Source organism: Urocitellus parryii, chromosome 4 (assembly GCF_045843805.1).
Source record: "Urocitellus parryii isolate mUroPar1 chromosome 4, mUroPar1.hap1, whole genome shotgun sequence".
In the NCBI taxonomy this organism is placed as follows: Eukaryota; Metazoa; Chordata; class Mammalia; order Rodentia; family Sciuridae; genus Urocitellus; species Urocitellus parryii.
This window is the reverse complement of record NC_135534.1, coordinates 64,050,180-64,120,565: the sequence shown is the minus strand read 5'-3', so window position 1 is coordinate 64,120,565 and position 70,386 is coordinate 64,050,180. Positions and strand designations below refer to the sequence as shown.

General features: G+C 50.6%; 2 protein-coding genes and 1 non-coding gene across 9 annotated transcripts; 1 reads left to right on the top strand and 2 right to left on the bottom strand.

The window, feature by feature from the left end:
• Window positions 1–1,368: 1,368 nt before the first annotated feature.
• P2ry6 (pyrimidinergic receptor P2Y6) lies at window positions 1,369–23,569 on the bottom strand. The gene is made up of 2 exons (XM_077797292.1): window positions 23,557–23,569; window positions 1,369–2,389 (listed from the first exon to the last, which is right to left on the bottom strand). Exon 2 carries the CDS (start codon window positions 2,353–2,355, stop codon window positions 1,369–1,371), a length of 987 nt encoding a protein of 328 aa, XP_077653418.1. The 5' UTR covers window positions 2,356–2,389; window positions 23,557–23,569.
• A 13,569-nt stretch (window positions 23,570–37,138) lies between these two features.
• Window positions 37,139–37,243, top strand: LOC113197014 (U6 spliceosomal RNA). The gene has a single exon (XR_003302645.1). It is a non-coding gene; the product is annotated as a U6 spliceosomal RNA (small nuclear RNA).
• Window positions 37,244–56,944: 19,701 nt separating this feature from the next.
• On the bottom strand, window positions 56,945–69,400 carry P2ry2 (purinergic receptor P2Y2). 7 transcript variants are annotated; one of them, XM_026409157.2, is made up of 5 exons: window positions 68,669–69,400; window positions 62,470–62,631; window positions 61,592–61,753; window positions 60,000–61,435; window positions 56,945–58,756 (listed from the first exon to the last, which is right to left on the bottom strand). In XM_026409157.2, exons 4-5 carry the CDS (start codon window positions 60,011–60,013, stop codon window positions 57,622–57,624), a joined length of 1,149 nt encoding a protein of 382 aa, XP_026264942.2. In that variant the 5' UTR covers window positions 60,014–61,435; window positions 61,592–61,753; window positions 62,470–62,631; window positions 68,669–69,400; the 3' UTR covers window positions 56,945–57,621. The 7 variants fall into 7 exon arrangements, with proteins under 7 accessions (XP_026264942.2, XP_026264940.2, XP_026264943.2 ...); XM_026409155.2 differs by having other exon boundaries at window positions 68,698–69,400; XM_026409158.2 differs by having other exon boundaries at window positions 69,152–69,400.
• Window positions 69,401–70,386: the final 986 nt, after the last annotated feature.

Here is a 70,386-nt window from a genome sequence, read left to right as displayed (position 1 = left end):
CAGGTAATGCTCTGGCCCCACAGCTCCTTTTCTGGGCGCTGGTCCTGTATACAAGCCTTCAGGTTTAATTGCTTTACAGCCATACTCAGCTGATTGCTACCTGGAGGCTTTGTGCCCACAGTGCCTTCCACCAGCGCCTTCTCTTCTAAGAAGTGTCCCCCATTCTTCTCCCTGCTGATCTTGCAGCACCTTGCCAGCTCCTGTCCTTGTCTGGAGAGTGGCTGTGGGACACATGGAGTCCACATGCCCTGCTCCTTAGTGTTCAGCCCAATTGCCCCAGGGCAGAGCCCAGCAGGAGATTGGCCCAGGTTGTACTAAAGTGTCCCCACCTCATCTGCTGAGCTCCTACTCAGCCTTTGCCACCTGGCTCAGATGGCGCTTTCCTAGAGGGATCTTTCCTAACACTGGGTCATGAGATCTGGGTCATGAGATCTTCTGGGCACCCCTCCTCCAGTTATGCCTCTGTCTATCCCAGCCTTGATATCACTGTGTCTATGTTTGCACCTCCAGGAACTGGGAGCCTGTATGGGGCAGGGCTGGGTCTGGTTCTTTTGGGGCCTCAGAACCACCCAGGCCTGAGCACAAGATCTCAGTAAAGGTTTGCTAAATAAATGGGATTTGGGTCCTCTTCACCAGAGAGCTTTCATTCATCTCTCAAAACCCAGCTCAAATTCCGCTTCCTGGAAGCTCTCACTTCCTTGTGCATCTTCCCTCATCCCCTTCATCCAGGACTCCACAGATGTACTCCAGTGCAGCATACAGTACAAAGCCTCTGTTACAGTACATGTCACACTATATTTCTGTGAGCAGCTTAACATGGTTTTCCTTTGTCTTTTTTGGCACCAGGGATTGAACCCAGGGGCACTCAATCACTGGGCTACATCCCCAGCTCTTTTTTTTTAATTATTATTTTTTTATTTTGAGACAGTCTTGCTAAGTTGCTTAGGGACTCTCTAAGTTGCTGAGACTGGCTTTGAACTTGTGACTGTCCTGTCTTGACCTCCTGAGCTGTTGGGATTACAAGTGTATGCCATCGTGCCAGGCAACGAATCTTTTTGTTTGGTTTTGGTAATGCTGAAGATTGTTAAACAAAAAGATTTGTTGCTTCATGCATGCCAGGCAAGTGCTCTACAACTGAGCTACATCCCCAGCCCTTAGCATGTTTTTTTTTTTTAACTGTCTATGACTGACTGGAAACTTCTGGAGGCCCAGGCCTCTTGGTCTCTGTAACCACAGAGAGATCTGGGGTCTTCAAGGGGCTACTCTATGACTAGTTGAGTTACATTTTAACTCTCTGCGTGGTTTGGGGTTGGTGGAACTTCTGGTGTCCTGGCCATAGGCATGGCCCTGGGTTCCGCCTAGGAAGACTCAGCCACCCTGCCTCTGCCACTTGGCTGTGAGTTTCTGCATGAGCTCATGTGGCCGCCGGCGGAACTTGTGCAGGGTGAAGTAGAAGAGGATGGGATCCAGAACGCTGTTGGCACTGGCGAAGGGCCTTGTACCTTTGTAGGCAGCGGCGAAGGTCTCCAGGACAGGGCAGGAGACGCCGGAGGTAGAGCGCACCGCCAGGTAAGCCGTCTTGGTGATGTGAAAAGGCAGGAAGCTGATGGCAAAGGCAGCCGCGACCACCACAGCCATGCGGGCAGCCTTGCCACGCCGCTCCTGGGCCACAGGCCCTGCAGGGCCGTCCTGGCGGCACAGACGGCGGGCCAGGCAGCAGTAGCAGGCCAGCAGGGCTGCAAAGGGCAGCAGAAAACCGATGACCGTGAGGGCCATACCGTAAGGCATGTAGCGGGCGGCCAGGGCCGGTGGGCTCAGGTCATAGCAGACGGTGCGGTTCCGCTGGATGCCTGTGGCAGCAAAGATGGCAGTGGGCAGGCACTGGGCTGTCACCACCAGCCACACAGCTCCACACACCAGCCAGGCAGCCCGGCGGCCTCCCCGCTTGTGCCAAGGCGCTAAGGGGTGGCAGATGCCCAGGTAGCGCTGGAAGCTGATGCAGGTGAGGAAGAGGATGCTGCCGTGCAGGTTGGCGTAGAAGAGGAAGCGCACCAGGCGGCAAGCCAGGTCTCCAAAGGGCCAGTGGTCACCTTGGGCATAGTTATAGATGAGCAGGGGCAGGGAGCAGGCATACAGGAGGTCAGCCAGGGCCAGGTTCAAGGTGTACACAGCTGTGCGAGTCAGAGCCCGGCGGGATGTGCAGATCTGGGCAATGACACAGAGGTTGAGTGGCAGGCCTGCCACCAGTACCACTGAGTACACAGGTGGCAGCAGCAGCCGCTTGAAGTCCTCGCGGTAGACGCAGGTGGTAGGTGGCGAGCCCTGGGTCTGGATTGTGCCATTGTCCCACTCCATTTCTGCCCAGCTGGGCTTCCTACATTTGGAGAGGCTGGGGAAACAAAACACAGTTTGTCAGTGACATGCTCACCAACCACCAGTAGGCCCTGGCCCTCTCTTGGGCCTCCATCTCTCTATCTGGACAATTAGAGCACTAACTTTGTCATCTCTTATACTTACCACCTCATTGAGGCCCCACATAGCTCTCACTTCAGGGAAACTTAGTAAACAATGAAGCTCAAACCTGGAAGAAATCCAACTTACTTTCATTCTATAGTATTTATTTCCCATCAGCCTTCCTAGGGAACTTCTATTCATCCTTCAAAACCCTGGTCATGTGTCTCCTTCTTTGTTAGTAGAAGTTGATGAACATGAGTTTGAAACCCAGCTCTGCTGCTTACCTTGGGATAGTTATCTAACTTCTCTGAGTCTCAGTTTCCTCATCTGTGAAGTGGGGGAAATGCTGCACTCACCTTTAAGTCACTAAGTCATGCTATCTAGGGCTTCCCCTGAGCTCCCTGGGGTATGGAGATTGTGGTTATGGTGGATCTACCTGTCTCTCACAGACTGAGGAATTCCTGAGAAGTGCCAGGTTTGGTGCCTCTCTGTATCTTAGAGCCAGACCTGGGGTCCAGGGCAGAGAGGTTCCTGATATCTTTTAGTTAACCCATTTGAATGATCCACACACCATGAGCTTACTGAGGACAGCTCCAACTTCCTCAGTCTGAATTCCACCTTCCAAAAGCCATGTTCTTCGTTTGGTAGCAGCCTCCTCATCTGTAAAGTAGGGCAAGGAGGTGACCCAGGGCATCCCTAAGGTTTCTTTCCAATTGACTTGAGGATACCAAGGTAGATCTAGCAAAGGCGGACACTACAGCGCCCCCCCCCCCGGCGTCCATAGTGAAAATCATTTTCCTGAAGACAACCTGGTGAGGGATCAGTTTTACATAGATGGAAATCCAGAGGCAATGATGGGCAGGGACAACTCAAACTTAATTACTAAGTTAGAAGCAGAGCTATAGCCAGAACCAGACCACCTGATTCAGAGGAAGCAGCTTGGCATGGCCCATAGACATGGGATATGGAAGTGATAAGGGCAGCTTCAGAGGCAGGCAGGCCTGGGTTCCAATATTGGCTCCCAGATTGTCACACTGGACAGCTCAGGTCATGCCACCAACCCTTGCTGGCCTGAACAGTAAAATGTGTCATGGGCCTGACATTCAATAGGTGCTCAATAAACACCATGTCATTGCATCCTACATCTTGTCCCACCTCTTACTGGTTCAGGCTGGGTTTTGGGGAACTTAGCAGCACAAATTCCTTAAGGGGTTTCCTGTTGGAGTACTGACTTCTAGAGGCTCCTGGGAGCCTCCTGGATAATGACATTTCCATATAATTGATGTCTAGGGAGAGTTTACAACTTAAGTCCAATGGATCTGGAAAGCAAAGCCTTTGAGATAATCCAATCCTCACTCTGTTTAACAGATGAGAAAAACTGAGGCCCAGAAAAAATATAAAGTCCTGCAAATGTACTCAAAGGGGACCCAGGGAACTGTCCTGCTCTCTGGGCAAATCTTTCTGGCCCAGGAAAGGAATCAAGTCTAAGTATATAGACTCAGATTCCTGCGTTCAAATCCCAGCCCTGCCAGGTATGAGCTGTGTGGCACATTACTTAACATCTGTGCCTCAGTTTCCCCATCTGTAAAATGGGACATAGGGTACCTGCCTTATAAGGTTGTTGTGAGGATCAGTGCCTGACACTGTGTTAGCTGTTTTTAATGTAACTACACCTGATAAATGAGCTTATGAGATTTAAAAAAAGTTATATTAGAGCAAATTTTTAAAATTTGATTTTAGTGAAATTATTTTACCCAAATTCTCGTGTGTGTGAGTGTGTGTGGGGGTACTGGAGATTCAATCCAATAGTGCTTTACCTCCCAAGCCCTTTTTATTTATTATGATTATTATTTTTTAATATTTATTTTTTAGTTGTAGTTGGACACAATATTTTTATTTATTTATTTCTGTGTGGTGTTGGGGATCAAACTCAGGGCCTTGCCCATTCTAGACGAGCACTCTACCGCTGAGCCACAACCCCAGCACCCCCTGCCCTTTTTATTTTTATTTATTTATTAAAAAACAGGTTTTCTTTTTTTTAGATGTACGCAATACATTTATTTTATTTATTTTTATATGGTGCTGAGGATTGAACCCAGGGTCTCAAACGTGCTAGGCGAGCGCTCTATCTCTGAGCCACAATCCCAGCCCGCTCTTTTTATTTTAAGACAGGGTCTTGCTAACTTGCCCAGGCTGACCTCAAACTTGTGATTGTCTGGCTTCAGCCTCCCAAGTCTCTGGAATTACAGGCATGTGTCACTGTGCTCAGCTATTTTACCCAAATCCTGAACAAAATGATATTTAGATTCTCTGGTCTGCACTCCACCCCCCCATATCACCTTTGGTTACCAAAGACTTTTGGTGGGTCTTCAGCCCATATGCTTGGACTGCTCTGTGTCCAGCTGAGAGAATGTGGGTGTGTGGGGCAGGGACAGAGGAAGAAGCACAGAGTCCACCCACACCCCCAGAGTGGCCAGGAAGCCAAGACGATTATGGGCAAGAGGAGGTTCATTTTTCATCTTTAAGTTCATTCATCCAAGCCGTTCTTTGGTGCATGCATTCATTCTCCCATTTCCACCTGCCCGGCCTTTACTCACTGCCTGCCTAATGTGTGGGGGTAGAGCATAGTATATAGACATAGACAGGTGCAGAGCTCTAGCTGTATATAGCTACAGATGTGCCAGTCTGAGGAAGACCAGTAGAAGCCACAGGGTAGAAAGGACTTCCCAGAGCTGAAGTTTGGAGCAAGATCCTGGTGGCTGAGGAGGATTTCCGTGGGTGGAGAAGGGTACAAGGATACCCCAGGTGGGGAGTGAGGAGGGGAAGGCAGGGTCTGAGAGAACCGGTGTAGGTGGAAGGGAGATGTGTCCCTAACCTTCCTTTGGGAGGCCTGTCACCATCAGACCCTGCCCTACAGAGAGCCCTCTGCCTCAGGTGGCTGGAGACTCCTGTTGGTTTATGCCTCTCCTGCTCCCTGGTCCTCTGGGAACCTTCCTCTCCCTCTTGGAAGGAGTCAGGGGCTGTAGAGAGGGCCCAGGGAACTGTCCTGCTCTTTGGGCAAATCTTTCTGGCCCAGGAAAGAGGCCTGGCTGTGGCTCCCTATCAGAGCTTCACTCTGCCTTCTGAAGTGTTGTGAGGGCTGAGCTGTCCTCCCTGTTCCTGGCAGGGGCTGCCTGAGGGAAGGCTTGCTTGGCCCCCACCTCTAGGCAGCAGCTGGAATTCATCTTCATATCTGTGGCCCACTCTAGGCCCCAAGTCCTGGACCAGCTCCGACCCCTGCCCCCCTAGCTGCCCATGGTGTGGGCTTTCAAAGAGGTGGCTCTGACCATACCCTTCCCAGCATCCTCTGCTTTCAGGGAAATACCCTTCCTCTCCAGTCACACTGTTCCCAAGACATAGAGACAGCCACACCGCCACTGCCAGTCACAGAGCCAGACGCCCTGCCCATCTTTGCCGTTCCCTTCGCACAGGTGCCATTCAGTCCATCTCCATTTGTCAGGATCCTCAGTGTTCACCAAGCTCCAGGCCCCATCCTGCTTCTTCCTTTTTTGATCCCCCAGCTGGGTGGAATCCTGTGGGCCTCTTTTAGGTCAGTGCTGGACCCAGCTTGCTGGCCTGAAGTTATAGCTCCTTGTCTCAGCTACCCTCCATCCCGTCCCCCACCAGCCCACAGCCCCAAAACGCAGTGACACTCACATGCAGCCTCCTGTCCCTGTGGTAGGTTGGTGGTCCCAAGCGTGCTGGGGCCCAGGGAAGCCAGACGTGGGGCTCTCCACACGCAGACCTCAGTCGGGCTGTATCACCTCCAGTGGGTGGACAGCTTCCTCTGCTTCCTGGCAGGGCTGTCTCTGACTGAAATAGCCCTTGCAGGGGCCACCGCCTCCCCGCCGCCCCTCAGCCTGGCGGAAACTGGGCCTCGAGGGGCAAGGAGGCGGAGAAAGGTGTGCTTCCTGGAACCCCTCTTTCCTGGAAAGAGGGGGCTGAGGGGACTGGGCAGGCTAAGGGGAGACCAGAGGCCACCAGCCCCCACAGACCCATCAGTTTCCTTTCTCCCAGCCCTCGCTGTAGTCTCACTTGTCAAATGGGTAGGTGGGTGGTTAAAGTTCTTGGTCCCTCCTTAGCTGTAACCCCAGAGCCACCAGGAATCCATGTTCATTTTCCCAGTCATTAGCTCCTGCATCTCAGTAGACTGTGGTCACAGTGGCCACGAGAATATTGGGAGGATGATCGTTCAAAGGGAGTGAGGACTCACTTCAGTCTGTAAGACGCTGAGGACACCTCTAAAACCAAAGAGCAATTGGGGCCCTGAGCTCACCCCAAACCCATTTTACAGGCAAGGAAGTTGAGAAACTGAGTGGGAGCTTAAAGTTTGGACCAAACTGAGAAAGTTCAGGTTTGAACTGCTGATAAACATCTGGTCATGCACAAATTGAGCACTTACTGCTTATTCAGAGGTCGCTGTACAACCATGGACTTCCCTGTATGATTTGAACGGTGCTGGGGACCAGGAGGACAGGTAGCTTGGGCTACTTACCACCCAGTAGCTGATCCCCCAGGATGACCTCCCATGGATACCCCCACCAGGGCAGGTCACTATCTGTACAGCTCTGAGGGATTCCTAGGGGGTGTCAGTCCCAGGGCAGGACTTGGGTAGAACATCTGAATATTTTGGTTCCTACCACTGGGGCAAGTGTCTTCCTGCAGTGAGGGCCTGCGGCCATGAGATGGCGCCAGTGGACAGTCCGGGATGGTCAGCACACAGCAGGAACTGCCCCTCTGGGACTGGCACTGAGCCACCTTAGGGTGGGTCCCTAGCCTCAGTTCCTCTGACCCACTTCTCTGTCCTTTCTACTACTTATCCTTCCCAAACAAGTTCAAGTTCTCGGACCTTCACCCTGGTCAATATGGCTCATAGGAGCCTTGGGGACATTGGTAGTGGTGACAGGGCTGGTGCCAAATCCTGCCTTTTTGAGGTACAGGCCCCAGGAGTGCTGCTGTCTCCACTCTAGGCACATCCTCAGCAGAAACACTGAAGCCCTTCACCCCACAGGAGGACAACCTCTGCTGGTTTCCTTTTCTCAGCTCAGGTGATAACCACGAGGTCAATTCTGTAGCAGAAGCAGCTGAGTTTGGACCCAAGGAAGAAATGACAAGGCTGAAGCTCTTTCAGCTACTTAGATTCAGTGGTCTCAGGATGCCCTTCTGATGACCCCACACCTGTCCCGCCTCTAAGGCCTTTGTGTCTGAATGGATGAGGGGCCAGTCAACCAGAAGCCCAAAGCCTGAGTCACCGCCAGCCAGCCAGTTGAGGCATTAAGCGGCCAGACACAGTTGGGCCTGGGAAGCTTCCCGACCTTGGCCAGCCTGCCTGCTGGGAAACCAAGCCCGGGAACTCCCTTGCTGAGCCCCTGGTGCATGAGATTAGTAGCAAGGGCACAGGATGACAGGGGTCAAGACCCAGCTTCCTTCCCCTGAGGAGTCAGATGGGCTGGGATCCACCAACAACTTGCTGCATGAGCTGGGGTCAGCCACTACCCTCTCTGACTCTGGGCTAATAAACAGGGCTAGTTATGGCACCTACCTTGCTGGGTCATGATGCCCTCCATGCTCCAGGCACCAACCCAGTCTTGACCCTGGACAGCATCTGACCTGGGGCAGAGGTGCTGCAAAGCCCACCTCAGGCCAACCCGAGGCCATACCTCCTTGGGAGCCAGATGACAGTGGATGGCATCCCCAGCTGGAGAGCTCTGGTCCTACATGTGGTATCAGACTGACTGCAGAGACAGGCAAACTTGGCAGCGGGGCACAGGGGAGGGGAGGGGAATTGCTTTCTCTTCTCCTTTTCCACTTCCCTTTCTTCTCTCCTGCTCCACAGGAATTAAAATTGGAACTGAAACCTCCATTTTGAGAGCAAGGAAAGGGAAGCAGCAGTTTTGGGGACTTGGGGGTTGGGAATACTTCCGTTGGTTTCTTTCTGAACAAAGAAGGAACTTGCATCTTCTGAGCCCCTAGTTGCCAGGTGCTGGCGCTCCCAGGGTCCCCACCTGCCCTGAGACACAGGGCTTCATGGAGCATGGGCAACGTGCCAAGCTCTGTGCAAAAACCCTCACTGGTGACTGGCCCACCAATCTTCATGATTACTGTCCCCGCTTGGCACATGAGGAAACTGAGGGGTGGCAAAGTTAGCAAGAGTTTCTCTCTGGCTGAAGGAGATTGGGGATGCTGGCAGCCCTAGTGGACACAGAGCTGAGAGGTTGCAGGGAGGGAGAGGCTGAGGCTGAGGAGCTTGGGAGAAAGCAGAAGGCCAGAAAGCAACCAGGCAGGGCAGGTGGGGAGCGCAGGAGGAGCTCTGGGTCCTGCTTTCCTGTCCCCCTGGGGGCCACAGCACCCCTCAGGGCCTTCCTATAAATCCTGGTCCTGGATCAAGTGTGGCGGGCGGGCTGTGGGCCTTGCTTGTACCATGAGCTCTGCCCACTCCCTGTGGAAGAGGCCACTTGGAGTCAGAGGAGGCTGCTTGGCTGTGAGAAGTTGGCTGCTGCAGCCTCCCCAGTGCCTTCAGAACCTGCCCATCCTCCCAGATAACCGGGCTCCATCCGTGAAGAGATGGCTGCAGTCCAGCACGTGGCCTGCCCTGCAGTCACTCACTGCTGGGTTCCTGTGCAGATTCTCCCCACCAGACCCTCTTTCATGATGAAGCCCCGCCCCTGCTTTGCCTTTGGGGGGTCCCCTCTTTCTCAGCGTCTGGAGGATCTTGGAGAGGTGGGTCTGCAAGTGGGCTCCTTGGGGATGGGAAGGCCTGTGGGAGACCAACCTTGAACGTGACTGAGTCACACTCCCCGGCTTGGTGCTGAGGCGCTCAGTCACAGAAATGTGGCAGAGCTTTCCCCACCCTTCTTGGGTTCCAGGGTTGGTGTCTGTGCATGGGTGTGTCTTGCTACAGCCCCATGGGTGAAGTGATACTCACCTGATCCTTTGTAATATAACCCCTTGCCCTGTTTAGGATAGGATCTTCCATGGAAGCGCCTTATGTGTGTCCCCTTCTCTTACTGTGTCCTTAGGGGTGGCCTACCCTGGTGTCAGTCAACCTGCTGACAGTGGACATCATGAAGATACTCAGCCCCCTGAAACCTGACCCCTTGCCTCATTTGAATAGCTTCTCCTCAATAAAAGAGGTCAGCTCTCTCTCTTTCTGCGAACCCTTAGGTCAGAGGAGCCGTCACAACGACCCCAAAGAAAAAGGTACTTGTGTCTCTTATGTGGTTATTTTGTGAAGCCCAGTTAGCCCAGTTTACCTGGAGTGACCCCTGAGCCTTTTAGTTGTGAGAACAGAAACCCTGCAAAGGCCACCTTCCCTGGGTGCTTGGGAATCAGTTCTGGGGTGTTTGCTGGAAGATTGGGAAGGAGACAAGTTTGCCACTGGGTTTGCAAAGCTGGCAGGAAGTGAATCTAGATCTGCTATCGCCAGTTGACTCTGTGCCAGGCACTATCCTAGCACCGGAGACTCACCACCAGGGAGACCATCCAAAAATAAAGCCACAGGGAGGCAGAGTGAAGAGATGGGAACACACGGGCTCCTGAGAACATCATGGAGCACCTGGTTCCCATTACACCTGAAACTTTAACTGCCACAGAATTTTTTGGTGGTATGTCTGATAAATTCCCTTTTTGTCTCAGTTCATTGGACCTGAATTCTGTCACTTGAAATCAGGTGTCCTGCCTGTAGAACTGTGCCCCATGCCTCCCCCTCCTCTTTCCACAGACCCCTGCTCACAGGTTTGGTCCCCCAACACCAGTGTTCCTGTATGGGAGGTAAGAACTGACCACATATCTGAAGGCCACCAGAAGAGGGCAGGAGGGGACAGAGGGTCTGCCAGGTTGAGACTGATTATCACAGGGGCAGCCAGGGAAGCTCCCCCACCCCCAGCTCATTTCCCATGAGTAAGAGCTGTGTCATTCTCAGTGGCTCCTGGGAGGGAAAATGGGAAGCCAGGAGCCTGGGCGCCATCCTAGATTTATCACCCACTTGCTGTGCGACCTGGGGAGGTCACTTCACCTTCCTGAGTCTCATTTTTCTAAGCTACTTGCTGCTAGCTTCTTGGCTACTCAGTAGGTGCCAGGTACTGCGCTGAGTGCATTTGCTCCAGGGTCTCACTTGCTCTTTTACAAGTGCCTGGGTGGTGGTTGGTTTTGCTCCCATTTCACAGATGAAGAGACAGGCTCAGAGAAGGCTGGTGACTCGCCCAAGGTGGCATGGTAAGTCACTGGCGAGCCTGGAAGATGATACAGATCTGAACAATGATAAAATCTGGGTTCAGGAAAGAGGTGACTTTTCCCTACAGGAAAACTGAAACCAGAGAGATTAGGAACATGCCAGATCACACAGTAGACGCACCATGACACCTGCCCCTCGGGAACAGAGGAGCTTGGGACAGGAAAAGAAACAGGAGTCAGGGCACAGAAGCCAGACCAAGGGTCAATATCAGACAGACTCCCTCCTTCTATAACTTGGTCAGGAACTGGGGACAAGAGCTGCTTTGCCTTTAGGACCCCAAAGACCAGCAAGGAGTCCAGCTACCAAGAAGCACCGGGAAACAGGTCCTGAGTGAATCCGATCAGTAAAGATGAGAACAGGGCTCTGTCCTTGGTGCTGCCTTGTTCAATAAATTTTTAAAAAATTATTTGTTTTGACTGATGATGGAGAAAATTTGTCGGGAGGAGTAAAGGAAAGGCCTGCAGGAATAGCATCTCTGAGCCTGCCTGGGCCCCCCAGGCTTGACCTCAAGAAGGGCAGACCGCCAACACTGCCGAGTAGTTATGGGTTATGATTCCGCCCATTTCACAGACAGACACTGAGGCCCTAAAGCAAACAGACTATGCACAACTCTGGTCAGCATGGAGGGAGCCTCAGGGAGCCCAGCCTCCTCCACAAAGGCAGCTCCCTGTCTTGGCTGCTGCTCTGATGGCTCCCAAGCACCTCCAAGGCCTGAGCCCACCTGGTAGAGATAAGATATACCACTGGCCCCTGAGTCCAGGGGTCAATGACAAGGGGGGGGGTTGTGAGTTCTAGACTCTCAGAGCTGGAGAAGCCTTAAGATCATCTGACTCAGAGTTCTTTTACCTCCTACCCAAGAGGAGGAACCCCTGGGAAACCTCCCTGACAGGGCTTGTCTGGCCTCCTTCTTGTATATTTCCCATGACAGGGAGCTCACTCCTCTTCCAGGCTGCTGCATTCCATCAGGAGAAAGCTCCCTGGGAGAAGTGCCTCATCACACCAAGCCCTGAGACAGGCAGCTCCTGCCCTGAAAGTGTGGTGGCATGTGGAATGTGAAGAGCAGAGACCTCCTTTCCAGTTCCTCGCTCCAATGACACCTTTCTCCTCAAGGCTTTCCGCAGCCACCTAGCTGACATTGCAACTTCCTGCCCCACACAGGTATCTGTGGATTCCTGCTCCCCTTCCCTGCTCTGTTCCTCTCTCTAGCTAGTGTTCACCTTCTTGTAACACTATTCTACTTGCTCGCTTACTGGCTCTCTCCCTCTTCCAGAATGGAAGCTTCACCAGGTTTTTCACATTTGTTCACGGCTGCCTGGCACATAGTAGGTGCTCAATAAATATTTGGGGGGCATGAATTTCCAGGGGTGGCTCAAGAATGTCTACAGAGAGAGGACTTAGGGGCAGAAACCTCACTTGGGCATGTAGGGGACTCGGCTGGAGGCTACTTATACAGCAAGCTGTGGTTTGTACTTATAGCACATATTTATTAGGGACTGGGAGAAGATAGAGAAGAAATGTAGGGAGAGAAGGCCCTTAAGCCACCCCTGGGGCAGCTTCTACCTGGTGGTGTATGGGATTGAGGCTGTGAACAATCCCAACCTAGGGGGTAAACAGGGCAAGTAGGTGGGGCTGTGTTGCAGACCCTTCCTTCCTGCCCTGTCTGAAGTCTTCTCTAGGTGTTGCACCACCTCTCAGAGCCCACACTAGCCCCAACTGGCTTTCCTAAGAGTCTCCCAGCCTTCCAACCTGCCCACACACTCTCTCTATACTGGGTCTCTGATCTAGTCCCCCCACCCCGCCCGGTCCAGCATCCTGGCCTCCCTCCCATTCCTTGCGAGTCTGGACCTCTACCCCAAAACCCAGGATTCTGATGAATACAGCCAGTCAATTTGTACCCCTCATGCCTGGCCCATCAGACTGCCCCTCACTCCCTCCTCTCTCTTCTAAGCCTGGGCCCTATCTTGTCAGCCTTACACCCTCAACTTCTTCACTGTAAAGAAGGCCCTTTCAAGCTGGGTGCAGTGGCACAAGCCTGTAATCCCAGCATCTTGGGAGGCTGAGGCAGGAGGATCAGGAGTTCAAAGCCAGCCTCAGCAACTTAGCAAGGCCCTAGGCAACTCGGTGAGACCCTGCCTCTAAATAAAATACAAAATAGGGATGGGGATGTGGCTCAGTGGTCAAGTGCCCCTGAGTTCAATCCCTGGTAGCCCCCTCAAAAAAAGAGGGCCCTTTCAAAGGAATTGTCTTCAACTTCCTGCCACCTAATAAAGCCTCTCTGCTCCCTTCTCTCTTCAGGCCCCCAGAGCCAGACAGCTCCTCTAGCCCTTCTTCATCAATACCTCACATCTGTGGCTCCTTCCCTTCAACCCACTTTCTCCTCTCAGAAAACCTCCTCTCGCGTGCCTCTCCAGCTGCATCTCTTCCTCCCCTCACATCACACTTCCTCTCTGACCCCACTTCCCACACCCCTGGGAAGCTCAGGGCAGGGTGGAAGTCCTCAGGCCCAGCTCCAGGAAGAGCAGTGGGCACCCTGTTTCCTAGGTGAAGCTGGTGAAATGGGATGGAGGAGCCAGCCACCATCTGAGCTCCATTCCGAGGACATCTCCTAAGGGATCTGACATAACAGGCCTGGGGGGAATGAGTCTTTGCAGGTGACTGTGGGCTTGACATCCAGGCACCCCTGGAGGCTGGTGCAGGGCTGGGGGAGGGGAGCTGCCTCTGTGGCTTTCAGGAAAGGGTCTGGACCCTGCCCAGAAGGTGGGTGGGGCACAGGGTGGCAAGTGGCGCCTCCATAACATCTGTTTGGGGGGTTATAGAGAGCGCAGGTGGGGGACTGGCTGGAGATGATTCCGTTGCATAGCTCATGACATGGGTTCATTGGTTTCATCAGTGGTCTTTATCACAGTACAGGAGGAACTGATGATGGAGCAGGGGAAGTTGGCAGAGGGTGACAGGTGAGAGCTGCCCCTGCACCTCTGGAGGATACAAAATATGGCTATCCCCTCCTGGTGCAGGTTTCTCCTCAGAGCTCCCTGGAAAACCCAGAAGTCTTCAGCCAGAAGTGGATCAAACACCCGCTCCTGGCATTTCTACCCCTCTGCCACCCATCACTGCTTCCTCTGCAAAGCTTGGCACCCAACAGACCTGGTCCTGTCCTGCTTGTTCAGCTTATGGGTAGTGACTTTCTCTCTCTCTCTCTCTCTGAGCCTCAGAGACTTTAATTATAAAAAAAAAAATTAAGAATAATTGCAGCATTGTTGGAAGCTCAAATGAAATAATGAAACTGAAGAGCCCGGCATCTGGTATACAGTAAGTTGTCACTGAGCGGAGCTCCTAGTCTTGCTCATCATTATATGACCAAGCAGCCAACCTCACAAGAAACGATCTACCTTGCAACTTCACTCATTCGTTCATTCAATGAACATTTACTAGAAGTCTTAAAATGTGCTAGGACTTCTAAACCTGGGGATCTCTAGGAAGGCAGAGGAGGCTTCAACCACTTCCTGGGATAGAAAGGAAGGCCTTCTAGAAGAGGAGATTCTTCAATGGAGTGTAGACAAGGAAAGGGAAGTTGTTCCAGGTGGAGACCCACTAGAGATGTGGGTACAGGGTATCTGGGAGTGTTTGTTTGCAGGTGCGAAGGGGCCCCGCAGAAGGAGAAGCTGGAGGTCATAAGAGCCAGGTCCCAACAGGCCTCGAAGTGCCAGACTACACATTTGGTCTCTCTCTCTCCCTCTCTCTTTTTTTTTTCTAAAGAGAGAGAGAGAATTTTTAAAATATTTATTTATTTTTAGTTTTCAGTGGACACAACATCTTTGTTTGTATGTGGTGCTGAGGATCGAACCCGGGCCGCACACATGCCAGGCGAGCCACATCCCCAGCCCTATTTTGTATTTTATTTAGAGACAGAGTCTCACTGAGTTGCTTTGTGCCTCACTTTTGTTGAGGCTGGCTTTGAACTCACCATCCTCCTGCCTCAGCCCCCTGAGCGGCTGGGATTACAGGTGTGCACCACTGACCCCGGCTCCTCCATGGCTTCTCAAGCAGCCAGAGTCATTAACTTTGAGATTTAGGAGGTCCCTTAAATTGGATGGAGGATGGATTGGTTGTGTTTAAAGTCTAGACCAGAGCAAATAGGGTCCAAAGTGGGACCCTGGGTATGGTCAGGGAGGCATCAGGGACCGGCCAAAGATAGGAGTAAATCAGGGACCTTGAAAATGAGGCTCACAGCAGGCTTCCACCCCTCCAGGAGCCCTGACCACCAGAATGCTAGAAAGACAGGATAGTAAGGAGCGTCAGAGACACCCTCCTCCAGTCCTGTGCTCACATATGGGAAGCTGAGGCGGGAAGCAGGCAAGAGGACACTGTAACCCTGCAGTGAACCTGTGGGGATCCTCCCAGCTCTGTGTTCCAGCCCCAAGCCTGCTGCTCCTGGCTAGCACTTCGTTCCAGGGAAATCAAGGCACAGTTTAGGTAAGTGGAGACTTGCCTCACCTTTCAGGACCACGGAGGCCCTCCTCTCTTGGACGGGGCAGGGGAGCCCTTAGAGACTGAGGAGTCCTCTCGTCTCCTTCATACCCATTCTGTAGTAGAGGAAACAAGAGGCATTTGGCCCTGGGACAGCACAGTCCTCTGGACACTGGGGTGTGTGTTGGGCATGGGACAGTACCTGGCTCCTAGCCCCAGCCTTGCCCCTGGATCCTGAGGGCACTCAGCTGGTGGAGAGAGGAGCACCCACAGCACCAGTGTCTTCCTCTGCCTGGCTCTTGTGTCCTACACCATTCCCAAGGGTCACTTCCCTTCTATCCCAGCCTGTGTCTCTGCAAGGCATGGCTGACAGGAACAAAACAGGAAGGAACCATGTGCCATCTGTTCCAGAGCACTGTGGATCTGGGCTAGATCTCTTCTTGGGTGGAGGAACGGAGCCCCTCCCTGCCCCAAGAAGCCAGACGCACCATCAGCAGAGCTCAGCCAGGCTGCGCCCTGTTCTCAGCCCCACCAGGTCTCCCACGGGATGGAGACCCAGCTCTGGTCCTTGAGCTTGCAGCCTCCATCAAGCCCCTGAGAGTCTGGCTTTGTGCTTGATCTGGACCCTAGCAGGGTGGTGATAGGTTGAGAGGGGGTGCAGGATGACAGGGGAGATACTGGTGAAAAGGGCCAGGCCAGGTGCCTGCTGTGTCCAGTCCCACCTGCAGAGGCCAGTGGGCCAGGTCTGTTCCTTGCCCTTTCCCTTGCTGCAGACCTGAGGCCCCCATCACATCAGTCACCAGGACCTGTTTGTGCTCCATTCTGTCATTTGTCATCCATCCCCTTTCTACAGCCAGAGGGACATTTGCTCAACAAAAATTCGACCTTTTCACTCCTCTTCCCAAGCCCTTTATAGCTTCCCAGTTCCTGAGAAGAGAGGCAGACTGTGGCTTCTCGGTTCTCAGCACTTGCTCTGCCCCTTGCACGTGATGGGTCAAGCCCTGATCTGCTTCCTGTTCCTGGGACCAGCTGTGCTCTCCTTTGCTCCCTGGTCAGTGCTCTGTCAGTCTCTGGCCTTCCCTCTTCCGCCATCTGCAGCTGGAAAATTCCCACTGAAACCTCGGAGACGGAGGTTGACCACAAGGTCCACCCCCAGGAGCTCAGTGTGGACAGGGGACATGTATCTGTGCCCTGTAACGTGAGGCAGACATCAGTGCCTGAGTCATGCAGGAGCCCAGGCAGGGAAGGCTCACCGAGGGGGCAGGAATAAATGGTCAAGTGAACATGCGGCAGAGGGCACTTCAGGTAGAGGGAACAGGGAGGGCAGAGGTTGAACGAGGCCCTTGAGGGTGGCAAGCAGGGCTGGAGCTGTCAGTATACCAGTTCAGCCTGTCCTGGTCTCACTCTCCTACCAGCCACAGGGCTGCCTCCTTCAGGAAGTCTGCAGGGAATAACTAGGAGTCCTTCTCCTTCTCGCAGGCCTTGCTGAGAAGCCTAAGCTGAGGGACGCCCTTTCAAGCAGACCTCCCAACCCTGGCTGCCCATCAGATTCCCAGATTCTTCGCGGGGGAGGAATGGTTGACTGTCCAGCACCTCTTTCTATGGGGAGCCTCCTGGCCTATTCAGTGCTAATCTTTTTCATTCAAGGTGGACACCGGACGCAGAGCCAACAGGGACAACCGATTAGAGTTGCCTCAGCAATCTAGGTGGAGCCAGCATGAAAGCTTCCCTCTCTCTTTTCTCCTGGATTATCAACGGTGAGGACCACGGTACTGCTGGGAAGAACTGAAGGGAGAATGTAGGAACCCGGCAAAAAGTCAGGAGCAAGGATACTGCTAAGGTTTGGATGTGAGCTGTCCCCCAGAAGCTGATGTGAGACGATGGAACAAGGTTCAGAAATAAATGATTATAAGAGCTGTAACCCAATCAGTGGATTAATCTATTTGATGAATAATTTGAAAGGATTATTGAACTGGGTGGTAACTCTTGGCATCTGGGGAATAGATGAAGTAGGTCACACAGTAGGGGCATGCTTTGGGGGCTTATATTTTATCCCTGGAGCCTTACTCTCTTTCCCTCTGCTTCCTGGCTGCACTCAACTAAGTAGCCTTGCCCCGCCAGGACCTCCGCCATGATTCTTGGCCTCACCTTGGGTCCAGAGCAATGAACAGGGACTGAACCTCTGAAACTTTGAGCCTCAAATAATTTTTTCTCCTCTAAGTAGTTCTGGTTATGTATTTTGATTATAGTGATGAAAATATGACTAACAAAAATACAAAAAAATAGAATGCTGATAGAATCACTGTAACTGCTGGATCTAGCTATGTCAGATCTGGGTCTACCTTGGACTCTTTATTTACATGAATTTTTTTCTTGCCCAAGTTAATTACATTTGACACTTGCAATCAAACAGCCCCGAACACTTTGATACCAAAAGCACAGGTGACAAAAACAACAAAATAGATACATGGCATCTCATCAAAATTCAGAACTTTTGTGCATCAAAGTGCATCATCAACAGAGTGAAGAGGCAGTTCACAGAATGGGAGAAAATATTTGAAAATCATATGTCTGATAAAGGGCTAATATCCAGAATATATAAAGAATTCCTGCAACTCGACGCAAGCAACAAAAATCAACCCAATATAAACATCAACAAAGGACTCGGAACAGATGTTTCTCCAAGAGGATATGCAAATAGCCAATAAAGACGCAAAGATGCTCAACATCACCATTAAGGAAATGAAAATTAAAACCTGGAGCCACCACATCACACCCATTAGGATTGGCTATTATGAAAACAAAACCCCTAAAACAGGAAGTAAAAAATGTGGGTGAGCAGATGGAGAAATTGGAACCCTTTGCATTACTGGCCTGACGGTCAAATGATATAGCAGCTGTGAAAAACAGTATGACTGTTTCTCAATAAATAAACAAATAGACAAACAAACATAGAATTAACATACCATCCCACAATTCCACTCTTAGAATTCCAACCAAAAGAACTGAAAGCAGGGACTCAAACAACCATTTCTACAGCACAGATCACAGCAGCACTATTCACAATAGCCAAAAAGCAACCCAATGCCCATTGACACTGATAAACAAAATGTGCTATATACACACAACATATTATTACGCAGCCTTAAAAAGCAACGAAATTCTGATAATGTGCCATAACATGGATGAACCTTGAAAATAATATGCCAAGTAAAATAACCCATATGGAAAGGGGCAAATATTGTATGATTCCACTTATATGAGATGCCTAGAGTGGACCAGGTTATAGAGACAAAAAGTAGAATAGTGGATTCCAGGAGCTGGGAGGAGAGGGGGAAAGAGGAGCTGCTGTTTACTGGGTACAGAGTCTTGGTACTAGAGCTAAGTACCTAAAGAGCTGGTTTCTCTTTTTCTTTTTTGGTACCAGGGATTGAACCCAAGACTTCTTAACCACTGAGCCACATCCCCACCCCTTTTTATTATTTTTTTTATTTAGAGACAGGGTTTTGCTAAGTTGTTGAGGCTGGCTTTGAACTCGTGATCCTCCTGCCTCAGCCTTCCGAGCCACTGGGATTACAGGCGTTTGCCACAACACCTGGCTTTAATTCACATTTAACAAGTTGGGAAACTGAGACTCAGTGTCCAATAATACACAAGGTCATACAGCTGATAGAAACAGGGAGGATCCAAACCCAGGACTCTCCCATTCCAAGGGGAGCTTGCTCCATAAAAGATGTCCTAAAAGGCCTCTGAAATACATACAATAAAATGGCAAAAATATCTATAACACACAAAAAGGAATGGTTAGGGAAATGCAAGTCGACGGACGCTATACTATTAATTTAGACCCACTAGGATGGCTGTCATGAAAAAGATAGACAAAGAAGAGAGTTGGAAAGGACATGGAGAAATCAGAAACTTCACACACTGCTGTTGAGTCTAAGATGGCTCAGACACTCTGGAAACCAGTCTGGAGGCTCCTCAACAAGTTAAACATGGAACGCCTGTAGAACCCTGTAGTTCCACCCCTAGGTATATACCCAAGGAAATTGAAAACATTATATCTACCCAAAAACTTGAACATAGATACTGGCATTATTAATAACAGCTAAAAATTGATGGACAATCTAAATGTCCATCAATTGATGAACAGGTAAACAAAACATGGCATGCCCATACAATGGAATATCACTCAGCTATGAAAATGAAATTCTGATCCATGCCATGTGAATGAACCCTGAAGTCACTATGTTGAGTGAAATTGACCAGACACCCCAAAGCATATATTGTTTGATTTCATTTACATGAAATTTCCAGAATAGGCACATTCGTAAGAAAAGGAGATTAGTAGTTTCTGTGGCAGATGGGTGGGGAGAGAAAAGGGATGGGGAGTAACTGCTAAGAGGCACAGGGTTTCTTTTCGTGGTATGAAAATATTATGAAATTAGATGGTGATGATGATTGCACGATCTTGTGAATTTCCACAGGACAATGTGAATATATTAAAATACTTTGAAATGTTAAGTGTTAGGGAATGTGAATGACATCTTGATGTTTTTAGAATCAGGTTCAGGGATTTAGAAATTACACAGAAGCTTCAGTCTAATGTTGATCCTAAGGTAGGTGATCAGGGAATTTTGACGGAGTTTCCTGGCAGCTGGAATGAAAAGGGAGAAGCAGCCTCCAAGAGGAGGAGTGTTGCTCCTTAGAAAACCAGCTCTTGTGGGGTGTGGTGGTGTGCACCTGTAATCCCAGGGGCTTGGGAGGGTGAGGCAGGAGGATCATGAGTTCAAAGCCAGCCTCAGCAAAAGTGAGGCACTAAGCAACTCAGGGAGACCCTGTCTCTAAATAAAATACAAAATAGGGCTGGGGATATGGGTCAGTGGTCAAGTGCCCCTGAGTTCAATCCCTGGTGCCAAAAAAAAAAAAAAGTGAATTACTGTATTAACTCAGTTAAATCTTTAATAAAACCTGATGTGGATATGGCCTAAAGCAAATCCTCAATGAGTCTCACCAATGAATCCAAGAGTTGGGAGGGGAGATCTTCTGCTTGGTCCGGAAGCCTAGGGCTGTTTTCATTTTCAATCTATTATCTGATTTACTCCTGCACATTAAAAACAAAAAACAAAAAACAGAGGCACTAACCTCTCTTGCGTTCCTCCCCATGTTAGGGAGGCATGTCTACCTCAGGAGCTTGGCCAGGACCAAGGCAAGGACATGAGATGAGACACCGTGCACCATAATATCAAGTACTGGCGATTCTTCAGGGTTGATTCTAACATCTTACAAATCTTGTCTCTTGCTTCAACCATTAGACAAGCTGTTGCCTAAGGGAATTTCTCCTGGGCACCGAGGGAGGTGAATAAAGACTTCCTAAGATATACAGATAATGTTATATGCTTCTTATTTTATCTATTCCACAAACTGCTCAGGCGGGTTCTATTACCCCATTTTACATATGGGTAAATTGAGATTCCAAAAGGTCCAGTAACTTGTCTGAGATCCCACAGTCAGCAAATGCTGGTGCTTGGATTCAAACCCAGCTTGGATTTTGAAGTCTGATTTCTTTCCCCTGGCCAGAGTCTGTCCCTGTCATGTCCTGATCCCCCTCCAGAACTGCGGGCCCCTCTGAGTGGCTGCTTCCCTTTCCTCTGGCATGACACAGATTCTTTTCCTTATTCTGAGCTGAGATCTGCCTCCTGGTGCCACTGAACAGTCTCACTCCATTGAGGCTACGAAAACAAGTTCTGCCCTGGGAGTCAGGGGGCCGGACTCTGCCTCAGCTACTGAGGACTTCATGAGTTCCTACATCTCCTAGCTCCTGGGCCCCTGGTGTCCAGTACATGACTGGGCACAGAGGTCACTGACCCAGCCTGGGCCATCTCCTCAGACCAACAATGCATGCTGTATAGGCCTTGACCTTCCACAGAGCTGAGGAGACAGGGCCAGCCCTGGGGGAGGTTGTGAGGGAGGGTGTCGGGAAGAGAGGCAGGACAATGGCTCTAACTAGACATGTCACCAGACAGCGCAGAAGAGTCAAGGCTGGGCTGCCAGATCCCCACGCCAGACTAAAATAGAAACCCACTTCAGAGGCAAATGGGGAAATGACCCCAGGGGGAGGGGTGGGCTGGGGTGCTGTGGACCCAGCCTCCTGAGACTCTTGACCTGTCCCAGGTTCTCTTCTGGAACGGCCATCTGTCACCAGGCTCTGGAGACTCAGCCCTCCACTAAGGAACCAGAAATCCTAGCTCAGAGCTCTGGGTCTGGAGTCTGACACCGTGATCCCAGCTCCCACAGCGGACAGGTCACTTTAACCTCTCTGATCCTCAGCTTCCTTCACTGCAAAATGGAGGGGACCATCGCCTGGGCTGTGTCCATTTTATGTGAAACACGGGGCATATTGTAGGTGTTGGATTCATGTCAGCCTTTGCTGGGGCGGCTTAACCTTCTCCTTCAGCTCAACGCGGAACTTGAGATTTACTCGTTTGCTCTTTCCTGGGTTCATCGGTCAACCAGGCAGCACGTGCCCACCAGGTCAGCCTCAACAGTGAAGAAAGAAATTTCCGGAGTGAGCTGGGTTGAAACTTCGGAGCACTGCCACTAGTCCCCTAGGTATTCTGGGTAAGTCATTTCCCTTACTGAGCCTTCATTTCCTTGCCAGTAAAATGGGAACAATGACAGCATCCCTGGAGGATACTGGGATGTTATAAAGAGTTGATGGGACAATGATGCAAAAGCAGCCAGCCAGGACAGAGCCTTAGAGGGAGAAGTGGTGGCAGGTGGAGTGCACAGAGGTGTCCAGCAAGCTCCTGGCCCTGCGAACAGGGCCATGCGGGAGCTCCCAGCGGCCAGGTCTCCAGGGAAGCCACAGGATGGGGCCAGGGGGGCAGGCTCAGACACAATTGCTAGGTTTCCGGTTGGTGGCCCCCTCCCTTTCTGGTAAACTAACAAATGCCGAGGAAATACAAAAAAAAAAAAAATGATTATAAAAACTTTGAGGAGAAGAGCCCCAGCCAAAGAGTGAGTTTGGCAGTGTAAGTTAGTCCCACCTGGCCAGATATGGAGAGTGTGAACCATGCACAGGCTACACACACATGCACACGTTCACAAGCTACACATTCTCATGCCTACACACCCAAGGACTTGCACACACGTGTAGAGTCACAGCACTTGACAGTCTCATTTTTCATTTCATTTCATACGGAGGGGTGGAGAGATTGTCCCTGAGTTGGCTTTCAGCCCATTCTAGAGGTGGCAAGACACGTGAATCCCATGACCTTCAGGAGCCAGGGCTGAGCGTGTGCTCAGAGTGCTGCCTGCTGTCCCTGTGGTGGGATCAGCAGAGTTGGGTGCAATAGAAAATCCTGCTCCCTTGGACACACTCATTCACACTGCTCTCTCTAACTTCACAAGTCACACCTGGACTAAGGGACACAATTTCCCCATTGTTCACATGGAGTCAGCTCGGTCTGTCCAAGATTTAAGGGGGAAGACAGAAATAAGTGGCACATGCCTATAATCCCATCGGCTTGGGAGGCTGAGACAGGAGGATTGAGAGTTCAAAGCCAGCCTCAGCAATTGAGCGAGGCACTTAGCAACTCAGTAAGACCCTGTCTCTAAATAAAATATTAAAAAGGGCTAGGGGTGTGGCTCAGGGGTCGAGCCCTCCTGGGTTCAATCCTCAATACCAAAAAAAAAAAAAAAAAAAGAGGCTTCCTGGAGCCTCCTCGGCAGACCAAATGGGAATTTGATCATGCCATCCTGCCTGTTCACTCCCACCAAGGTTCCTGGGGAACCTTTGGGGCAGGGCCCAGCTTCTGTCCCAAGGGGACCCCCAACACCACACTACAATGAACAGTTTTTAAAAACTCAGGGGAGGGGCTGGGGATGTAGCTAGATGGTAGAGTGCTTACCTGGCATGTGTGAGGCCCTGGGTTTGATTCCCAATATCACCAGACAAAACAAAACAACACACACCCACAAATCTTAGGGAAAGATCATTACTACCCCCACTTTCCATAGTAAGAAATCGGGGCCCAGAAATAAAAAGTGTCCTGTGTCATTCAGGACCCACACTCAGACCCAAGAGTGGCTCCAAATCCTGTCCCACTCTTCCACTCCTCCACCAAGGCACAGCCCAGACCCCAGGTCACTGCCTCCTCCCCTCCTGCCTTGAGTGCCTCATCTCAACCCTTCTAGCTCTGCAGCAGGCTCCAGGTACAAGTGGGCAGATCCCCCCACACCTGTCCTGCACCTGTTTCACCCAGCAGTGAGCCGCCAGTGGCAGCAAGTAGATAACACAGCATGCTCTCAGAAGCTTCCAGAGGAGTTGGGAGTACCCAAGGCCCACCTGGGAAACTCACCGGCGTTAGTGAGTGCTCTGCTTGCAGTCCATGAACACGGGAGTGGATCCTGACCTGTGGAGCAGCCCCTACTGCTAGTCAGTCCCCGCACCACACACTGCGTCCTGCAGCAGTCCGGGGAGCAGCAGATGAGGAAACGGAGAAAGAGGAGGAGGGGAAGTGACTTGCTGCCACGCAGAGCTGGCGAGTGGCAGGGCCCCATTCAGCTCCTGAGGACCTCCTTGCTCAAGTGCCTAATGCCAAGGCTGACTCAACCAGCACCCAGCTGGGAGCAAGTCACCTCACCCCAAGAATAGGCACCAGCAGTCTAGACCGAGGACTGCTAGGAGGATGGAGAGAGGGAGGATTGAAGGGCCAGGGCCTGGCCAGGGAAGGCACATCCCAAGACCATTCCCCTACCCCCACCCAGCCCTCTCCTGGCTTCTCTCAAGTCTGGAGAGAGTCCTGTTCCTGTTCATCACTGCCACAGGGAACAATTACCCTGGTTTTCTCAGCAGTGCCTAGAAGGTCCATTAAGAGAGACTGGGACCCTGAGAACAACAGTTCTGTTGTCTGTGGCTCCAACCCCACGGATCCAGACATGTGCTCCCCAGGGACTGAGGAGGGAGCCGCAGGTAGAGGTGGTTGGGAAAAAGGGCAGAGCCCCGCTGACCATCCCCCTCCCCAGCTCCAGTCCCTCCTAGACTGAGGGTGGCTCTGCCTCTGGTCTGTGATAGGTCTGGGATGGCCCCTCCCCATTTCTAAGATTACTCCCCCTCCTCCTCAGCACTCCTCCTCCTCTTCCTCATCTTTTTTACAAGTACTTAATGACCACCTGCTCGATCCAGGGAGTGAGGCACCTGAGGGCACAAAAGGAAATCCCTGCCCTAGAGGCACCAGCATTCTAGCAGGGGAAATGGATTTATTTTGGTTAATGAGTAAATAGGCAGTGATAAGAGCCACAGGAAACATGAGGGAGGGTAAGGGGCAGAGACTCAGGAGCACTGGCCCTACCTGGATTTGCTGGACCCCCTTGTCCACCCACCACCTCTTATTTCTCTTTGGAGAGGCCCATCCAGCCAAAAGGAGACCCTGGCCCTGTGCTGTACCAGGCCCAGCCTGGGTGGATCCCAGCAGTGAACCAAGACCACGTCTGGGCTTCCAGGTCTCAGGATCTCCAGGTTTTGGTTTGGAACATCCTGAGCTTGCCTTCCACTTCTCTCTCTAGGAAAGCCCTCTGCAGGCTCAGAGGGCAGAACATCCCCCAGACAACCCAGCATTCCGCTGCAAAGAGGAGGGTGCCAGGCCCAGAGAGGGGCAGAGTCTTGCTTAGGACACGCAGCAAAGTACAGGTGTCTTTATTCTCCCTCCTACCCTCTCCTGTGGCATGTGCACACGGGTAAATTACAGTCTGAGCTTTGGAGAAGAGCGCTGTCCTGTGAGGGAGCTGGCTGTGACCTCAGGCAGTCACAGGTAAAGGAGTATGAAGTTCTCCTGTCTAGCCCACTTGGTAGTCCCAGCCTGTCCCTTGCTCTGGGCTCTGAAGCAGGCCCAATTCTCATATTCTAAGCACCAATGGGGCTGAAAGCACTTTCCTCCAGGCCAAGCTTGGGAGAGTTTTGTTTAAGTCTCCTCAACTCTCTAAGTGACCTGGAAGAAATGAAGGCACCTGCATCTTGGAGGTATCATGAAGCACTCCCCAAATGACAGATGGAAAAAAAAAAACATTTCAGATGAAATGGTTTTCATCTGAAAACCAGCCTCCTCACAATTTGGGGTCCTTAGGGAGCTCCAAGAGCAAGCCCTTATCCTTGAGAAATAAGTGGAAATTCCACAGAACCTGTTCTTAAAAAGGCAAAACTATCTCTACTCCCGACCGGTGGCAGGTATCGACAGGGAGGGCCGTCCTCTGTTCCTCTGGTGAGAAGGTGAAAAGAGGAGGAAGTGACAAACGGGGGACCCCTGGGAAGAGCAGACATAGCCTCCAGGTAACTGAGGGCAACCCATCACCACCTGAGGCCCCCAGGAGGGGAGAGGCCATGCATGGCAGCTGTACGTGAATGTTTGGTACATGCATGTCTTCTGAGGCTCATCAGCCGTGTGTGGATCTGACCTGGAAGATGCACGTGTATTCCCAGGGGATGTGTATTTGGAATCGCTGTGTAGTGTGTACAGGCACAAGCGTGTCTGTGCTCTGGAGTGTGTTTGTTCTCATGTGTGTTTGCCTGTGCCTGCCCACTCGGTGGGGAGCCCTGCAAACCCTCAGTCCACAAGCCTTGTTTTCCCAGGCGGGCACTCCTTGCCACAGTCCCAGGATGGCCCACATGCCAAGAGAGATTTGTGAGGTTCCCAGGCACCGCAGGCTCTTGAATTTCCCCAGAACAAAAGTAGTTACTTAAGAAGATGGGGACAGCTTAGAGGATTAACTAGGCCCTCCCAGCTCAGCTCTTGGGGGTGGGGGTTGCCAAGGTCACAGCCCCCTTGTCCTCAGACCCTCAGCTGCTTATGGATACTGGCCCATTTAGTCACTGTCCTCCCCTCACTCACCAGCAGGGACCCCATGGCCTATGTTAGAATGAGTGAAGTGCTCTGCAGTTTATACCCATCTTCTTATTGGTTGATGCTGACCAAAAACACCCCGACTGATCTTGGGGCCCTGCCTCAGGAGGCCCTGCCCCCAGGCAGCCACTGCTGGCTTAGTCTCAGGATCCTCCTTCCTGGCCCTGGGCTGCACTAATAGTGCAGTCCTGGGCCCTCCCCTGGGTGGGTCTCATCTTTTTGAACCAGTGGTTTCCCCCATTATGGAATGGAGCTATCCCCGCCCACTGGCAAGGGCTGAAAAGGGTCTCTATGGCCTGGGATGAGCTCTGGCAGGAACCATTTAGTTGACCGCACTCCAGGCAGCAAGGTTAGTGGTGTCCTCAGACAAGGGATACTGGGCCCTCTCACTGAGCCTCAGCTTTCCTGCTCTGCACCCTGAACCCCTCATCCTGACAAGGGCTTGGGGTCTGCTGTTGGACATTTTAGGAAGGCAGTGGCTGTGGAGAGCTGGCAGGGGTGCAAGAAGCACACTTCTGTGGGTGTGATCCTGTTCTGAGGCACACACAGCACATCCAGACCCTGGCACAGAAGTCCACCTGTGTTAGTGCACACACGCTCAGGCACCTGCCGAACTCGGAGGCATGCTCCCCCATAGCACACCCACATGTACCCACATATGTGTGCACCCACATCCCGCCTGTCACAGGCAGGGCTCTAGTTTAGCTCAGCAACAAGTTGCAGATAAGAAACTTTCTGAACCCGGAAAGATGGAAAGCGAGGAGCTGATTTTTGGATGGATGCCGGACCTTCTGCTCCCTCCCAGAGGTCACAGGGTTTTCCCAAGGATAGGTGGTTTGATGGTCTGGTGGGCTCCCCTCTTCAGCCATCCTACAAGCCCTGGCCAGAACACTCAGAGAAGGCAGGCAAAGGTCAGCTACCAGCTCAAAATAAGGCTTTAGACTAATCGTTCTGAATTCTGGAATTCAAAGGGCAGAATTTGGGATAATGGGTGTTCCAAAGAGGACAGAGCCATACCCAGACCAAGGGAGCCCTGACCACTATTCTCAGACTTCAATCTGAACTTCACTGGGCTTTTGGTCCATTCCTTCAATCTACATTTATTGAGCCCTTCTGAATGCTGGTGACTTTGTGGTATGCAAGAGAATCATGATTCTTGTCCTCAGCATAGCGTCTTGTCTGCCTGGAGCTTCAGAATGGGGCTCAGGGGCACGAGTCTCAGGGTCCTTCATTCCCCTCTGGATCATCTCAGTGGATCCCAGCCACAACTCAATTACAGGATGAGGCCCCATGCTGACTTACTGATCAGAGCTCCCAATGATGCTGGGGCATGCTAACATTTGAGAAGCACTGCTCTACAGAGCCAGCCCTCCCTATGGTCCCCACTGAAGGGAATGGCACAAACACTGTCAAACACTTGCATGGTGCTCACCACTGGCCAGGAATTGTTAGCTATTAACACAGAAAAGAGCTTAACTAACCCTCACACCATCTAAGGCAGGTAACATAATTACCCTCATATTGCAGATGGGGAATGAGGCACCCAGTGGGTAAGCAACTAGCCCAGCATTCATGGAGCTAGTAGTGGTTGAGTCAAGCTTTGAACATAATGCTTTGAACCAATCCACTGCCCCATACAGCCGCAGTGTCTCCCTCCAAGACTGGGCCAGGCGTCAGTGTGGCAGAGAGACAAAAGAGAAAAGTAACAAATACAAGAAGCCAGTGGACCTTGTCATAATAATCTAGGAGATAATGGGGTTTTATTATTGATTGCTTTAGAATTCACACCTCTGTTCAGAAAGGTCTAGGTAGCTCAGAAAATAGCCACACATGGCCAGGTACACGCCTGTAATCCCAGCAACTCAGGAGGCTGCGTCAGGAGGATAGTGAGTTCAAAGCCAGCCTCAGCAACTTAGTGAGGACCTAAGCAGCTTAGTGAGACCTTGTTTCTAAATAAAATATTGAAAGGGCCAGGGATGTGGCTCAGTGGTTAAGCACCCTTGGGTTCAATCCCTGCTACCAAAAAAAAAAAAAAAGAAAAAGCCACATAAGCCGCATGATCCTACTGAAGAGCCAAAAAAGAAATAGATTAAAAAAATAAAGATATCGTGCCATATATATGTGTGTGTGTGTGTATATATATATACACACACACACACATATTGCTCATCTACAACTAATATATATATATAGATAAAACCTAGGCTAATATGGGCTTCTTAGAGGACAAAGTAAAGAAGAAAAATATAGCAAGGATTTATGGTTCTCTAATGATAAAAGGGAGACAAATATTTGTCTGGGGAAATGGATCCAATCACTGGAATAATCCTGCTTGATGTTCTATGAGTGCCACAAAGGGGAGGACAATCTAATTCAGTAAACATTATTCTTTTAAAAAATATTTATTTATTTTTTAGTTGTAGTTGGACACAATATCTTTATTTTATTTATTTTTATGTGGTGCTGAGGATTGAACCCAGGGCCTCGCACGTGCTAGGTGAGTGCTCTACTGCTGAGCCACAACCCCAGCCCCCATCAGTAAGCAATATTGAGCACCAACTCTGTGCAGACTTTGGGCTGCACTGGGGATATATAAATGGAAGCACATATAACAAGTACAAAGTCATGGTCCTGGAATTCCAGGGGCTTCACTGAAGAGGGGGAGAGAGATACAAGCAAAGAGACCAGCACAGGGTGCAGGAAAGGAAAAGGCTGTGACCTTTCAGAGCTGTCCAAATCCATTCCCGCAAAAAAAAAAAAAAAAAAAAAAATGATACTGTATTTGGTAAAATTTCCAAGTGCAAGGGCTGCTGAGATGGGGTGGAAGTCTTGGACTTTTGACCTTAATTCCTAGGAATGCTTTGAAGAACATTAAGAAAAAAAATTTGCAAAGCTTCTTCAGGTCTTTTTGCTATGTGAGGTAGAAGCCCGAATGCACCTTGGGGCCAGGGCAATTGTGATTGGAGAGAAGCACTCCAGTGACCTTAACTTTGTCACAGTAATGCAAGAACACAAGGTGCTTTTTCAGAGCCACAAGGTTGTCTTCTCTGGGGCTCAAGAACTGGATGTTGAGATGGGACAATGGCATTGCAGGACTTTTCTCCTTCTAGCTGTGGCCCTGAGGTGGGGAGAGGCCCTGGGCACTGGGGCCTGGATGATGGGTGATGTGCCTGTGACATAGCCTCCTAGGGGTTAAGGGAAGAACTAGAAGATGCTTAGGAGAGGGTCCCAGGAGGGAAGTGAGTGGATTCCAAGAGCAGAGAGGCCTGAAGACCTGGTTAGACTTGTCCTTTCATATATGTGATTCTCTAACATTACCCCTGCTCTCCAGACCTCTGGTAAGGCCAAGGTCAGTCGTGCTTAGAGAAATAGAGCGTGGACCTTGCCCAGGGAAGGCAGGCAGGAGGCAGCTGGGGGCTTCTGCAGAGTGCTGAGGGGGTGCCCATGGCATACAGCACAAGAATCCAGGCACACTTTCTTGTGCCTGTGCACAAGAAAGTCATTCCTGTGGACTCTCTGATATACCCAGGGAGGGGGACGAGCTGGTCCTGAAGCATGACCAGAGCTCACAAGGCTTGAGGCACCATTCCTGCTTCAGGGCAGAGCAGGATGTAGGAAAGAGCAGGGGTTGGGCGTGGCTGAGAAGGAACTATGGCTAGAGGGGTCTGCAAGAGTCATTGGGGGTGGCCTGAATCAACAAGAAGCCCATGGAGTTTGGCATCATGTGAGCCATAGAGCCACGGGACCGCTTCAGGAAAAGGAGAGAGTGGTCAGGCTTGTGCTGGAGAAGTCACTCTGATGGGTGAGGGTAGAGGGAGAGATGGGCTGGAGGAGAGGAGGCTGGGAGGATTTTAGAGCTGGGCCAAGGTCACAGGGATGGAAACAAGGGAACCACTGGAGAGATATTTGGGGATAGATTCATGGGGGCTTGATATTGAATGGGAGAATGAGCAAGAAGGAAAAATGAAGGAAGAAGTCCAGGCTGTGCCCAAGCCTCTCCCTCCTGCCAGGGCTGCTGTGGGAACTGACCCAGCACCTCACACTGCCCGGGCCTGGAGAACGAGGGCTGCCTCCCCCTCTATCTGTGCCAACAGCTACTTGGTCTTGGGCCACACACTCCACCTCCTGGGAACCCAGGACCCCTCAGGACTATGGCAGTGGAAATGCTGCAGGGCAACAGGTGACACCTGGAGAGTTCCCAGCCTCCATCTAAACTCTCAGGCAATCCTGGGTTCTCCAAAGAACAGCCCCCCACCCAGCAGGCTGTCAGTCTTTTAGTTTGAGATCAGTTTCTCACACGGCGGTACAGGCTGGGTGGAAGGATGGAAAGAAGACCATGGTCATCACTCAGTTTGCAGCGTTTTCACATCTGTTCACTTGATTATTCGTTCATTCATTCACTACTCACTCTTTGGGCTCATGTCTAGGGATGGTCGGTCCTCCAAGGACTGCTCTGACTTTCCCAGTGGTAGAAGACAGGCAGGGCAAGCAGTCGTGGTCCTACTTGCCGGTTTTACGGATGAGGAAGTGAGGTCCCGAGAGGGAAAAGGGCTGGTCCAAAGTCACAGAGCTGCAGCTGGCATTGCAGTCCCTCCACTCCCAGCACGCGCTGAGGTCAAGGTTGGCTGAGCAGCTGTGGCTCCCGCTCACTCCATTGGAGTCTTGTCCACCACTAAGACTGGAGGGTGGGTCTCAGAGAACAGGATTTGCCTTTGAGTCTCTTTAGTTCCATTTCTTTTGCTTTTTTTTGTGGTGTGTGTGTGGGGGGTGGTACCAGGGATTGAACTCAGGGGCACTCAACCAGTGAGCCACATCCCCAGCCCTATTGTGTATTTTATTTAGAGACAGGGTCTCACTGAGTTGCATAGTGCCTCACTTTTGCTGAGGCTGGCTTTGAACTCATGGTCCTCCTACCTCAGTCTCCTGAACCACTGGGACTACAGGGATGCACCACTGTACCTCGCTAGCCCCATTTCTTGTTCTCTCTTTTCTTCCTCTAAAAGGCCCTTGAAGGTGCCCATGACCCCCCAGCTCCCCCATCCTGAGGAATGCATACACCGGGATCTGAACCTTTCCCTCTCTGAAGACACCCTCCTCTGAGCACCAGCCACAGGCTCCTCTGACCACTTCTGCCTGATGATAAGGAGCCTCTAGGTTACTGTCACCATCCCAGGAGCAGCTGGCCTTTTAAAATCAGGAACAGTCCTTTAGCCCAGGCTGGATGGGATGGAGGGGGCGTTTTCTGGGGCTTCTTGATTCTGCCAAAGTGGCCCCCGGCCCATCTTCCCTGGTAGTTTAGAAGCTTGTGAATGTTCGATTGCCAAAACTGGGGACAGAATCCTCCAGCATGAGAGCTGGAATCAGGGATCCTCAGAGCTGAATTGTAGAAAGTTGGACTTTGGATTATAGACTTTTAGAATGTTTGAAAAATTATAGACTTGTAGGGCTAGGACTGGAATCATAAACAATTATAACCAGAACTGGAGATGAAAGGAAACTGGGACCAGAAGTGACGCCAACTTCACGTGGTTCCAGCTCCCTAATAGCTGAGAAGAGAAAACTGGCCTCATTGGTCACCAGGCAAGTCAGGGCTGGGCCAGGCCTCCTTCTGCCCAGGAGGGTTCCTTCCTCCAGAGCTTGTGGAGTGGTACTTGGGGCTTCAGGAGCAGAAGCACTCCCTGCTGGAGGTCATTGGGCAGTAAGGACAATGGCCCTTACCCTTGCCCAAGCGTCCCACCAGCCCATCATGGTACCCTGCCACGGGAGATATATTTAGGTGCCCTCCCCCCAAATGTTTCCACAGCTCCCAACACTGCCTTTTATGTCCCCTTGTTCTCCAAGGCCTCTGGGCACCTTATTAAAACAGGCCCCATGAAGTCACCAGGAATAGGGGCTCTTGCTCTGCCAACACAAATGTTTTAGCCCCAGAAACAAAGCCCTGCCTGAGGGGTCTACTGTTCCGCTTGGGCCTGCAGCTCAATTCTGTCCTCACAGGCTCCCTTCCAGCTCTCGGAGGACCAAACAAACGTCCCTCATCCTGCTCATCTTGCCTTTCTTCATTTCTGGCAGAGGGACTCCAGCCCGGACTCTGCTAGTTCTCACCCCTCCCCCCCACCATCCCACCCCGGAAATGCACAAGTGTCTGATCCTGCAGTGGTTATCAGGGTGGGCGGGTCTCTATCCAAGCCCCAGGCTACCCTGCATTTCCCCCTTAGCCTCTTTCCCATGCTCTGCAGACTTGCACGTTCTCTGACTCCATATGCCCAGGCATCAGGGAGTCACTGAAAATGCAACAATGGTACCACCTGGGGACAGGAACGGGTTCTGCAAATGGGGGGGTCTCAGATTCCCACCTGCCCAGCTCACTGGAATTATTGGCTCTATGAGAATTGAGGGTTCTGGGTGGGCAGGGACCCACTCATGTGGGAGTCTCCATCACTGTTATTACAGTTCTGTCACTGACTGTTAGGGTTTTTCTGTGCCAGAGACTGTGCTAGGCAACTTATATCCAGGAACTCTTGTCAGTCTTCTTGTCAAAGCCTTAGAAAACAAATGCTTTAACATCTCCATTCTGCAAAAAAAGAAAAATTGAGGCACAGAGGGCTTCACCCATGGACATCAGGTAATGTGCCAGAGCTGGGGTCTGAACCACTTCTGCACAACCCGTGCACCTTGGCAATCCCAGATGGCAGCCTGCTAAAGAAACCCACTCTCCATGGTCCCCTGGGGTCCTGCAGGTATAGTAGAGGTGAGAGCCATTGAAGGTCAGGGCTCTTCCCCAGAAGCCCAGCTCCCCTGCCCCTTTACTAGAAGTCACGAAGACATCCCCCAACACACACACAACACACACCGCACACACCACACACCTAACTATGCAACCATGCTCTGTGGAGTCTAAGTCCTTGTTTCTCAGTTCGGGGGACAGGCAGGGGCTGTACAAGGTGCTGGAGGGCTCTGAGCACAGGATAGGAGCATGAGTCAAAACACTGGGTGAGCTTTTATCAGAGCAGTATTTTTATATTAAAACAAATGCAGAAATATTATAGACAGGAATGTGAAACCCACAGGAATTTTGGAGATAAAAAAAAATGGAAGAGTTCACACTTATAGATGTGTGTGTGAGTCAGGTAGGGGAGGATTAGTATGGAGTCTAGTTTGTTCCCTCCACTCAGGTTGGGGTCAACTCTCTCAAGCTCAGAGGTGCTGGGTGCAAAAGTGAGAGCCCCCCAGGGTCATGGGAAACCTGTCTGTGCAACCACCGCACAACGCTCCATTCCTGGCTCTGCACACCACAGGGGCCACAGATATGCTCACAAAACATCTCACAACTTGTACAACACATAGGCAGTGCACTTTGGGGACAAGGGCTCCTGTCACATGGCGCACACGTGGTGGAAGCCCTGGGCTACCCTGGCAAAGTCACTCCCAGCTACAGATGGGTATCATACACACTTCTTGCAGACACTCAACAATCCATTGGTCACTTGTGGTACACTGGGCAGGACATACACTAACTGTGCACAACCCTCTGCTCACAGTAGTCACGGCGGCCCAGGATCCCCCCCTCACCCCGACTCACCCCTGAGAATCTCATTAGGACCGTCACCAGGTGAGCAGTCCTGCCCTGCATGCGCGCCCCCACCCGCAGTCCCTTTGGCCTGCCATGCGCATCCCTCACCTGCTCAGCGCAGCACCAGTTCCCACGAGTCTAGTCGTCGCTCAGGTGCTGGGCGGCGAACCCACGAACGGAGAGGCAGGTGCCTCAGAGGCTGTGATTGCAGGGGCCCCAAATGTCTCTGGCGCCCGCGCGGTGAGAGCAAAAGGCGGCGGGGAGGAGCTGTGACTCTGACTGCTTGGCACCCGCGCTGGAGTCCCGCCCAGCCAGGATTGAGCTGGGCTGTTCGCCCAGGAGGGGGACAAGGAGGCGGTGATCCTGTCTGGAAGAGGCCGCGGGTTGCAGGGGGCGGCTCCTGGGCTCGGACCGACTGCAGGTCTCCAGTGAGGATTCCTTTCGGAGGGACTCCTACTCTGGCGTGTATGGGGGTGTGCGGTTGAAGTATGGTGATTTCTCCCATCTTCCCAACTCTGACATTCTACAGTTCCGGAATGGTGGAGTTGGGGGCAGCAGGGAACAGGGGGAGGAGTGAGGAAGAATATGAAGTATAATTTCTTGAGCACCTACTATGTGCCGAGCACTGTGCTAGTTATTTTAATGCATTACCTCATTTAAACCTATACCAATGCCAGAGATATCATTACTTCCATTTTACAAGTAAGGACACTGAGGCACAGACAGATGAAGTGACCTGCTCAAGGTCACATAGCTAGTTAGTGGTAGACCTGAGATTTGAAGCCACATAGTCTGACTTAAGAGCCCAACTATCCCTGAAGTGTGAGTCTGTGGCACTTTCCACACCATATACTGCTGCCTAGTGCTCAAAGAAAAAAACCCAGGAGCTCATTGTTATCAGCCCATTTTACAGATTAGGAAACTGAGACTCAGAGAGACTAGCTTGCTCTAAGTCACTTAGCTAGTGGGACGGCAGACTGAAGATGGGGGCAGGGAGGGAGCAGGGATGGGAGTGATGCCAGGGACAGTGAGTGTCAGGAGAGTAATGGGGTGCCTGGCATGTCAGTGCTCACCAAGGTCAACAGTCCTCCTGATTGTCACTCTGCTTCCCTTTTATCTTCTAAGATCCCACTGATGGCCAGGGACCTCCAGTTCTTCTGTCTCTGAAACCTCCCCTGACCTGCAGTTCCCAGACGTAAGCCAGCCCCTCCTCTCAGCTACCATTGCAGGTTTTATTCAACAGTTAGAATTCCGACTTTGTGCCAGGTTGTGGCACAAAGGCACTGAGGGTGAAGGACAAGAAGTGACATTAAAATTGAGACAGGAAGGAAGAGGGGCTCAGCCAGATGAAGGTGAGGGGAAGAGAATCCCAGGTAAGTGGGATTTGGTGGTGCACACCTGTAATCCCAGCGGCTCAGGAGGCTGAGGCAGGAGGATCAAGAGTTCAAAGACAGCCTCAGCAGTTTAGCAAGGCCCTAAGCAACTCAGTGAGACCCTGTCTCTAGATAAAATACAAAAATGGGCTGGGGATGTGGCTCAGTGGTTAAGTGCCCTTCAGTTCAATCCCTGATACCAAAGAGAGAGAGAGAGAGAGAGAGAGAGAGAGAGAGAGAGAGAGAATATCCCAGGTATAGGGAACTGCACTGAGGTCACAAGACAGGAAAGTCTTCCTCTTGCTGTCAGCACTGCGGGGAGGGGGTTGTCTCCTCTGCCTGTCTCATGTAGTCTCTGTCCCTAAACCACCTACAGGATGACTTTGCCAAGGATCAGTGACTTTCATGCCTCAGAAACAATGTGAACAGCTGTCAGTCACTCTATGGACATTATCGATGACTCTCCATGTGGCCTGTCCAGCACTCTTCCTGGTTCTTTTACTTCCCAGACTCCTCCCCAGACTGCCTCGCCCTCCCAGGGCTCAGTTCTACCCTCTGCTCTGCTCTATGCTTCTCCCTGGGGAAGGGCACCCTTTCTCCTTACCCATGTCTGCTGGACACTCACGCTCTCCATTCCCAGCCCCGTCTTTCTCCTGAGCCCAAGATCTACTCCTCCCTGGACAGATCCCCTTTGAGGACCACTTTACCCACTTCCCTACTGTAGTCCCTTCCACGTCCTCGTCTCAGTGACAGCTCCATCAGCTCCTGTGAGCCCTACAGCACTCATGTCAGCCCCTCCTCTGGGCTCCCTTCAGAGCTGCTATTCAACATATTCTGAATTCCTAGTGTGTGCCAGGATTAAGGAAAGATTTATTAAACAAAACACCACCAACAATGAAAGCACCATAAAGGAAAAAGCATTGATAAGCTCAGTATAGTGAAAAGAGAATTCTGTTCAACATCTAAAAACATTAAAAACTACTACAACAACAAAAGTGAAAAGACAGACTACAGGCTGAGAGATCATTGCAACAAAATAACAAAGATTATTATTCAGCATATAAATGAACTCCCACACATTGGTGAGAAAAATAACCTAATTAAAAATGAGCAAAAGAAAGGAGCAGGCATTTCACAGAGAGCAGCAAATATGGTTGATATATGTACAAAAAGGTGTTCAACCTGGCGCCTGACCTGGGAATTTTAAATTCTAACCACAGTGAAACACCATGTCACATATCTGATTAGCAAAAATTTGAAAGTTTGATAAATTTTGTTAAGAGTATAGAGAAAGCCTTAATTTCATACCCTGCTGATGGAACAAGCAATTGAGCAGAGTCAAGTTGAAGAACACTTTGTCAATACTTAGTGGAGTTGAAGATGCACCTAAGTCTAAGATGGAACATTCTACGTCACTGCAGAGAACTAGGAGAAACTCATGCATGTGTTGACATACATCACAGCGTTGATCTAACAGCAAGACTCTGGGAGCAATCTTAATACCCATCAACAGAAGAAAGGAGAAATAGATCCTTATGCGGCCACCTCTGGCTGTCTGAACTCTCCCTGTTTTGAAATTTGTTATGGTAGAGACTTGCAAAATTTTTACTAATAGAAAATCCAACGGTGAATCTGCACATGCTCACCAGCCTGACCCTGGGGGAGAGGACACGGAGAGCACTGCAATCCAGCTCGGCCTCCTCTCCGGAGGATGGGGTCACGTCTCATGCTCATGGTCTTTAAGCTTATTTGGGACATAATTGCTCTCTTCCCTCCTTGTTTAAAGAAATTGTTTTTAATAAAGTGGAAAAGCCTGAGGAGAAACTAGGTAATCCTGAGAGACTTCAGAAAGGCCCGTATGTTCGAAGAAAATGGGCAAGTGACCAAGTTCATCCTGAAGGCTAGACGTAAGCTTGGCTTACATGAAAGATGTAAGCCACATCCTCATCCACTCTAGGCAAGAGGACTTCTGCATGGGAGAAAGCAGAGCTCATTCAGTGCCCCAGAATGAAGTAATCAGTGGTTTCAATGCCTTAGAACTTTCGTGATGGTGGAGATATCCTATATGTGCTATCTAATATGGTAGCCTTTGGCCTCTGTTGTTCTTGAGCACTTAAAATATATCAAAAGCAGTGAACAATGAAGAGAAGATTAGCATGGCCCCTATGCAAGGTGACACAAAATTCATGAAGCATTCCATATTAAAAAAAATTTTAATGTATGTAGGGTAACCAGGAACTGAATTTTTTTTAAATACAAAGTTACTTTTTTTTCTTAGTTGTAGGAAGATACAATACCTTTATTCTATTTATTTATATGTGGTATTAAGGATCGAACCCAGTGCCTCACGTGTACTAGGTTAGCGCTCTACCGCTGAGCCCCAGCCCCAGTCTAGGAACTGAATTTTTAACATCCTTTTTTTTTTTGTATTGGGGATTGAACCCAGGGGTGCTTCTTTTATTTATTTATTTATTTAATTAATTTATTTATTTAATTTATTTTAAGACAGGGTCTAGCTCAGTTCCTGAGGTTCTCATTAAGTTACTGAGGCTGGCCTCAGACATATAATCCTCCTGCTTCAACCTCCCGAGTCACTGGGATGACAGGTGTGTACCGTCACCCATGCTATGTTTAAATTTAAATGACCTGTGGGCTGGGTGGCTGAGTGGCAGAGCACTTGCCCAGCATGTGGGAGTCCCTGATCTCAACCCTCAGCACTTCAAATAAATAAATAAATAGAAATAGACTTTTTTTTTTTTTTGTGAGAGAGGAGAGAGAGTGAGAGAGGAGAGAGAGAGAATTTCCAATATTTACTCTTTTGAGGAGAGAGAGAGAATTTCCAATATTTACTCTTTTTTAGTTCTCGGCGGACACAACATCTTTGTTGGTATGTGGTACTGAGGATCGAACCCGGGCCGCACGCAAGCTAGGCAAGCATCCTACCGCTTGAGCCACATCCCCAGCCCCAGAAATAGACTTTTGTGTGGGCTGGGGATGTGGCTCAAGCTGTAGCGCGCTCGCCTGGCATGCGTGCGGCCCAGGTTCGATCCTCAGGACCACATACCAACAAAGATGTTGTGTCCGCTGGATACTAAAAAATAAATATTAAAAAATTCTCTCTCTCTCTCTCTCTCTCTCTTTAAAAAAAATAGACTTTTGTGACTATGTTGGACTGTACAACATTATATTATGCACAGATCATCGGGATTTATTATTAGTTTTAAAGAATTTTAATGATATTTGTGGGAAGTTAGTTGGGATTTTTGGATGAACTGGGAACTTTTTTTTTTTTTTTTACAGTTTTTTTTTTTGTTTGTTTGTTTATGGTGCTGGAGATTGAACCCCAGGCCTTGTGCATGTGAGGCAAGCACTCTACCAACTGAGCTACATCCCCAGCCCAAACTGGAAGCCTTTTTGTTTATTAAAACTCTGCGATAGGAGGCTGGGCGCAGTGCTGTACACCTGTAATCCCAGTGGCTCAGGAGGCTGAGGCAGGAGGATCAAGAGTTCAAAGCCAGCCTCAGAAAAGCCAGGTACTAAACAACTCAATGAAACCCTGTCTCTAAATAAAACACAAAAAGATAGGGTTGGATGTGGCTCAGTGATTAAGGGCCCCTGAGTTCAATCCTTGGTACTAAAAAAAAATATATGTAGTATGAGTTTTCACTACATACAAATGTGCTATCAGGAACAGATTATATTCTAATAGTAAAGGGTGACTCTATATTCATATAATGGAACACTATACAGCAGAGAAAAAATTAATTAGAATGCCACCTCAAGAAGACTAAAATCACGCAAGCATCATGTGACTGAAACAGAAAGTATTCAAAGACATGAATTTTGTGACTAAGAGGTAGTGGTCACCTTCAAGGGAAAGGAGACGCAAGATTATTGGGGATACATGATGTCTTCTCTTTTTCTCCTGATTCTCCAACTCTTCCACATGCTCTGTGAAGATGAAATGAATGGGCCAGTGCAGAGAGGTGGCACCTCTCCTCAGAAGCCTTCTCTGGCCCCCTCCCCATCTGGAAGGGTTGAGGGCCTCTTCAGTGTTGGCCTCTGTGATGCCCTGGTCACTCTGGCCTGATGCTGTCTTTCTCCCCTCCCCAGCAGAGTTCTTCCAGGATCTGTGTCTGTGATTCACGGACCTATTTCCCCCACCCTGGACTGGTGGTCTGTAAATATGTAAATGAAGGAATGGACACAGGGTTCTGTTCGTATCCAAAGCCAACATCACTGTTCACGTGTTCTCTGATGCCTGTTCTATGCCCAGGGCTTTGCAGAGCACCAGGGACACAAAAGTGAATGCTCTTGGTGCCCAGCATCAGGGGAGAACAGACCAGGAGGTGGCAGATACTGGGACAGAAAGACTTGCACCGAGGCATAAGAACCCAGAGGAGGCTGGGGATGTGGCTCAAGCGGTAGTGCTCGCCTGGCATGCGTGCGGCCCGGGTTCGATCCTCAGCACCACATACCAACAAGGATGTTGTGTCCGCCGAGAACTAAAAAATAAATATTAAAAAAATTCTCTCTCTCTCTCTTAAAAAAAAAATTAAAAAAATAAAAAAATAAAAAAAAAGAACCCAGAGGAGTTTGGAGCCTGGGGGCGGTCAAGGCCCACGTGTGGCCTGGGCTGGGTGTTCAAGGACGACTAGAATTCTCTGGGTAAAGAAGGGGGAAGGCGTTTCTGGGAAAGGAGGCATCCAGTAAAGACTGGAGGTGGGGCTGAGCCCGGCAAACTCTGGGAACTTCATGAAGTTCAGTCAGACTGGACAGTCCAGTGGAAGGGAGGCAGGGGACAGAACAAGGCTCCCCAGAGGGCAGAGACCAGGTCCTGCAGGATCTCAAATGTCAGGCTGGGAAGCTCAGTTTATCCTGAGGGCTATGGGAGCCTTTGAAGGGTTTAGGCGGGGGTGGGACAAACTCCGAGCTGTGTTTTAGAAAGATGACTTGTGCTGGCTGTACAGTATAAGTGTGTGAGGGGGTCGTGTGAGGAGGTGGGGACAGTAGTTCAGGCAAGTGACCAAGGCAGTTGGGGTGGAGGAGGGCCGATAGGTGGGGAGATGATTAGAAGATGGAGCTGGGCTCTGGAGGAGGCAGGATCGCAGGACTTCAGCAGAGGGGATGTAAAGGTGGAAGAGCAGGAGCGGGTATCTGGCCTGGTTTCCAAAGCAGGCCTGAGGCGAAGGCCCAAGGACAAGTATGTGATCCAGTGAAGAAAGGAAGCCGTTCAGGGTGATGGCTGAGCAGAGCAGATTGGCACTGGGGGGTCAGTCCCTTGGGAACCTCCGGGAGGCTGTACAGAACATGCCCGGAGCTGTCTCTCCCAGGGGCAGGGAAGCTGGAGCATTTGTCTGCCAACTCCAGCTTCAGTTGGCTGATCCTTGAACTTTCCTCACTTGATGCCAAGGGTGCTGCTAAGGCCAGGCAGAGCCTGGGGTTCTCTGGGAGAAGATGGCTGGGATGGTGAGTGCTCAAGGTGCCACAAAGGCTGCTGTGAGGCGAAGGAGCCCCATCTGATCCCCACCAGCTGAGCTCCCAGGCAGCAGGAGAGGGGTCTTGAGGAGTGAGAGGGGGAGGCGTCTCTGGATGCAGTATTCTGCCCTCAGTCTTAGCCTTTCTTGCCTGGTCATCCACTGTCCCCAGGTCCTCCTGCCTGTGCAGAACATTGTTTTGATTTCCATGGAAACTGCTCCAGTCCTGGGACATGCTCACTCTAATTAGCTTACCTGAGTGGTCTGATCTCCAAACTCACACCCGGAAGCTTGGTGATGCTGTGTGCGGTAGCACCTGCCTGTAATTCCAGTGACTCGGGGAGGCTGAGGCAGGAGAATTACAAGTTTGAGGCCAGTCTGGGAAACTTAGCAAGACAGCAAGACCCTGTCTCAAAATAAAAAAATAAAAGGCACTGGGGATGTAGCTCATTGGTAAAGTGCCCCTGGGGGTTAAAAAAAAGGAAGGAAGAAAGAAAGAAACTTGATGCTTCTTTCATAAAATAAAATCCAGTCCCTAAGTATTGATAGCAAGCTAGAGATTTGGGATCTATCAGCTTAGAGCTTGGTTCTCCAGGCCATAAGGTGGGTGAAGGCATTTCTACTCTCTTTGGGATGGAGCCATCAGTTAAAGGAGGCAAGAGGAGGTGCCTGGGGATAGCACTGAGGTCCTCCTCAGCCAGAGCAGTAATATAGGCAGCTGAGCAGTGTGCTGTCACTGAGGCCAAGGGAGCTGGGCCTCAGAGAAATGCTGCAGGCACAGAACCAGGCCCAAGAACCAGGTCCCATTCACTTGGGCCCAGGATGGTCAAGAAGCCCTTGGTTCAACTGTGTCTGGCAGCAAACTTGCTTCCTCCTCTTCCTCTTCTTTCCCCCCTCCCCCTCCCAGCCTCAGCCCATGACCTCAGAAGCCTGAGCAGCTGGCAGCATCCAGCAAGACCCGCTGCTTGATGAGCTGTGTCTGGTATTTCTAGCCCTTGTCCTGTTGTCCCCACAGCCTTTGGCGCCTGCTGCCTCCTCTCCAGGCCACTGCTGCTCCTTCAGCTCTAGCCCCAGGATTCCCACTCCTTTCCTGAGGTCCAGAAGCTCCCAAATGGCTCCCATCTGCCTGTCAATCCGGCAGCCACTGCCAGCCAGGATCCTGTATGGGAGCACCGATTCCTGGAAGCTGCCTCTTTCCCATTCTCACCACATTCCACAGTCCAACTAAGTGTTACTTTGCAGTTCACAGCCCAGGAGTCCCTGCCCTGATATCTCCTCCTTAGGGCTCTGGATTCCTTTTCTGGCTCTATGCAAACTGACAGGAGGCCCCATAGAGCTCACTTTTACCAGACCCATGCGCAGAGCTCCTCCTGACACAAAAGTCATCATGCTCTCTGGCATTAAAAGGAGCATAGTGCCTATGATAAAGGAGGTGACAGTCCTCAAAAGTCTGCTTCTCCAACTCTGTGGAGTCCCTTGACCTCTACAACACTTGCCCTTGGGATGTAAGCCCACAAAGAGGGCCAGAAAATCAACAGGTGGAGCAAGAAGCCAAGTTGATAAGAAGGAAAAGGAGCACATTTTTCACTTGGTACCAATAGATCACTGCCCGTTTTTAAAAAATCAATTAACATTGTATGTTTTTATTGTGCACACATGATGTTATGCAGTATATGTACACTGTGGAATGGTCAAAACTAAATCCCTGTTCTTTTTATAGCAGATTTATTGAATGTGAGATTGACAAGACATTTTCATTTGGTAAAATGGTTTATGCTTCATAATAAAGAAAAAATTGACGTTTCCATTCACTTCACCTCTTTAGAAAATCAACAAATCAATACTGGAAAATTGGAAACAACATAAATAAGTAGATAAATAATGGCTAAATACATTATGGCTGTTTGAACAGAATAAGGAAGACTTTTATGTACTGGAATAGAAACACCTTCAAGAAATTTTCAGAATAGGCAGGTGTGATAGTGCACAGCTGTGGTCCCAGCTACTCTGGAGGCTGAGGCAGGAGGATCATAAGTTCAAGGTTTTCCTGGTCAACTTAAATAAAAATAAAAAATAAAAATGGCTAGGGAGGGCTGGGGATGTGGCTCAAGCGGTAGCGCGCTCGCCTGGCATGCGTGTGGCCCGGGTTCGATCCTCAGCACCACATACCAACAAAGATGTTGTGTCCGCCGAGAACTAAAAACTAAAAATATTAAAAAAAAAAATGGCTAGGGATATAGCCAAGAGAGAGAGAGAGAGAGAAGGTTGGGGGTGGGGGAAGTAGGAAGGAAGAAAGAAAAATCTTTGTAAGAAGCTAGGCCTAGAAATATGCATATAGTACACAGCCTTTCATGTACCTATAAAGGAAGAAAGAAAAACACACAACTTGCAGGCATGATGCACATACCTTTAAGCTTAGGTGCTTGGGAGACTGAGGCAGAAGGATGGCAAGTTCAAGTCTAGCTTGGGCAACTTAGCAAGACCCTGTCTCAAAAAAATAAAAAGAGTTGGGGGTGCAATTCAGTGGTAGGGCACTAGCCTAGCATGGTGTGAGGCCCTGGGTAGATCCCAGGACCACAAAAAAAGAGCTTTTAGGGCATAGATAGATAGATAGATGAGATGGTAGATATATGCACAATAATCTGGAAAGATGAAATAACTACTAACTGGGGCACTTGTTTGAGAATAAAAGGATGGATACACATCTCAAGGGGAAAAAAATCCTGACTTCTGCTGTCTCGTGGAGAGGGCCACAAGAGGAGCTTATTTTGTGTGGAAACATTTCCATCTGCCACCACTTGAGGCTGTGGCTGGCAGAGGCTCTTAGGTAGTGTCAGAGGGGATAAGAAAGGGGATAAGTGTACTGAGGACAACAACACAAAATCATGAGCTCAAGGTCTTTGGCTCCATGCTGAACCTGCACCCTGTTGGAAGGCATTTCTTTGGAATCCTGCTACATCTTCCAGGTATAGGACTGACAAGAAAGAGCACCCTTCCAAAGTACCTGGCCCACCTGGGTTTAGGTAGCAAACCATGACATTCAACTTTTCTCCAGGTGGTGTGAACTCAGTGTGCATTCAGGTTTTGGAAAAAATCGGGACTCAGAGTTGTTCCAAACCGTAATGGGAAAGTGTCTAGGTCCCCTATATAAACAATAGCACAGTGAGACCTGCTTAGGAGATGCTCAGGAGATGACAAAGCAAAGAGCAAACCAAGAATGCCCGTGGGGGAAGCAGTAGCAGAGTCTAGTGAAGGAGGACTGGCCATTCCTCCATCGGTAGAATGAAGGCAGTCAGGAACAAAACCCTGCTGGGACAAAACACCAAGGAAATTAAAATTTGGATCTTGTATTAGGCTTTTCAGAGAAACAGAACAAATAGTACGTGTAATTTATTTATTTAGTATGGGAACTGGCTCACATGATCATGGAAGCTGAGGAGTCCTATGATCTGCTGTCTGCAAGCTGAAGAACCCAGAAAGCTGGTGGAGTAATTCAACCCAAGTCAGAAGGCCTGAGAACCGGGAGCATAGTGTCAAACGAAGGGCAGGTCAGATGTTCCAGCCCCAACACAGGGAGGGAATTTGTCTTTCCTCTGCCTATGTTGAGGTCTTCCACAGGTTGCATGATGCCAGCCAGCTTTGGCAAAAGTCATTTGTTTTACTTGGTTTACCAATTCAAATGCTCACCTCTTCCTGAAACTCCCTTACAGACACAGAATATTGTTCTTATCAGTTTCACATTTCCTCCCCATTTCCCTTCAAGATGGCTTCTGGGTATTTAGAAAGTTGGGGCTGAGAGGAGAGCTGGGACCTGGCTTTGACTTCCATTCTGATGTCTGTGTCTCCTCCTCCATTTTTTGGCCATTTGCTTATTAAATAAACCAGGTTGTTTATCTGATAAAACTTCTCAAATTCTGGATCTGGCTAGTTGTCTCTCTGGGCCGTCCATCTGTTCCTCCATTCCTTATATTTCCTGAATATTGGTAGTTAGATCTAGAGGTGTGATCAACTTCAGGTTTACTTTTTGGCATGGATTTTTCATAAATGGTGGAATGCACTTCCTTTTGAATCATATCAGCAAGACAATGTCTATTTCTCTCTGTTTTCTGATTTTAATACTGGCCATTGGGTTCAGGTATTATCAAATGGTTATACCCATAGCGTCTCTTCATGATCACTGTCCAGGCCTGTGCAATAGAAACATAACACAAGGCACATGTATGATTTTAAATTAATTTTAATAATGTATGATATGTCATCCATTATATCCAAAACATTAACATTTCAATATGTAATTAATATAAAGTTTTGAGATATTTAAAAATTTTTTTGTATTAAGTCTACTAAGTCTTCAACACCCAATGTGCATTTTATATTTATATCACAACTCAGTACAAACAAGTTACATTTCAAGAGTTCAGTAGCAATTTATGGGTTGTCGCCACCCTAATGGACAGCGCAGGCCTAGAATAGTACTTTATCAGGAATACAAAATTGCAATGTTTAATTCTATCATTCCTTCTTCATTTATTGGCTCAAGTTCTTCTGTAAGGAATTTTTCATCAATCATTTGGTCACTCTGAAATATGGTTTGATTAGGAAAGATAGAATAAATGCTAGATTATTTTCCTTCTAAATTACTTTTCAGAGTAAAGCATGGATAAACTAGCAAGACACAAAATTGACCTATGAGTTTGCTTGCTTATCTACTTTTAGTTTCATTATAAACTTCTGGATCAAAGCATGAATTTCACAATAGATAACCATAATGTACTGTGCATTTCAAAAAGCTAGAAGAAGCCAGGGAAGGTGGTACATGCCTGTAACCTCAGCTACTCAGGAGGCTGAGTGAGGAGGATTGCAAGTTTGAGGTCAGCCTGGGCAACTTAACAAAGCCCTGTCTCAAAATAAAAAATTCAAAGAGCTGGGGATGTACTCAGTGGTAGAGCCCTTTTGGATTCAATCTCTAGTACCAAAAAAAAAAAAAAAAATTTAAGTTTTTACTCTAAGAAATTGATAAACATTTAAATAAAAAGATGTGTTTAACCTGACTTTATATGTATAATGTATACATATATCAAAATATCACATTAATATTTACAATTTTGTGTTTTATTTATGAGTTTTAAAATAATTTTATTAAAAAGTAAAGGAATGCTGGGGCTGGGGTTGTGGCTCAATGGTAGAGTGCTCGTCTAGCATGCATCGGGCACTGGGTTCAATCCTCAGCACCACATAAAAATAAAAGCATTATATTAAAAAAAAAGTAAAGGAATGCTAAATTCAGGGGGGAAAGAAACATAAGTTTCAAATAGGTATCTATCTCAATCTATTATAGATATTATTCTTTTTTATTTTATTTCTATTTTTTTTTTGGTCCTGGGCATTGAATCCTGGGGTGCTCTATCATTGAGCTATATCCCAGTCCTTTTTATTTTTTATTTTGACATAGGCTCTCGATAAGTTGCTCAGGCTGGGCTGGAACTTAGGATCCTCCTTTTTCAGCCTCCTGAGTTGCTGGGATTACAGGTGGGTAGCACCATGCCTGGTTTTTATTCTTTTTTTGATACTTAAAATACCCCATCTGTGATTAGTGGAACACCTTCAGGTTAGTTCCTATGTCCTTTAAACACAACATTAGCAATGGTGACAACATGCTTTTTTGTATGACAAAATGTTCCGTGCCCATCTTATATTATTTCCAGTCTCAAAACTGAAAAGTTAGCTAGGAAATACCTAACCTTTTCCCCCTTGGCAGTTTTAGAGGTTGAACCCAGGGCCTTGTACATGATAGGAAAGCACTGTACAGCCAAGTTGCTCAGGCCGCTCTGGAACTTGCTCTCCTCGCTCTCCTCCTGCCTCAGATTCCCAAGTAGCTGAGATTGCTGGCATGTACCACAGCAGCCAGCTTGGAAATACTTGCTTTTTTTTTTTTTAAGACAAAAATGCATCATGAGTTCATACTGATGTTTTTCAATTCCTAAATTGAAGACTTTAGTAGCTTTTCTGTAACTCCTTTGATGTCGTACTCCCATCTCTTTCCTGTTGAAACTCTTGTTTTCCAATGACATCAACATAATCACGTGTACGTTATATTCTACTACATGTAATAGTTTCAAAGTAAAAACACCAATATTATTAGTAATAATGTGATGAAGATTTCTTTATCGTTCTCTTTGTCCTTAGAATATATCCCTCTTAGGCAATAATTAATTCCAGGAAAAACAAAAAGTTATGCAAGAAGGAAAATGTAATCATAGAAGATGTTGCTTTGAACAAAAATTGCTCTGGGAGGATGGGGAGGGGAGGGGAGTGGGGAGGACACTGCAGATGAAGGCGGGAGGAGGGGAGCAGGGTGTCTGGAATGGACTCCGCGATGCACGGAGGATCGCTTGCGTTACTCCTCAGAGACACTGTTGAGCTGCTCTGATTTTTCTGGCAACTCAAGACAGAGGGTCATTTCCTAATCTATTTAATAATCTGGCGTCTGCTCTGCTCAGCCCATGGTCTTGGAACAAATGGACCCAATTAAAAGGCCATCATAGGGGAGTTCAGGGGAAGAGGAAAAAGCCGTTGCTCAAATCAACACCCAGCTTCCCTGGAGCTGGTTGGTGACTGGCACCCCTACTCTGCCCAGCCCTCTCCCAGACACCATCCTAGACCTGGGGGCCCTTGCACCACCCTGATCCCGTCCTCCATTCCTCCACCCACACCTGCTAACCAGCTCTGTGGCCCGTCACTAGTCCTCTGGAGCTCAGGGTCACTGTGTGCAAAAACCTTGCAGCACCCTCCATTCCTCCCTTTCTCTGGCCCCCACCCTTGCCTGATCCATCAGGAATCCTGTTGGCTCTTCCTTTAATACAGCTGATATTGGTTCCCAGTCCCTGACCTGGTCCCAGCCCCGGTTCCACTTTCATCTGGATTTCGGCAATGGCTCCTCCCGTCTCTCGATGCTTCTGACCTTGCCCCGCTGTGGCCTATTTTTTTTAAAAAAAATTGAACCCAGGCCTTGCACATTCTAGGCCAGTGCTCTACCACTAAGCCATGTCCCCAGCCCTGGTCTATTCACAATACAGTAGCAAGGACAGTCCTGAAATGGAAGTCAGATCTGATCTCCTGCTTATAACCTCTCCCAGGCTTTCCATCTTGCTCAGTGTCCAACCAGATCTCCTGAACCTCTGACCTCTTTTCTGGGCTCACTCCACCACAGTCCTCCTTACACAGGAAGCCAGGTCTTAGAGCCGTCGTACTTGCTGGTCCATTTTTTGGGAAGGCTTTTCCTCCCTGGCTAACTCCCACCCCTCCTTCAAGTGTTCCCTCAGATGCCCTCCTAGATTCGCTGGTTCCTGAGGCTTTACTGAACATTCTCTTTAAAATGGCAACCTCCCTGCCTCCGGTCCTTTCTGTTGTTTTCCCCCATAGCACTTGTCGCCTTTCAACACACTGTATAGCTTACATTTTATTTTGTCTATTGTTTATTACTTCTTTCTTTGACTTTTTAATTCACCAATGATTTATTCACCAAGTATATCAAATCATATCTGCTCCATAGTAGGCACTTATTAAATATTTGTCAAATAAATGAATGAATGGATCAATCATAATAATGTTTCTGCCTCAAAAGGCCACTGTGAGGCTTATATGAAATCATAAACAATTTGCTTGGTAAGGAAAGGAATTAACATATAATCAGTACCCATTGGTACTGGATTTTATGCAAAAGTGTTTATATAGTCTACCTCATTTATTCCTCACTACAAACTGTATTCATTCATTCATTCAGCAGGTAATTGTGCCTACTATGTGTCGAGTACTGTGCTCATCACAGAGATTAAAGCAGAGACCCCTGTTCTTCCTGGGAATGCTCATTATGGCAGGAGAAGACAGATGGTGAAAATAAATAATGAAATAAACAAATAACAAATTTATAAATCAAATATGAAATGCATATGATTACTCCTTTTGTAATGATTCCTCAGCTTGAGGAAACTTAGAAGCCCAAGGTTATCTGATTAGTGAGGTATCTGAAAGCTACTGACCCCAAAAAGAGAAATGGCTTTGATGTGAGAGCTGGGGTTTGAAAGCCATTGACCCCCAGGGCTTCGGTGCTCTCTGTGGGTTGTGGATGAGGCGGCCAGCTTTAGGTGGAGTACAAGCTGGTGGGTGAGAAGTGTGCAGATCTCAAGTGAGGTGGGCCTGGAGCATCAGCTGATGCACCCCTCATCTTTGTGCTTTTGGCTTCACTCCAAGGGACCAACACTTGGGCCTTCCCCTCCATGTGAGTCAGATCTATCTGACCTACCCACGTGCTGATGGGGTCCATATTACAAGCAGTTCATGGATGGTGGATAAGCCCTAACTTCTGCCTGGATGCAGTCAGAGGACTTCCAGGAGAACACTGTGCTGGCCACACTTTTCAGGGAATGGAGTGCAGCTTCAGAGGCCACGCTGTATGAGGATAAGGACTTCTGGGGGCATAGAGAGGATGGGGTTTCCGGAGTGGGGCAAGGGACCTTGGGTGCTGAGCCCAGAGAAGGGTCCTGGTTGTACCCTTGCATGGCTACCATGGGCTGAGGAGCCCTAAAGCTAAGCTGTGAGGAGGGTCTCCCATAGGAAAGGGATTGCCCAGGACAGAATGATCTCCCTCCCCAACTAAGTTTGGGGGTACCCAGGAGACAGACATGATGGTTCAGTCAGGCATGGTTGCCCGTTTGTCAAGTTGGGTTATGTTGGCAAGTCACAGTATGCATACTGTGTTCTCTGTTCCAACCCTCTGTCCCTGAATCTATCCCTTTCCCAGCCACAGCCTGGCTGCCACCAGGATCATTTTCTTTTTCATCTCCTGCCGCTGAAGCCAGTTATAGCCACCAGGGGGCAGCAGTGCAGCATCGACCAACCTGGGACGCTCCTCAGCACAACCAGGGAAGGTTCGAAGCCCCCCGCCAAGAAAGAACCAGGTGGGTTAAAACTCTGGGCTATCCCCTTCTTCTTCCCTTTGGTACCAGAAATTCTGGGCCCAGGGGATGGAAAGTAAGAGGAAGTGAGGAGTGGGGAGAGATAAGGGAGATAAGGCTCCACAGATTTTCTCTGCAACTCTCCATCTCTCCCTGCCCTCCCTAAACCTGTCTTCTTTCCTCTCTGGATTTCAGTTTGACTTCCAGGCAGCCCCTCCGACCTCCCACGGGCTGGCTGCCCAGCGGTGCCCTTGGGTCTCTAGGTATCTACTTGGTACCTGTCAGGACTGCCCCGTCCCCTCTCCGTTCTCCATCACAGATGTGCCCACTCGGCACACCCAGAAACACTGATGCCCACACTCACACCAACAGCACACAGTATCCACCCATGCGGCAGCTTTTAGATTCCTCCCCTGCATTTCAATTGCTTTGTGCATAAAAGCTGGTCTACCAGTTTAATCCCATGAGGGGGTGCAGCTGCTGATTTGAAATTTAACCCCAGGACCCATATCTGAAGACACGTTTGGGTGAAGTACCCCACTTTCTTTTTTTTTTAATATTTTTTTTTTTTAGGTGTAGATGGACACAACACAATGCTTTTATTTTTATGTGGTGCTGAGGATAGAACCCGGGTCCCGCCCGTGCTAGGTGAGCGCTCTACTGCTGAGCCACAATCCCAGCCCTGAAGTACCCCCACTTTCTAACAAAACCTGAAAACAAGTGGGTTTGACACCTTCCTGGAGTTCATTACCTCACCCTCCTACACCCCTCCACATGCACTCTTCATGCTGGATGTTGGGTTCTGTGGATTTGAAGACATCGTTGCACTTTTGAGTTCTCAGCCTGGTAGGGAGGGTGGGGTGAGAAGAGGATGAGGGCTTTCCTACCTCAAGCCAGTTGGGGGTGCTCTAGGAAAACCCCTCGGGGAGACTGGGGGTATCAGACTGGCTCGCAGTAGGAAAGACATGGCACACTCAAATCAAGTCACTCCGAAATAGTTGGAGACTTTTTTACAAGGGGCGGGGGTGGGCTGGTATTTGAAGGGCTCTATGTCACCGGGCATCACTGTCCAGGTTGTCATGGCCAGACAGTCAGGGACTGGGAGAGAGGGTGGTGGCAATACCAGAGAAGACATGAAGTCTTTGTCCTTCCCACATGGGAGGAGAGAGGGACCAGAGCCGGAGTGAGGAGGGCCTCCTGGCACAGGGAAGAGGGTGAGCATTAAATCAAGTACGGATTGAAAATTTAAACTCAGCTGAACTCTATTTGCTACCCCAAGTGACTCAAAGTGCTGGAGTTTGCCAAATGCTCAGTTTAAGGATGGGAAGGGGAAACTCCCATCACCATTGCAGGCAGCAGAATGGGAGGAAACAGCAGCTGTGTGTCGGAGCCTTACCGTGTCCCTCCTGTTTGGTAACCGGGCAAAGGGCTTCATGCCATCCGACACAAGGAAAAACTGGGTTTGTCGCCACAGGAGTGGTCATAGCAGACCTGCGCCTGCCCCTGCCCCCTGCCCCCCCAATGTCTCTCACCCTCCTCTTTCCTCAGAGCTGAATATACTTGAACTCTGAACTCAGTACCAGCCAAAGCTGCCATCTTCTTTCAAAGAACCTATAGTCTCACTCAACAGCCAAACAATCCCAAACGCATTTACTTTTTAGGCTGCAGTAACGAAACACCAGGTGGTTTATAAACAACAAACATTTATTTCTGACAGCTCTGGAGGCTGGAAATCCGAGATCAGGGTGTCTGCATGGTTGGGTTCTGGTGTGGGCCCTCTTCCAGGTTGCAAGCTGTCAAATTCTTGCAGTAAGCTCATATGGTGGAAAAAGGTAAGAGAGCTCCCAGGGTCCCTTTCTAAGGGCTCTTCTATTATTTGGATCCAGAATGTCCCCTAAAACCTGTGTGTTAAAGCTTGGTCCCCAGTGTGGTGCTACTGGGAAGTACAGAAATCTTTAAGAGGTAGGACCTCGGTATGGGTTGTTGCTCATTGCTACAGCGTCTCCTAGCATGCATGAGGCACAGGGTTCGATCCTCAGCAGTACATAAAAAATAAAATAAAGATATTGTGTCCAACTAAAACTAAAAAATAAATATTAAAAAAGAGGTGGGACCTATTGGGAGATTATAGATTACTGAGAGTGTATCTTTGAAGGGGCACCCCCTTCCCCTTCCTCTCCTTTGCTTCTCTGACATGAGGCAAAAGGTTTTGCTCCACCAGGCATTCCTGCCATGATGTACCACTGCAGTGCCCAAACTACAAAACCAACAGATCATAGATTGAAACCTCTAAAACTGTGAGTCAAAATAAACTTTTTTCCCCTACAAATTGGTTATCTCAGGTATTTTGTTACAGTAATAGAAAGTTGACCAACACAGACATTTATCCCATTTGTGAGCACTATACTCTCTTGACCTAATTTAACTTCTCAAGGCCCCCCACCTCCTAAAACTATCACCTTTCCAATTTGGATTTCAACAGGTGAAGGACGCATTTACTCCTTAATACCTACTTTTGGTAAAAATGAGACCAAAAGGGGGAATAGCAGACTTTAAACTCAGGTCCCTGCACTGAATTCATTGTTCCACTGTCAGAACCCAAGAAGTAGCCCTGCTACCCATACCACTCAGGTTTATTCCCTGGAGGCCCACCCTAGACCTTCAAAGATGGAAGCACTCAATTCCTCTGGACACAGTCTGGAGTTAATGAGGAAGCAGGAGCAGTCACAGAGCGCTGGGCTCCCACTAGGCTCCATCCTGACTGCTGTGCGACCTTGGATGAGGCAAAGCCCTCTTTGAACCTATAGTCTCACTCAGCAGCCAAACAATCCCTGAGGTCCCTGCCAGGAAAGAAACTCATTTCAACTGGTCATGTGCCTCCGAGTTCTCACCTGCTGTTCCATAGTAGCCTTCAGGAGTTAACAGTTCAAGGAAATGACGTCAGGATGAGCAGCAGGGTAGGGAGGTCCAGAGGATAGGGTAGGGGATATTCTGGGGCGGGTGGATCACCCACTCAATACTGGACAATGGTCCAGGGCAGTCATTGTGCTGGGAGTGGAAAATCCTTTTCTGACTCCCTCTGCAAAGGCTGAAAATAGTCTAGGGGAGTGGATGGAACATGGTTCTACTGAAGAGTGACTGTCCCCGCCTGGCCCATTGTTCCTGGTTGGGACAGGGCCGAGACAGACACCTGGCTGAGCTGGATCCAACATAGACAAGCCCAGAAAGCCCTTCCAGAAGGAAGAGGAACTGAGCAGAGTCCAGTGTGATCCAGGATGGGCACCTGAGGCCCGGAGAGGAGAAGTGGCATGCCCAGGCACAGAGCAGCAGGGCAGAGGAGGGTAGGAATTTTCCTGGGGGGCTTGATTCCCACACTTCCCCTCACCCCAACACAACCTCCACCCTGTAACCCAGTCGCTCCTGATCCAGCTCCGCCCTCCGCTCACTGGAGGCAGGAGCAGCCCCGCTTTCTACAGTGTGGCACTGTGTGGTGGCCATGATCACTCCGTCTCTCTGGTCACTTGACCCTGGGAGGGCTCACTGCCAGTCCCCTGAATTGAGAGCCCAGTGGGCTTGGTTGTTCGTGACCCTGAAGTGTAGGCAGCAGTGGTTGCCTTACCTGAAGTGGGGAAAACTGGAATTGGGAAGCGGCAGCCCAGAGAGAGAGGCAGGTGGTTTCAGGTCACACAGCAAAAGCTGCCCAGTCATTGCCCCCTCTGGACCAACTCCAGGCCACTCCTCCCATGCTGGATCTTTGTTGAACCAAGGTGTGGCTGCAGACCACCATGGTGGGCACTGCCAGCGAGAAAGGAATACCTAAGCCTGCTGCCAAGTGGGCCGGAGCTCTCTACTCCAAAGGGGCTGGCTCCTGCAGCTTGAATTAGGGGTACTTTCCCCCGTTGCTTCCGCCTTCCACTGTCCCCTCTCTGTTGCCCTTCAGGTAGGCACCTGGAAAAAGTTCTGGAAATATATACAGGCTTGTGTGCCTGAAAGCCACCAGGGCCAGGCAGGGCAGAGGGAGGGCCACACCTCAACCAGGATGTTCCTGCTTCCCTCCTGCCACAGCCTGGGGAAACCTGAGCCTCAGGGGTACTGGGCATCAGGCCCCCAGGGGCTGCTCGCTGGCCAGGCACACTGTCTTTTTCTTCAAACATTTATCTCAGTGTGTGTATTTATTAAATTACATCAACCTCGGGAAGGCAGCCCCCCCACCGTCCCACCCCCACTTGCCTCCATGGTTCCTAGTTCAGTGTCAGGTGTGGAAATACCACATGCCAGGCACTGCACTAAGCGCTTCGTGGGTCACTCAGGTGAGCTTCCTAAAGCCCTGCAAGGGAGGTAGCATCTCACTTAAATAAGGAAATCGAGGCACTACAGGATTAACTCACCCAAGGTGCCATGGCTGGAAAATGGAAGGTGACATTGCAACCCAGGTGGGTCTTGGTGCAGAATCTGAGCTCCTAACCTCATCCCTGCTGGACGGGCTTCCTGGTTCTGAATCATGCCAAGGGTGGCGTCCAGACCCTCCTGCCCTGCAGAGGTTGAGTGGTGTGGGACACTGGGAAGGGAATCATGGGAACATCAGGGGGCCCTGGTCTCACCTGCTGTGTGTGTCACCTGGAGCAAGCCCTTGGCTCCCCTCTCCTCTGTCCTCACTGCTAAATGCAGAGACTAATGTCCACTGTTTGAGGTGGGCATGAAGGATAAACAACATGATGCCTGGGAAAGTCTTGCATGGTGCTTGGGACATGGGTCAATACCTGAGTCCCCAGCCCCATCCCATGCCCCGTGTGCCTGATGTGAAACAGACCAGCCCAAATCTGCCATGATGAGGTGGACAGAAAGGCAGCTTTGGTGGCTTGACCTGGAACTAGACTGGAACAGCCATGTGTGGGGAGCATGTCATAGAGGGTCTTTCTTAATCTTGGAGGTGGGACTGTCCTGTGGATCCCCTGCGAGTCAGGGGATGCCTGCCACCCAGGGGAGAGACTCCCATGTGCCAGGGGCCATGCACTGTCACACAGAGGTCACTGAAAAAGCAGCTGCAGAGAGGCCAGCAAGCCTGACTCTCACCTCACTCCCTCCAGCCCCCTGCCTATGTCCCTGACCTCTGGGAAAGAGCTGTGCAGTGTGGGTGACACAGGATTCCTACACAGGCACTGATCTGCTCCAGACTGGGTGGCACAGCGGCAGGAGCAGTCTGAGCCTCTGGCCCACATCCAGGCGCCACGCTGACCTGCTCAGTGACCTTGGACAAGACCCCGCCCCTTTCTGGCCTTGAGGCCTGTGGCTGGGCTGGAAAATCCCTGGGGTCCTGTTAGCCGGCTGGGCGACTCATGTGGCCTTTCACAGTGTCCTTTAGTAGTCAACAGCCCTAGGAAGTGATGTCAGGGTGGGGAGAAAGGGAAAGGGCAGGGAGGTCCAGAGGTTAGGGGAGATATTTTAAGGATAGGCAGGTCACCCCACGTCACTGTTGGACAATGGTCTGGGGCCAGGAGTGGAAAATCTTGGTCTTACTTGGGCTGAAAATAGCACAGGAATCAGAGGAACCTCAGCCACCAGGCGTGTGGACTGGGCACTGAGCAGCAAGGCCAGATGTCCATATAGAGGGCCAGACAGTCTGGTTGAGGTCTGGAGGTGGGACCCTGGGTCCTGTCCTTGGGTCCCCTAGGGGCTCCATTTCTCACCCCACTCATGCCTGCCACAGGAATAGATGGTGGGTGAGCCACCCGTCCCTCCAGTCCCAGACCCTTAGAAATCTGCAAGCAATTGTTCAAGGAAAGCTTCCTAGGACCAAACCACAGCGTTGCCTACCTCCACTTGGGGCACTGGGCTCTCAGGGTCTCTAGGGAAGCTGCAGGAGGGGTAGGTGGGAGGACATGAGAGGAATGGGGACTAGGGGAATCCAGGGTCCTGGCAGCCAACCACAGATGCACAGTAAAGTGTCCCAAAGTCATGATGTGCAACTCCCCATCTCTAGGTCTCAGCAGGGGTGGGGGTCAGAGTCAGCCTTCATACTCTTGGCCATCAGAGCTTCTCGCTTCGGAGGGACTCCTTATAAACACTGATGGGGTTCAGCCTGCACAGCAGTGAGTAGGAAAAGATAGACTCTGGCCTACCAAAAAGACCCAGGAAAGTCTGTGTGAGGTAGTAACCAAGAAAGATCCAAGAAGCTCTGGCTACATTAACAAAAATATAGAACCTAGAATGTGGCAGGTGAACATCTCACACTCTTCTGGGCAGGACACCCAGGATTGCACAATATAAAGTAATCACTTGGGTCATGGCCTGTAACCAGTCCCTGTCACCTGAGGGAGGTGTAGAATGGGGCTCTAAGTAAAACAACCCCATGCCTATGGTACTAGCTACTCCAAAAGCTGAGGCAGGAGGATCACTTGAGTCTAGGAGTTTGAGGCCAGCCTGGGTAATGTATGGAGACTCTCAAAACAACAAATATAAACAGAGCAACCCCTGGGGATGCCCTGCCTTTGGCAAAGCAGAGTGGAAAGGGTGAAGATACTGTAGCAGGCAGGTAGAGGTGGGGTGAGAAAAAGGGCCCTTCTCTTGGGCAGAGTGGGCTCACAGGGCAAGGGTTCTCCTAGAGGGAGACAACTGAGTTCCTGTCCTGGAGGTCAAGAGTGAAGCCTGTTGTTCTTCCCTGGCCCTGGCCCTGGCTAGTTGAGCTCCATAAATCAGCTCAGAGTGAACCCAACACTCGTCACAAGTGAGACCTACCCCCTATGTTAACCCAGCTTGAACACCAACCATCAGCTGTAGCTGGGATTTTACCAGAAGGCCAAGGCCTAGATGGGAAGAGACATGACTCTCTCTCTCACTTAGCCAGTGCAAAGGAAGCTTCGTGGTCAGGAAAAGAAAGAAGACTGGCTCGGCCTCCTTGTGATCTGGCCCCTGGCCTTATCTCTCTCTTGAGCCTGAGTGCCACCTGCCAACCTGCTATGGTCCCTGCACACCCACCCTCTACCTGCATGTCTTTGCTTAGGATGTGTCTGGTACCTGGATGTTTCAGTGAACTGCTTTTTCAGAAGCCACAGCTCAGGAGCACCCACCACTCCAGCATTCCCTGACCTGCTGGCCCACAGCCCCAACCACTCAGCATCATCCCGAGGTATGCTGGAGCAACTTGTACCTGTCAACAGTCAAATTTTCAGGAATTTTGCAAAGAGGTTGCCATTGCTTTGGTAATTTGAAATTGTGCATGGTAGGAATATTTGTATCATTGGCAATGCTACAAATAAGGGGTTCCCTGCTGCCAGAGATCTACTTAAAAGGTTTAACAATAACCAGCATATGACTGGTTGTTACCTAAATTGGGGAACTCCAAGGACTGGAACCCCACCTGACTCTTGGCACAGAAACCAACTGGCTTTAAAGTGGGAGAGTACCTGAGGCCTACAGAGGGATCCCTGATGTGAAACTCCCCTGAAGCAGCCAGTGGGAAGGCAGATGGCAGAAGAGAACAGGCTGGAGAAAGGCTTTTAAGGGGTGTTGAAACCCTCCCAGGCTGCATCCCCATCCTCTGACCAAACAACAGAGCACAGCTCAACAAGCAGCATAATCTTTAGTTTCAGTTACAGCCTCTAAGTGTAGGCTGTAGGCTGGGAGCCTCCAGATGGGTTTATCACATCAGTTCCCAGATGTTCATCTCTCGGGCTAGGAGTACTCCTCTAAGCTGAGTCCACTAAGACCCAGACCCACCCCAGACTGCTGTGGGAGCTGGACCCTGACTACTCACCAGGGCCCTCTGATTAACTTGTGACTCTGCTCCACTGTAGCTAGCTCAGGTCTAGACTTCTATTTGACCCTGGTACATCCCCTTCCTCTCAGGGCCTTCTCCATTTGACTTGATCAGGCTGGATTCCAGTCTAGATACCTTGACAGGATCAGCCAGCTATCTGCATGGGAGTCAGGTGGCATTGGCCCTAAACATGTGTCTGTTTTGAAATCTTATTACCCAACTCACACTTACAAATGATGGCAGCTGACTGTCTGGACCGTAAGGAAAGTATCCCGAGGCCCTGCCAAGTGACAGTCACAGATGGTCAATTTCTGGGTACACTGTCCCATTTGAACAATGGTCCTGGTCCCTTACAGCTCCCCCCATATAAACTTGCACAGGCCTGAGGGGTCAGGTCCTAGAGCCGGATGTCCTTAGTGTGCTCATTCCCAGCCGGTGTGGACTCTGTCCGCCTGGAGTCCTCACTGCTGGCTGACAAATCTGTCCTCTTGGCATCAGTTCTGCCGGACCTGTGCAGGCCCAGCCGGCGCCGAGGCCGGGTGGTAGGGTTGGGGTCTGTGGGTGGCTTCGCATCTCGGGCAAAGCGGACCAGCCTCTGCCCGGCCAAGAAGTAGAGCACAGGGTCAAGGCAACTGTTGGCGCTGGCCAGCGGCCGGGTAATCTTATATGCCATGTTGATGGCATTGAGGGTGTGGCAGCTGAGGTCAAGCGAGCGGAAGGAGTAGTAGAGGGTGCGGGTGACGTGGAAAGGCAGGAAGCAGAGGGCGAAGACAGCCAGCACCAGGGCAATGGTGCGCACCGACTTGCGCTTGGCCCGCGGCAGGCCTCCTGTGCTCCCATAAGCTGGCTGAAGCAGCCGCCGTGCCATGAGCACGTAACAGACCAGGATGGTGGCAAAGGGCACGGCGAAGAGCAGACCTAGCATGACCGAGCTGTAGGCCACAAAGTGGCTAAAGAGCTCAGGGGCCGAGGTGTCATGGCAGGTGATGCGGCTCCCACGTGCGCTGGTGGTGACAAAGTAGAGCACGGGTGCCTGGCAGGCCAGCACCAACACCCACACCAGCGCTGCCACCCGGCGGGCGTAGCGGGCCCGGCCCCAGCGCAGGGAGCGTAGAGGGCGCAGGACCCCCAGGCACCGGTGAATGCTGATGCAGGTGAGGAAGAGGATGCTGCAGTAGAGGTTGGTGTAGAAGAGAAAGCGCACCAGCTTGCAGAGCACGGTGCTGAAGGGCCAGTGATCGCCGCGGGCGTAGTAATAAACCAGCAGCGGCAGGGAAGCCGCGTACAGAGCGTCGGACACAGCCAGGTGGAACATGTACGTGGTGGAGGCGTTCCAGGTCTTGAGGCGGCACAAGAAGATGTAGAGCGCCACGACGTTCAGACACAGCCCGAGCACGCACACTACGCCGTAGGACACAGGCAGCAGCACGTATTTGAAGTCCTCGTTGAAGCGGCACCTGTAGCCCAGCTCATCCCCATCCCAGGTGCCATTGACGGTGTCATTCCAGAGGTCCAGGCCCACCTCCATCACCCTGCGAGGAAGGGAGGGTTGAGAGGACCGCCATCAGGGTCAGGGCTCGGGCCCTGTGGGAATGCCTGACTGGCGTCCCTGACCAGGGCCAGGACAGACACAGAGGGCTCACAGATTCCCTTGTTAAGATTTGCCTAGGTTCAAAGGCGTTTTTTTTGTTGTTGTTGTTTTGTTTTTCCCCTATCTGGTTAGCAGCTCTCCCTGGACTCCAAATCTCCAAACCCTGAAACCTCAAGAATGCTTCAGGTCCTTGGATATCAGCCTCATGTAATTCTAAAATTCACAACAAAAGTTGGCAAATGGCCTGTAGCCCACAGTTTTTTTTTTTTTTTTTTTTTGGAAGTGGAGTTTTAGCTTTATTGGAACACAACAATACCTATCTGTTTACAGAGTTGAGTGGATGTGACAAAGGCCATATGTCTTAAAAAAAAAAAAAAAAAAAGTACTGTTCCTGCTATGGAAGCTCCAGATCAGAGGGTTTGAAACCTAGGATTCTGAACATGAGGATCTGGGGTTGCAGAAGGGGATCATTTCATGTACATGGGAAGGGGCATTCAAGGCTGTATGGATCCAGTGAACACCAAGTGCCCTCTGCCTGCTCAGGGGTCTCTGGCCAGGGCAGCCCAGCTCCTTTGGAGGCATCCCAGGGCTTCCTTAGGTTCATCTTCCCAGTCTCTGGGGAGGCCGACATATTTCCTTCCTCAATCATTCAACATATTTTTTAGATATTCCTATATTCTGGCACTTTCTACATCTGTACCCAGCAGTCCTGATCCCCAGCCTGTGGGGCTACCAGATGGGACAGTGACCTTCCTAAAGAGTCCAGGGAAGAGATGGGGATAGAGAATGGAACTTTTTTCATGGAACAAATCTAGCCTCTTCTGGGCACAGCTAGTTTCTCTTTACATACCATCACAATCCTGACATTCCCCTACTCTGTCCCTTGTGGGTGTGGGTCATACCCATGGGGTCTGAGCTCCACTTGCCTGGAGGGCAGATGCCACCTTCCTCCTCTTTCCATCCCACCCCACCCCACCCTGTAACCAGTAACAGCTCCCTCAGCTGGGAGGCAGTGGACAGATATCCTGGTCCGAAAGGCAAAGATATGCCCCCCAAAGTCCCAGAAGGCAGGATGGAAATCATCGCAGGAGCCCCTGATGGGAAGAATCTCCTGAACCTCAGCCCTCTCATGGGTCAAATCCCCCATCCTTGGAGAAATACAGCCTCCAAACTTCCCTCCTCACCTGGTCCTTCCCATGCTGCTGCTCTGCTCCTGCTCCAGTGCTGACCGCCTTGTCTCCCCTCAGAGGCGGGGTCAGGGCCCTCAGCATCCCTTCCTGGTCAACAGCCCATTGCCCTGCACCAAATTTCCTGCTGGAAACTAATGGTGGAATCTCTGACACTGAGAGGAGGGGTGGAGACTTCCCTGTCTCCCAGTGAACGGAGGGAGCTGCCCCTTCCACCTGCTTTAAGACATCCTGGCCTCCACCCTCCAGGCCAGCTGGCGACTCCATCACTGTGGCCCTGGTCCAGACTGACCTTTCCCACCCTCTCCCTCCACAGGCTGACTCATCAACTGTGAGACCATCTTCCTAGCCTCCAGTCCCTACTTTAGGAAGATAGTTATGTCCCCAGCCCTCTCCCTCAGGCCTCCCCTTTGCCTCTCCTGATCTCTACTGCCCTGGACCCTCACCCTGAGCTCTGAAGGGACTGTTCCACCAGACTTTGTCACTGGTCCCTCTCACCACTCATTGGCTCCACTGTGCCCAGTTCTGGCTGGCCCAACCCTGAGGAGCTCCCATTCTGGAAAGAGATGTGAGATGTTTGAGGGCCCTCCCAGGCTTCCCTGCCTTTATTCATGCTGTACTTTCTGTCTAGAAATTCTTTCCAGAACCCACACACACTGCACCCATCCTACCCAATGCTCCAGGTTCTTCTAATGTCACCACATGACTGGAGCTCTGCCCCTCTCAGGCACCTCCTCAGGCTGTTCCTCAGGTCTTGTTAGTAATTAATTGGTCCTTCCAGTTCTACCTCAATACATGCTAGGTGCTCCTTGAGGGCTGGTTTCTGTCCCTATGACCCAGCAAGAGACCTTTCCTATTGCAGGAAAGAGAATGAATGAGCCAATGAGTTAAAGAAACACAACAGGTTGTGAGAGCCCCGAGGAGCTGAGATTGATGGAGGTGCCTCTCCTTTCTCTCTCTCCTCAGAGGGCCTATAGGAGGACAGTGATATATAAAGATTTCTCTTTGGTGGTCAGGGGTCAGTGTGGCCCTTCTGGTGGCCCACCCTGCCCAGGGCCTTCTCCTGCCCCTGGACTATCCCTCCTTCAATAGCTGCAGGAGCCCAGAAGACCTTGCCCTTCTCTGGACAGGCAGGAAGGCATCCTACAGGTGGGTCAGCTGTCTAAGGTGAGTCACATGCTTTTACCTGGCCCATCTTTGATTCATAGTTTCCCATCCTGGAGTCCCCTCTGCTATTCTTGTTCTGTTGTAGTAGCCAATCAAGGCCAAGCAACTTCCATTAAGCATCTTCATGAATCCCCCACTCCCACCCCTTGGTAGATACTGCCATAGAAGTTAAGCTGTTTGTTCAAGGTCACACTGCCAGGAATTGGAAAAACTAATCTCAACACCAAGGGCTGAATCTCAACACCGAAGCCTGAATTCATCACACCCTGGAACAAAGAAGCAGGACAAGGCACCGGCCTTAGGATTCCCTCAATCTAACCCGGGTTTAGTTCATTTACTTAGACATCATGTCAGCACCTGCCCAGCCTCCCAGCCAGCAGACCCACCTCACACACCTGTACCTGACCAGGCCCTGCTCTCACCTTCAGGATGCTCAGAGGCTGCTCAGGTTCCTCACTCATGAATGCACAGGCCTGGATCTGCCGCAGGGAGCTCTTCTGGCAAACAGGATAAACTGGTTCCCCAGCCTCTGGCCTTGCCCAGCCTCCAGCATTTTTCAGGGCAGACAGCTACAACAGGGGCTCCTGCAGACACACAGAGTTGACAAGGGAAGCCAACCAGGCCAAGTACCCCTAGGGCTCCCTCCTCAGTTCTAAATTTGGACCCCAAAAGACAGTGAAGTGATCGGATGTGCTTATCCTGGATGCCACATCCACACACACCCCATTATCTAGCCCCAGCTCACACGCTCCAGGGAGCATGTCTGCAGCCCCCTTCCCAGGGACCCCCTTTCACAGGATGGAAGACCTCTTTCCATGTCCTTCAGGGCTGAGCCAGGCCTCCATTGTCCCCTCCCTCCATCTAGGTTTTGTGCTCTAGACAGGAAATGGTCAATACTCTCCTTGCCTAGCACACACTCTGTGGAACTTCTGCCAGCACATTTTTGCCTAAGCTGGGTCTCTAAGTAGCTCACCTCCCCACTCATGCCTCTAGGCATTTCTCATGGGTGTTATACACACACATACGGTCCATCTGAACACACAGGCACAGATACATGGAGGTGTGCAAATCCACTTTAAAATATATATATATTTTAGTTGTCAGTGGATCTTTTATATTTATTTATTTATATGTGGTGCTGAGGATCAAATCCAGGGCCTCATACATGCCAGGCAAGTGTTCTACCACTGAGCCACAACTCCAGTCCCTAAACCTGCTTTTGATGAGGAAGAACAGTCCCAAGGCCTCAGGGTAAATAAAGGACAGAGTTAAGATTAGAACCTGGGCCTTCTTGTCTCACCTGGGAGCCTCATACACACCAAACCCCGGGCTTCCAGGAGGGGATGGTTGGCAGTGGAGGAACTCCTCTTTATGGGCAAGTCCCAGCACCCATGACCTCAGACACGACACAGCAGAAGAATGTGCCTTTCTGGAAAGATCTCTTCCCATCTGCTTCATTTCCCTAGAATGGAGGTGGAGAGGTGAGTGGCTACAGGTGTAGGGCAAGGAGGGAGCCAAGGAAGTGCCTCTGGGCACTGTGTGACATGGGCCAGCAGGCTGATTATTATCTGCCTGTCTGCTCTAGAATCCAGTGACAAGATGAAGAGCTTCATCTCTTCACCCCACTCCTCCCAGGCACACACCTCTCTCCTTTTGAGGAGATGCCTCCACTCAGTCAGTGGAGGAGCATAGGCACTTCTTCAAGGTCATTCCCCCGTTTCTGAGAAGGGCCTCCACCAGCCTTTCAGGATTCACCTTCGCTCTCCTCATCCCACTGGCAGCCCATCACTCACCAAGTCCTGTCAGTCAAGCAAGAGAGTCTTCCAGATAAGCCCTGTGTGTTTTGTGCACACCCACAGCCCTGTGCTTCTCTTCCAGACCACCACCAGCCTCTTCACAGGACTCCTTGCCTCCACCCCTGACCCTCTGTCCAGCCTTGATGCTGCAATCACATGAGTTTCCTAAAACTCAAATCTGACCATGTGCTATAAAGCTCAAAATCCTTCCATGGCTCCCTAAGTCCTTCAGGATAATGTCCAAGCTCCTTAACCTGGCACTTAAGGACCTGGCTGATCTGGTTCCTGCCATCCCTCCAGAAAACTCCACCCTCATCCTCTAGTCTCAGCACAGCAAAAGCAGTCATATGGCATATCTTGCTTGGGAACAGCCTTCTTTATCTTCTAACAACTCTATTGTAACACAAGTGAAGTGCTGTCTGTGTCAAGTTCTGTGTTAGACAGCTTCATATACCTCTTCTCATTTAATCCTGAGACTTAGAAGGGCTAAATAACACCCCTCCCCCCAAGGTTTACAAAGCTAGCAATGGCAGAAAACTCTGATCTGTCTTCAGAAACTGTGTCTCTGACCATGGCCTCCTATCCGGCAAGGTCCAGGCCCTATCTACAGGAAGCTGATCACCCCCCTTTGAGCCCCATGGCTCTGTCTGGTCAGGTCTCCAGCAGAGGAGTGCCCAACTGACGTTTCTTCCTCTTAGTACTTCCCTAGTGTGAAGTGGCCAGATGGTTACTGCACCCATCTCACACATAGAAAAACTAAGACCAAAAAGGAGCAATTCAAGGTCTTGGCCAAGGTTACCAGGAAGTAAAGAGCCAAGCCAAGCCTATGGGGGGTAAGCCTACTTCCTGACCTGGCTCTGTCCCTACCCTAATCTGGGTCTTTCTGTGGTCCTAGGCTAGTGAGCCCAAAGCCAGGAGGAGGGACAGAGGCAGTTCCCAGGCTGGCTGCGGAATTTCCAGGGTGGTTAGATGACATTCCAGTTCCTCCACTAGGGTGGCTCTGGAATGTGCCACCCGCCTGACTGGTGGACCCTGTCCAGCCTGGCAGGGGAGAATGTCCTATCACTACTCTGAAGACCCCTGCTGCCAGGGGCGGGATGCTGTGATGAAGACACAATCAATGGGCCTAGAATGGCGTCAAGGGGGCAGGAGGGAGTACTGGGCAGATAGGAAATCCTGCCATTCCCAGTTGTAGGTCCTGGACAAGTCTTGCAATTCCAAAACCCAAATCTCAACTTCCTTTTTTAAAAAATAATTTAATAATCACTTTATTTTTTTTTAATGTGGTGCTAAGGATAGAACCCAATGCTAGGCAAGTGCTCTGCCACTGAGCCCCAGTCCCAGCTCCTCAACCTCCTCTTGATAGAAGAATAGAAGCTTCCCCTAGCAGGGAAGAAAGGGTGGTCAGGGAAGGCTTCCTGGAGGCGAGGACCCTTACCTGCATTTTACAAGATAAGTAGGAGTCAGGTAGTTAGACAGAGTGGAAGAGAGTGAGCAGAAACCAGGGCAAAGACGACAAGAACTGTTCATCATCCTTGTAGTTTGGGAACAGTGGAGGACAAGGCTGGGCTGCACGGGATTAGGAGATAAGAAGTCACCCTGTACCCTTCCAAATGTCCTCCAAGGGGTCAATGTTCAGCAGGCTCCTCAACCTTGTCTGGCATGTTGCAGTAGGAGGAGCCGGCCTGGGGACACAGATGATGGGTGACCCAGATGACCCAGGTGACCCATGGTGCAGTAGGAAGCCTCCCCCTGAGCTCTGTAAACCTCACTTGAAACTCTTGTCCTCTTGGGAACCCCCACAGAGTGTGGGGACCTCACACGGAGGCTGAGGTCAGAGCTTGTGAATGGGCAAGTTTCAGATCAGCCAGGCGAACAGATCAGGAAACTGAGATGCTAAAGAGGCAGAGCCTTCTTCAGCCAGGCTGGGACCAAACCACCCCTCCCACCCAGGCCCAGCACTGCCCTGCACAGGGCTATGGAAACCAGCTCCTGAACTGAACAGGTTCAGAAACACAATGCCCTGGGCTCCTCTCCTGTCCATCACAACAAAACTCTGCCAGTCAGACTCAAGAGGCAAGACCCTGTGTTTGGGCTCCAACTTGGAAACATCTATGCTGTGCATTCTTGGTCAAGTCAGTCTCCCTTTCTGAGTTTTGCACTCTTTGATGGTCAAATGGGGAGAATCACTGCTCCATGGAATAGCTCATGAGAAACAAGTTAGACAAGAGGCAGGTGGGCATTTCATGGTGCTGGCAAATTGTCCTGGTGTGGAGGCTGCATCTGCCCATCATAGTGGAGACACCGAATTCCAGGAGCCTGTGCTACTTCTCAACTGGGTCCCTCTCTAGTGCCCCCAGAGGGGCAGAAGTCATGGTTAGAACAGTCAGTGAGGATCCTGGAAGAGGAGCTATGATCAGGTTTGAAGGTGAGCAGGAAGGGTCCAGCTTGGGAGGAAAGGAGATGGGAGACCCCAAGTGGAAAAGGACAAAAGCATAGAATGGGATCTATGCAAGGCTGTGTGTCTGAGATGGTCTCAGCTCCAGGATTCCAAGTTCATTGGTTCTCAGAGTCCAGCTCTTCTGGGAGTAAGTGCTGTTTCTTCAGTCTTGTTACTAATGGTTCTGATGGGCTTTGATTTGAGATCTGCAGAACTACAGGAGTCTGCACAAGTCACATTCCCAGGAGCCATGAAGTCCCAGCAAGCACGCACCAGTGCCCTTGTGTGCCCTGCTTTACAGGGATCCTGTGAACTCAGCCTCATGTCATGCACTATAGGGCCCTTGAGGAATGCCCATTCTGGCTAGGGAAGAGACACTGACATGGACCCAGTCCACCTGGGTGATGAAGACACAATCAAGGGGCCATGGAGCCCAGAGGAACTCCCAGCCAGCCAGAGGTGCTCAGGGAGAACTTCCCAGAAGAACTGGCACTTGGTAGATGATTAGGAGTTTGTCAGGTGGACATAGAGGTGGGAGGACACAGAAAGCAGAGGATGCAAGTGCTGAGACTCAGCGGGCAAGAGTATAGCCTGTTAAGGAAACACAGGTTGTGTGTGGCTGGCATGGACCGTTAGGTGGCATGGAATGTGTAGGGGCCCGAGGAACTTATATAAAAGAGCTCGAAGACCAGGCTGAGGAGCTGGGCCACTATTCTGGCTTAAAAGGGGAAGGTCATGGTCAGAGTTGACCTTTACAAAGATGGTGCCACATGTAAGGTAGACAGAACTAGAGGGTTTGGAGGGAGGGAGGTGAGGGAGGAGACATACAAGAATATGGTAAGAAGAACTGTTCTTTGACCCTGGACTCCCTGCTAGATGGGGAGCATCCTTCCTCAGCACCCCAACCCACCATGGTAAGTCTTCCTCCTACAAAGTGGGCTGGGAGGCTGGACACTCACCAGGAAGCCATAGGAATACAAGTCTAAGGGAGGCCCCCAGTGCACAGACCTCTTCTCTGAGGAACTGCAGTGACAGTGACAGGGTACTAGGATGGAAGATCAAGAGCTACCCAGAAGGGCCTGGGTTGCTCACCCTCCCACTAGGGATTCCTGCTATTTATCCCAGGACACACATGACCCAGGCCTAGGAGACTGGGTGATGAAGAAGTATAAGAACTGTTCTGTTCAAGGACACCCTCTGTGTGCCAGGTGATAGGGACAGGGTAAGAAAGCAGGGATGACTCAGCCTCGACCTGCAACTGGCCTCTCTCAGGGATGGGTACAGAGGTCAAGGAGAGTCCCATAGCCAGCTTCCCTCCATCAGCTTTCCTCCATCGGTACCCAGTGGTAGGGACAGAACAGGCCTGAGATTCCAAGGGCAGCCCAAGAGGAAGGTGTGAGATAAAAGGCTTATAGAATGTAGTTAGAGGAGAAGAAGGATTCCATTAGGGGCACCTCTCCCTCCCCTCACCAGATCTGCAAGGATCCCCTGGCCCTATGAGCAGAACTGAGCTGGCCTTATCTTGTCAGCAGCTGGGTAAGCCATGAAAACAGATTCCCAGGAGAGGATTCAAACTCCTTTCGGCTTTGAAGGTAGAGGACTTGCCTTGCCCTGATGGGGCTTCTGTCTTGGATGGGGCAGGTAAGCAGGAGGCCCAGATTTCACTGGGCTTTGTGATCTCAGGGAAGATACTCCCCAAATCTCTTTATTTCCTCATCTGCAACATGGAGATAATAATTTCTTTCTCACGGGGCCATTGGAGGATAAAATGAGGGTTTTTTAAAAAACTATTACTATCAAGCTATCTTTGTAGAGGGGGTCATGGGGAGAGGAAGGCATTCAATAATTAAATTCCCATAACCAACACAATCCCTTGCGGTTGCATCTGTGTTCTATTTTGCTCTTCAAAAGACCTTTGAGTATCATGCTCCTCCCCATGCACTGCATTGAGTTGACAAAGCCCTTTACTGGGCTGGGAGTGTAGGTCAGTGGTAAAGTGCATCCTTAGCATGCACAAGGCCTGGGTTCAATCCACAACACACACATACACACACACACACACACACACACACATACACAAGCCCTTTCCTGGCCTCTATCTTAAGAATCCTCTAAGCCCACTCCTTGCCCAGCTCCAAGTCTGCACCAGATCCAGTCGGACCAGCAGCGTCCCTGGGCTGTGCCCACCAATCTCTTCAAAGGTCTGATCTCCTTCAAAGAGGCAAGGATCAACATTCCCAATTTATGGGTGGCAAACTGATACTTAGAGAGGCACAATTACATAATGGGTTACAGCCATGAAACCAAAGCTTTTGTTGGGCTCATGAGATCTTGGTGATGACCTCATGTTCTCTTAGCTGTCTTTGGGGGAACTGGGCCCTGTGCATCCTGTGCAAGATGGGGACAGAAATGGAGAGGTCACAGCCACACTCTTTAGGCCAAGTTCATTAACCATTTCTGAGGGTTGCCCAGTGCTCCCCAACCCTCTGTCTATGCCCCAGGACAGCCCTGGCAGAGAGGAGAAAGAGTGACAGGCCTTTTGTGCCAGGACTTTTCCTTCACCCCCTAACCCCACACTCTCACATGCAAGACCTTACTGGTCCTTTTAGAGGGTAGCTGCTCAAAGAACCTCCTTTCTCCTATTCTCACCACAGAAAACTGAGACTTCCCTGAGGTTCAAATCCGATCCTCAAAAGCTCATCATATTCTAGCCTAGCTCCAAAGCAAGACTGTGGACCCAGGGAATCTTCCGATGCTATGCTGAGAGGAATAGAGATCCCCCATCTCCATGAATCCCAAACTGGCAGAGCTAGTTTCTAGCAGGACCCGGTACTTGGGCTGGACGCCCTGGAGGGTGGGGGGTGGGGGCCAAGCCTGACACTGGCTGTCCTAGTGGGAGGGGGCACTGCCTTTCTCCTGACTGACCCTTTCTACAGCACCACCTGCCAGATTAAAAGTCTGCGGACAGATTAAAGTCTTAACTGTTCTTCCTCACCACTGCCCTCCTCCGCCCGTGCTACTGCCTTCCCAGTTTTACCAACGCCCAGGATTGGGGTGGGTGGGAGCCACCCAGAGCGATCCTGGGGGGAGGACAGGAGTGCAGCAAGTCTTGGGAACTGCCTGGTCTCTGGCAGGTCCCATTGCCCCAGGGGCTCCTACACCAAAGAACACAGTTTAGAGCGCACACACACAGAAGTTCAGATACTCTCTCCCCCGGGGCACTCACTGACACACAGACTTTCCCAACAGGCGGACATACACACCCTAGTCCGCGGTGGCTATCCACACTCACTGAGATCTGCGCGCCAGCGAAGACAAAGATCACGGATTCACGGGGCGTCCCGCCGTCCAGTTACGCGCCACACTCAGGCTCGGAACCATGCCCTGGTCGGGCAGTGACACACACACGGCCCATTCCTTGCCCAGCGCCGAGTCCGCACCCGCGTCAGTCGGACCCGGCAGCGTCCCTGGGCAGCGCCCGCCAACCTCTCCGAGGGTTCGATCTCCCACTAGGCGGCCTGTCCCTTGCCTCCACGCTGAATTCGTCCGCCCCAGGTGCTGTGGCCGCTGTTCCCCGGTGCCGGTGCCGGTGCCGACGTCTTGCCGCTGCGCAGGGTCCCACGTGCCTGGGAGCGCCGCGGCCCCCGCCCCGCCCCACCTCGCTCCCTACCCTGCGGCCTGGCCCCCGGGGGCGGAGCGGACTCTGGACAGACCCCGGCACCGCCCCCACACGCCCGAGTAGATACCTCGCCACCTCGCCACCCGTCACCACTCTGGGGACGCCGCCCAGCCCCACAGTCGTGGGGTCAGCGCACCCGCAAAGGGTGCTGCGGCAGGAAGCACAGGCGGCGACCGACGGTCCTACGACCTGGCCCCGCAGAAGGAAGAAGCCGTCAGACTCACTCAGAGGAGCAGGGAGCGCAGGGAGCTTGTGAGAAAAGATACTGAGAGACGCCAAAGTTTTACTAGGTTTGCAAGCTGGCCTGGCTCCTGTCATTACCCACTGAGGGACCTTTGCGATGATTCGCCGCCTCTATCCTGTTCCTGCCCCAGCACCTGCTCTCCTTGATGGGACCAACTCAGGTCACCACGCTGAGACCGGAAAACCCAGGGAACACTCAGGTCTCTGCCTGTTTCTCCAGCCCCTAGCAGCGAAGGGAGGCCCTGTCCCTGTGCTCTCCTTCCCCTTCCTTCATTCCACCAGCAGGTCACCAGATTCCTCATTCTTTTTGGTCTCTCACCTTTAGCTGCTTTAATTCCCTTCTCTGCCCTCAACCCCACTCGGATGGCCTTATGTAATCATAGACCGTGTTTCTGTCCCTCTCCTGTCTGAGCTCAGGAGGGCAGGGACCAGGTGGCCCTTCTCCCTACTGCTATCCTAAAGGTCCTGGGAGGTGCTGTGTCTTGGCTTATGTGTAAGCATGAATGAAGGAGAGCCTCCCTACCCGGCCTCATTTCTGGTTTAGAAGTCAGGAGTGTAGGTTCTGGCACTGACTCAGGGACTTTCAGCCACTGTTCCAGTCCCTCTCAGGGCCTCTTTGCTGTGAAAGGGAGCCATCCCACTCATCCTCCCACCTACCACTGTCCATCTATTGGCTCTTTGGATGGTCCAGTGGCTGGACAAGTGCAGAACAGGCTTCTTCCTGTGGCCAAGGAGTTTGCCCAGGGTCCTGGGGCCTGACTGGGCTGCAGGTCAGCTGACAGGAGCCTGGCTTCCAAGCCCAGTAGGGGCCCCAAAGGATGCTGGCTGCATCCCTGTAGGAGTAAGAGCAGGGAGGATATACAAGGCTCTGTGGCTAAGAAGCATCTGCAGTCCCTGGGATTTGCTTGGGAGACACAAAGGCCCCTTGTCCTTCCTCCTCCGCCTGTTTTCCAGGCTGACCCATGCAGTTTCCAGAGGCCTAGCTATTCCCACATCCCCAGTTTGTGGGGCCGAGGCCTTAGGGTCCCAGTGTGGGTAAGTCCTTTTGGGCACTGTAAT

Coding starts and splice junctions, on each gene's coding strand:
- P2ry6 (XM_077797292.1), bottom strand. CDS start 2,355: ATGGAGTGGGACAATGGCACAATCCAGACCCAGGGCTCGCCACCTACC.